At 46.0% G+C, this 72,089-nt stretch overlaps 2 protein-coding genes across 2 annotated transcripts in view; one reads left to right on the top strand and one right to left on the bottom strand.

Annotated features, from left to right (window-relative positions):
* The first annotated feature begins 11,122 nt into the window (after positions 1-11,122).
* tmem121ab (transmembrane protein 121Ab) lies at positions 11,123-55,141 on the top strand. The gene is made up of 2 exons (XM_077018013.1): positions 11,123-11,406; positions 52,172-55,141. The coding sequence occupies exon 2, from the start codon at positions 53,293-53,295 to the stop codon at positions 54,241-54,243; it is 951 nt and encodes a 316-aa protein (XP_076874128.1). The 5' UTR covers positions 11,123-11,406; positions 52,172-53,292; the 3' UTR covers positions 54,244-55,141.
* Positions 55,142-59,700: 4,559 nt separating this feature from the next.
* Positions 59,701-72,089, bottom strand: part of slc24a4b (solute carrier family 24 member 4b) — a 34,746-nt gene continuing 22,357 nt past the window's right edge. The window contains exons 6-17 of the mRNA XM_077018012.1: positions 72,079-72,089; positions 70,329-70,403; positions 70,034-70,059; positions 69,886-69,939; positions 68,573-68,664; positions 67,129-67,298; positions 66,771-66,912; positions 64,136-64,302; positions 63,865-63,979; positions 63,603-63,715; positions 63,167-63,232; positions 59,701-62,589 (exon numbers count right to left, since the gene is read on the bottom strand). The exon at positions 72,079-72,089 is cut by the window's right edge and continues 93 nt beyond it. Coding sequence (XP_076874127.1) covers positions 62,437-62,589; positions 63,167-63,232; positions 63,603-63,715; positions 63,865-63,979; positions 64,136-64,302; positions 66,771-66,912; positions 67,129-67,298; positions 68,573-68,664; positions 69,886-69,939; positions 70,034-70,059; positions 70,329-70,403; positions 72,079-72,089 — 1,184 coding nt within the window. The 3' untranslated portion in view covers positions 59,701-62,436. The remainder of the gene's footprint in view (positions 62,590-63,166; positions 63,233-63,602; positions 63,716-63,864; positions 63,980-64,135; positions 64,303-66,770; positions 66,913-67,128; positions 67,299-68,572; positions 68,665-69,885; positions 69,940-70,033; positions 70,060-70,328; positions 70,404-72,078) is intronic.

Here is a 72,089-nt window from a genome sequence, read left to right on the forward strand (position 1 = left end):
ACTGAAACCATCTCACACGCCACCATTATCGTTCAAATGCCAGACTCATTCTCGATTACGATTATTTTCTCCATCTTTCCTCTTTTTTCTCTTTCCCTCCAGCTCAACGGGAGCCAAGCAACAAGCTCCAAGCAACAAGCTCTAAGCAACAAGCCCCAAAACCACTCAGCCCATTACGCTAAAGCACTCGTGCCATATGCAATGTGACAGCGTACTGAAGCATTTTCACAGATTGCACTTGGCAGTCTAGTTAGGGGCCCTTCAAGGTCAAATAAGCGTACTTTGACAGAAGAGAAGAGAGCAGAGGAGAAGAGAGAAGAGAGAAGAGTACCCGGTCTTGTCTGAGGTGAATGATTGATAGGTGGGTAAGAGCAGCTTGTGGAAGGAAGAAGAGTCTCTGTCTTTCTGTCAGAGCAGCTTCAACGTGAGGCTAAACAGAGTAGATCACTCCCGACACCCGGTCTTCTCCCAGAATGCCTGCCCTCCAAACTGCCAACTGACCGATGTAGTAATCCTGACACGCGGGACACCCGCATCGATTTCCTCTCGGCATTATGTACGCCTCCTAATGACCCTGACATTTGCCAGACTATCACATGATCACATGATCACCACAGCACGGTGATCTGGGGGTGTTGGATCCACAGCACGGTGATCTGGGGGTGTTGGATCCACAGCACGGTGATCTGGGGGTGTTGGATCCACAGCACGGTGATCTAGGGGTGTCGGAGGACATGGGGAGCAGTAGATTGCTGATGTAGAATTCCTCTTTTCCCAACTATTATGTTTACGGCCCGGCTCGACGGAGTCTGACCCTGATTACAGGGTTCTTCCTCCTCCTCTTTCAACTCTAAATGGAATTTGACTCTATCCTCTTTATGTCGATCGTTGAAATGTTGTCACCGTGGTTGGGGGAGCGGAAGAGTTTATTCTAACAACACGAAACAGATAAGTAGAACAACAACAAGATTTCATTGAAGACATCAGTGAAGATGACATCACTTCTTTCCCACTGGTTTTCCTCTTGTTCTTCTGTGTCTTGTGTTTTGCACCGCGTCCACATTCGTAAGTCATTTAAGACCACTAACGTGAACCAGTGACTACCACACCAAGCCGATTATTCTTCGTCCGCCGTCCTGAAGATACGAACGGCTTCAGGAAGGAGAGTAGCATGAAACAACCCTAATTTCCTGTGGGACGGACGGACTTTGGCGACGAGCAGTCAGCAAATCTCAACCGGTCGAGACTAGATTCGGACGTTCGTTTAACTCCGCGTCTCCAAGAGCAACAGTCATCGCGTAAAGGAAACGGAGGGAACGGCATCAAATCCGACACAGTCCGCACCTGCCATAAACCGCGTACGTTTCTCGAGCTCTTCAAACACCAGCGCCGATCAGAGCGCACCCAACTGCGTAACATGGAAACAGAGGCTGTAAAACAAGACAGAGTAGAGTGATGGATGGATGGACAAAGAAGTGGAGAGACAGTGGAGAGAAAACTCGGCACTAGGCAACAGCGCTCTACCCTTTATGTGCACGGCATGACAAGTACATGATGCAATTGGTCAGAAATGGAGGGTGATATGCAATATCTTTAGAGAGACTGAGGGCCCTCCAAGATCTGTTTGCCTAAAAGATGCTCAGGATACAGATACCAAACCCCCAACATACACACCCGCATACACAGACAAGAAACGGCCTTGTTGAATTTAGCATGATGTTGGCCAAGAAGGTCTTATAAGAAATGTCCGTAATTGTTCATTATTTTCATGATATGGTCACCGTCATGATTCTTTGTATCGATTGTAACTTCCAGCTGGTTAATTTAATAACTAGTTCTACACTTGATGTATGCTTATGAATTTTCTCTCTGCTTGTGCTCTAGTTAATATTGCTGTTTCATGCTGGCAGTTGGAAACATATATATCGCTGTGCTGGGTATCACTGCTGTATTCCTGTGCAGAAGAGAGATAGAGAGGGAGGGAGAGAGACAGACAGCGAAAGAGGGAGAGAAAGGGAGAGACAGAGAGGGGGAGAGAGGGAGGGAGAGGGAGAAACAACCCTCTTCTCCCCGACACAAACGCCTCCCTTACACAAACTTCCACACTCATCCATACGGCTCTATAGGCATCTGCAGTGAATAGTTTCTGTCGAGTTGTTTAGCAACACTCATGTTTGTTTTCCACAGCACTGTCAGACGTGCACGCAGCCCATCTGTTATCTCTGCCCACCCCTTCTGGCCGCTGTCGCTCCCGCGAGCCGGAGCCCGAGCGTCCATAAGCACGCGGAGCATGGCGGGAACGCCAAATATGATGAATGCATCTTCCGAGCAGCTTAAGTCTCGGGGCATTACGGCGAGCAATCCAGTGGAGTTCCACAAGTCTCAGTAATTGGGTCACTGTGAATGGTGGCCGTGGCCTCATCCATCTCCCCCCCGCTGTAGCGGCCAACCAGGGGTGGGGGTAATGGAAAAGGCCAAAAAAGATGCATGTGGAGCAACCGGGGCGAAGGGGACAGGAACTACACCTCTCTGTGATACAACACAGCACTGTTAGGCCATCGTGGTTTCACTTCACCACAGCAGATATTCTCCGCTCTCGTCGGACAAAAGGCGAATTCGTGCGGGGTGTGAACGGTCACCCACGAGTCACGACGCTCCTCTCGTCCGGCGGGAGTTCGCTTGCTTGCTAAATCCGATTAATCTTTCATGACGTCGTGGGAGGCGTGGCTAGACAGTGGACGGGGGCGGGGAGTGTCTGGCCCGCTAGACCCCAGCTCAGTCTCACGGAGGGCAAGGTACTAACTCCAGAGCTCCTGCAACTCAGCAGAGTTGAAAAAGTCAGCATTTGAGAGTCATGTAAATCTATCATTAGACTGCCCCGGGGTCAGAAGCGAGGAGGACCAGGCCAGGCTGGCTCTCACACACACTCTCTCTCACACACACTCTCTCATTCTCTCTCACTGTGCCCCACACCGGCAGGGCTGATAAGAGAGAGAGGCGAACTTCGAAGTGGGGAAGAAGAACCATAAATGTGAATTGAAATCAAGTGATGATCATCTCAGTCTTCTCAACCAGCTGCCGCTTTCATAGACTTCAGCTCTCTGAGAACATCGAGGCTGGAGTATTGCTGAGGACTCCCACTCACACTTTTTTCGGTGTCTCTCCTGATACTCACACTCTCACACAGTCACACACACGCAGATGATCAGATGAAAGTGTGACGAGCTCTCCTGTACTTCACGCCTGTGTAAGAGGCTCTTGCTGCCTAATATCCTTCATTACTTAATTACTGCAGAGTGAACGTTTAGAGGGTTATGGTTTTTTAATCAAAACGAGTCTCTTTTCATGATGACACTTAAAGGTTTGGGTCCCTGCTGGGAGCACTGGGAAGATGCAGGATGAGCACCAGACCCACTCTGACAGGACATCAGGCACTTTTCCCAGAAACCCATGCAGCAGAGAGCAGGACAGGATATGAAGCAGGAGGACAAAGAAAGCAGGCAGTGTGTCAAGGCACCAGAAGAGCCAGCCAGGCACCCAGCCTTACAGCCATCTACCCAGGCACCCAGCCTTACAGCCATCTACCCAGGCACCCAGCCTTACAGCCATCTACCCAGGCACCCAGCCACCCAGCCTTACAGCCATCTACCCAGGCACCCAGCCTTACAGCCACCCAGCCCTACAGCCATCTACCCAGGCACCCAGCCTTACAGCCATCTACCCAGGCACCCAGCCTTACAGCCATCTACCCAGGCACCCAGCCTTACAGCCATCTACCCAGCCACCCAGCCTTACAGCCATCTACCCAGGCACCCAGCCTTACAGCCATCTACCCAGCCACCCAGCCTTACAGCCATCTACCCAGGCACCCAGCCTTACAGCCATCTACCCAGGCACCCAGCCTTACAGCCATCTACCCAGCCACCCAGCCTTACAGCCATCTACCCAGGCACCCAGCCTTACAGCCATCTACCCAGGCACCCAGCCTTACAGCCATCTACCCAGGCACCCAGCCTTACAGCCATCTACCCAGGCACCCAGCCTTACAGCCATCTACCCAGGCACCCAGCCTTACAGCCATCTACCCAGGCACCCAGCCTTACAGCCATCTACCCAGGCACCCAGCCTTACAGCCATCTACCCAGGCACCCAGCCTTACAGCCATCTACCCAGGCACCCAGCCACCCAGCCTTACAGCCATCTACCCAGGCACCCAGCCTTACAGCCACCCAGCCTTACAGCCATCTCCCCAGGCACCCAGCCACCCAGTCACCCAGCCTTACAGCCATCTACCCAGGCACCCAGCCTTACAGTCACCCAGCCACCCAGCCACCCAGTCACCCAGCCACCCAGCCACCCAGCCACCCAGCCTTACAGCCACCCACCCAGCCACCCAGCCTTACAACCATCTACCCAGGCACCCAGCCACCCAGTCACCCAGCCTTACAGCCATCTACCCAGGCACCCAGCCTTACAGTCACCCAGCCTTACAGTCACCCAGCCACCCAGCCACCCAGCCTTACAGCCACCCACCCAGCCACCCAGCCACCCAGCCTTACAGTCACCCAGCCTTACAGCCACCCACCCACCCAGCCACCCAGCCACCCAGTCACCCAGCCCTACAGCCACCCACCCACCCACCCACCCAGCCACCCAGCCACCCAGCCTTACAGCCACCCAGCCACCCAGCCACCCAGTCACCCAGCCCTACAGCCACCCAGCCACCCAGCCACCCAGCCTTACAGCCACCCAGTCACCCAGTCACCCAGCCACCCAGCCTTACAGCCACCCACCCAGCCACCCAGCCACCCAGTCACCCAGCCACCCAGCCACCCAGCCACCCAGCCACCCAGCCTTACAGCCACCCAGGCACCCAGCCAGGCATCCAGTCTTACTGCCAGACTTTCACTGGTTTGAAGAGCCAATGTTAACAAAAAGTAACATGTTTTTTCATGTTTTTTCAAGTAGCACACGTTTAGTGATGTTTGAATGAGCTGAACAGCCAGTTCACACACACACACACACACACACACACACACACACACACACACACACACACCAGTTCAAGGTATAAGACCTTAAGAAGCAAATCGGTTTAAATGTAAACTGCTTTAGCAAGCAGACAGTTAACTCAGCCCTGACCTCAGCACTGTACACCAGCACTTACCATTCAGTCACTGACACAGCTCCTCCCCCGTGACACACCCAGTGGGAGTGGCTTCTTCCCTGTCCACGCCCACCAGGCTTCACAGTTCCTGGTTCTTTACATAGGAGGTAACACCGGTTTTCTAATGCAGCTGAATCCAGTGAAACATTATTAATCAGCAAGAAAAAAAATGTAAATTGAACTGGAGCCAAGAACCTCTGCACTGAGTCAACATGTACGGGAAAAATGTGTTGAATTAAACAGCTGGTCTCAGGTCAGTTTTTAGAGGAGTGACTCTCCTTCTTGTCTGTCTGCTCTCATAGCAGGCAATTCAATTTCATTACCTTGTATATAAGCAAATGAAATTGAATTTCATGTTATGTAACAAATAACTTTAACATAAACAAACAAGAGGCAGTAAACATAAAGTGAACTCAGGCACTGTAAGTAATTAGATTAATGTAGGAGGAAACTGGAATCTACTGAGTTAGATCTGCCTCTTCTATATTTATTCATTTATTTGTATAATAGAGATCCACACACACACACACACACACAGTGGTCCACTGGAAGAGTCCAAATTGGCAGGTGGATCTTTGAAATGGTAAGAAGGCCTGTTCATACATGTGAGAGGATGAAAGGAAAGAGTGAGATTGATGAAGAGAAGGGTCTGATCAGAGGAAGATGGGAGAGGGGGAGAGAGAGAAAGAGAGAGAGTGTAGAATGAAAAGAATAGGCTTGAGCAAGGCAGGAAAAAGCTAGAATTGCTAGAGAAAGGAGGATATTCAATAAAACAGCATTTGCAGAGTGCACCAATTTAGATTTAGATTACACCACAGATTTAAATAGCTACAGAGAACAGCACCAGACACACATGTGCAATGAATAACTAGTGAACCCTTTCTAAATGACCGACTCTCAAAACCTGCTTCTACATCATAATAATAGACAGTTTTATTCAACAATGTTACATGCTGTGTATTTTAATATGGACTATGTTATACATTATACTTTATTGAAGGCATTGAAGTCAGCTGTCACAGACGGTTCAGGTGTGACCTGTTCGGTCATAAAACAAGGTTACCTGGTCTTCACATATGAATTCTGTTGCAACACGGTGCAATACGGTCCAATCAAAATGGATTTTAGAGGAACTTAGAAGAAAAGCTGTTGATACTATTGGGACTTGAGGGAGGAGAGGTCTTTAGAACTTTACAAGGAGATCTAAAGACCTTAAGATCAATCCGCACTCAGGTGCATAGTTTGCAAAAATGAATGGCCTTCTATAAACCTCTGTACCATACAGCCTCAAAAAAGTGACGTGGATTCAAATGGTGACAGCTAAAGACCTGGAGGCATTGTTTGTAGGAACGCATAAGGAACACATTAGCCGAACAAGGTATTCAATGGTACTTTACCATGGAGAACATCCACTGATTTTTGGACACTTCAGCATTTTAAGTGGAGGCAATGCTACAATAACACTGCCATCTCAATCTTCTCCCATCGATCTTCTCCACCCATCTTCTCCAAATAAAGGGATCAAAATGCTGCACTGTTGCTTCAGGTCCTGGTCGTTCACAGTCACTGAGAGACCAATGATCTCTACACTGTATGAGAAGATCCCACTGTGAACACAGAGTGCCCGTCCATGGTCTGATTTTCAAAAGAGGCCGGGTCACGCATTACGTCCAAAAGCTGAGAACCCAGGAAAACCCAGGAGAACACAGGAAAACCCAGGAGAACCCAGGAACACCCAGGAAATCGTACGGCGTGATCTTAAGCATCTCTAACAAAATGCTCCATAACCTGATCCAGTTTTGCATGGGGGATTATAACCAAACGCCTGCTAACAGCTCTAGGAAGCATTTACCATAAGCTGTTGTCAATATGGTAACAATAGAGTACTGTATGTACTGTAAGTGTTCACATATGTATCCATCAGTTCATTAAGTGACTTGTTCAACATTGTCTGTATAAACCAGGGGTAATCAATTAAATCTTTCCGCGGTCCATTTTTGGCAGATAGCGCAGACCTTAGGTCCGGGTTCGCGGTGGCGAACGAAAGTTGTTGAGCGGGGAAGGGGGGGGGGGGGGGGGGGGGGGGGGTTGAACGTAACACTCAAATGGGTGGTGAACGTAACACTCGTCTGAAAATAAATTCTCCGTTTTAAAATATAGTCTCCCGTTAAAATTTTTTTGGCATTTGGGTCCGTATCCAGTTAATCAGGAATGTGATTGGGTCCGGACAGGACGGCGTTCGGGTCCGGATCCGGACCGCGGTCCGCCATTTGGTGATACCTGGTATAAACAATGGCTTATACAGAAAAGTATATGCAATGTTAAAATGACCAAGAGTATGTCTAGACTCCAGAGTGCAAACATTTACATGTTCAGTATTTAGCAGACACTCTTGTTCACAAAGACTCACAAAAGGCTCTTTATCTGTCATGACATGGCCGATCATTAAAATGGCATTTTTGTCGCAGTTCATCAACAAAGTCCAGGTGATTCGAAAGGATTCAGAGACTTTTTTTTTGCTGTTGTTGAAACTGTATGCAAAAAAGAAACCGAAGAAACACGATGAGGCACGATGTGGGCAGTTAGGTGAGAGAGAGGGAGGAAGAGTGGAGGAAGAGCAGAGGAAGAGCGGAGAAGAGTGAAGGAAGAGTGGAGGAAGAGTGAAGGAAGAGCGGAGGAAGAGTGAAGGAAGAGTGAAGGAAGAGCGGAGAAAGAGTGGAGGAAGAGCGGAGGAAGAGTGAAGGAAGAGCGGAGGAAGAGCGAAGGAAGAGTGGAGGAAGAGCGGAGGAAGAGCGGAGGAAGAGTGAAGGAACAGCGGTGGAAGAGTGAAGGAACAGCGGAGGAAGAGTGGAGGAAGAGCGGAGGAAGAGTGAAGGAAGAGCGGAGGAAGAGCGAAGGAAGAGTGGAGGAAGAGTGAAGGAAGAGCGGAGGAAGAGTGGAGGAAGAGTGGAGGAAGAGCGGAGGAAGAGTGAAGGAAGAGCGGAGGAAGAGCGAAGGAAGAGTGGAGGAAGAGTGAAGGAAGAGCGGAGGAAGAGTGAAGGAAGAGTGAAGGAAGAGTGAAGGAAGAGTGAAGGAAGAGCGGAGGACTCCACGCGTCTGAAAGGGAAGAGCGGAGAGCAGAAACAGCTCCAAAATGGATCCTGCAGATGAATAACCATGGAAGACCCTGCTCCATTTTCCCAGAGTGCCTGCACGCTAAACAGACTAGGGCGAGGCTTCCTGTTTTCCCGTACGATGCCTCTTTGGTCTCGTGCACTTCCTGCGAGCCCCTCGCCGAGCAGGGCTGGGGGAAGAGGCTGCTCGGGGTGAACCATGTAGGCTCTGTGTCACAGGAAACTCAGCCGCCTGGGTGAGGGCTGCTTCGCCTCGTAAATGGGTCGTGTCCTCTAGCATGCTAAATGTGAATGCGTTCTGATTGGACCGCATTCTTGTTTTTCTGGGCTCCTGCCGCTGAACTGAAATTCAAATCCTTAAATGACTTAAATGTGACCAATTCAGATGAATGAAGACTGAAGCAAAGATACACACATACACCACTCACAAAACGTTCAGGATATTTGGCTTTCGGGTGAAATTTCAGAATGACCCTAAAATGCACTCTAACTTAATGTGACATCTAATCTTTTGTTATGCATATGTACAACTGTTCAATGTTTCAGTACTCTTTGCATAACTTGCTGTTCTCTAACAAAGAGCTCAATGGCATAATTCACAACAGGTGTTTGATCCATGAATTGACCAATAAATTTCATAGTTCAATTAGAACTGGTATAAAACCAGTCGTCCCCATCATGCTGTTCACATTTTGACATCAGGAGACCAAGACAACACAGAACAATTTACCAACAGTACCTCGCCACTGAGAGGCATCAAACAGGATGTTCTCAGATGAACGTGGCCACCGAGCTTACAGTGTCACACAGTGACGTCAGCAGGTTGCAACAGAGATACAGAGGCTGGAAGAGTCACATAAAGGCGCAGAAGCGGGCGTCCTTTGGCCACGTCCCACAGTGATGATCACGTCATTGTGAACAGTGCCCTGCGGAACCGGATGATGAAGGCCACACAACTCCAGGAACATCTAAGGGAGGTGAGAGGCGCCCACGTGATACGTCAGACCATTTGAAACCGTTCACGTCCGAGTGGTCTGCGTGACAGACGACATGCGAGGGTACCTGACCACACCTCCAGACACCGGCACTGTCATCTTGCATGCGCCAGGGGGGGTTAGCAGTGGACGAAAGACCGGTGTACGCTGATGAAAGTCACGCTGAGTAGATGGTGGCCGCCAATCTACTCAGTGGTGGCCGTCTACTAATGGTGGCCGCCAATGTTGGAGATGTGAAGGAGAGCGCTATTCTTTCTCCACACCTGAAGCCCATAGAAAACCTACTGGATCAGCTGAGTCACTGGGTTGAGGCTCGTAACTCTGTACCCCTGAACCTCAATGACCCGAGGGTTGCCCTGCACGAAGAGTGGGACGCCACGCCTCAACAGACAATACGTTGACTTGTGAAAACCATGAGATGTTGTTGTTGTCAAGCTGTAATCGATGCTCCAGGGTTGACATGTTTGTTGGGGTAAACCCACCACTGCTGTTGAGGTGAGGAAATCACCACTGCACACTTCTACCTTCATGATATTATATCAATGTAGCATGAACTTTTTATGTTTTCTATAAATTTCACCCAAAAGCCAAATCCCCAACATTTTGTGAGTAGTGTATATGAACATACGCTCTCTCTCTCTCTCTCTCTCTCTCTCCCCCCCCCCCACACACACACACACACACACACAGTGATTAAATGCTTTGGTGTCTGTGACATTAATGGGTTGATGCTGTTTTGCTTTTGAGCAGAAGACCGCAGGGCACGTGGCCAGTGCAGCACAGCATACATAATCAGAGTTCCTGGACAACAATCATTATGTCATTACCACCTTCAAACTGCCCGAGCTGCAGAGGTCCAACGGCCTGCAGGAAGACATTTAGCATACAGCTTGGATCCTCATGTTAGTTTCGTGTTTCGCTCTTTCTCTCTCTTACTGCCTGATTTTTGCTCTTGCTGTTGTTTCCTGGTTGGCCGTTTTCCCAGAGCTCATTCCTGGGCCTACCCGAACCCATTTTCATTCAACACAGACCCAAACAAACAATAACATGGGCACCATATCAGCAGCGAGGCATTGGTATGGTTCTCCTATCAATGTTTAATGTTCATAGCGAAGACCTCCCTTTTCTTCCAGAAACATCAAGTACTTTTTTAGGCGTTGAACTGAACCACTGATATTTCCTGTTGCGGATAAGACATAAAAAACGCGGGAAAGTCTGCATACGTTATCTCATCCCTGCCCAGAGAGACTGGGAGGATCTCCATTCCATCCACCGCTCCCCTTGGCTCCTTCAGCACCCAGGTGCAGAGCGAGCAGAATACTGATCAGATAACATGCCTAGCTTTTAATAACATTTGGGAGTCCGTTGTTTCTAAATACGTTTTTTAAAAATCACCAGTGCACTACGTTTCCAGCCTGTTTGAGAGCGCTTGCCGTGCATGAAAGCTAATAGGATAGCACAGAAACCCTCCTCATGAAAAAATATCTACCTACCCCCCACCACCCACACACACCCCAACCCCCCCCCCCCCCCCCAAAAAAAAAAACCCTTTTGCTAACAGTACTCGCGCAATTCGGCGATTCTGCAAGTTCTGGCAAAGGTGTAGGGTGGAAAAATGGGGAGACCACCGAGAGCAGAAAGCAGACGGTCTTCTCCTGCATAAGTAAATTGATAATAAATTACACTGCCTACCGGGCAACGAGAGAGAGAGAGAGAGAGAGAGAGAGAGAGAGAGAGAGAGAGAGAGAGAGAGAGAGAGAGAGAGAGAGAGAGAGAGAGCAAGCAAACATCCGGGAAGGAAGCAAATAGCAACGCGCGTGCAATTGGGCTAGAAAAACCGGCCGGCAGCCGCAAAGAACATTCGGTTAGGCTTTTGAGCAGAAAGACATATTTTCAAAGTACTCGTATATGATTTTTGAACGATTTATGTCGATGTAATCTTCTTTTGACTTTAGTTTTCTTAGATTTCATTACATGCTTTGGATTTTAAGAGTTGTTACCCTCGTGGACTCAAAATTTTAACCGCGCATTACAGCTGTGTGTGTTCCCATTGGATTAAAAACAGATCATTCAGTCAGCAGCCTCCGTGGACCGGCTACGATCAGCACCTTGGATAGCGCCTGACCGTTGGGTAAGCGTCTGAACGCTCGTTTCGCTCTCCTAAAATAATCACGTTCCGAACAGTTTCGGTTCTTTCCACGCTGCTAATGAAATTTGTTTGTGAACTGTTAAAACTATTCATTCTAAAGCTTGTTTATGAAATAACAGATTCAAAAGCAACAGCAAATAAACGATAAGCTAAAATGTCCCGGAACTATCTTTTTTAATTGCTCTTCCGAGACGAGTGAGTTGCCTGTATCGCTTGAGCCGTTTCTGAGCGCTGCGGTACTTCTGGGCTGCAGTGTTTTTAAGTATATTACACGTCGAGCCGATACCCTTACTGTGCACCGTTTTTGGATTACTTTATGAAATTATGCAGTAATTATTATGCAGTAGGCTATTAATCATCTGTGTGAAACGAATTGTCAGGGCAGCAGTTCCCACGGGAATCTCGTCTGCTGAAAGTCCGAAGTAGCATTCAAACACATCGTGACTAGAGGCGGTTCCGTTCGGAAAGGGACGGGGGTGAAAAGTGTCCCCCTGTATTGAAACAACCATTTGTTATGCGGTAGCAGACGGCGGCGCGTGGCTTAAGTCCGTGTCGTTGACTATGGTGGTGTCTACGTCCACGTTCATAAGCATCGTAACCAGAGGTTCCCTCAAATTCTAGGCAAAGCAATGCTAGAATGTCCTTCTTCTCATTTAGGAGTAGCTGCCCGAAGCCTAAATATATCTTATGGTTTCTTCATCCACAAGTGCTACCAGACTTAATCTTCCTCATTTTTAACCCATGATAAAACAAAGAAAACACAGCTAACTAACCAGTGTCATTTTAACACATGTAGCGAATTTTTCTTTTATACGCTGAGATACTATAATAAGTTTACATTAGCAGCGCGTCGTCCTGTAACTGTCAAAACAGCCACTGAGTGGTTTCCTGTATTTAGCCTAGATTATGCCTTTACTGGATTATGCCTTACAGCTGTATAGCCTTTTCTATACTTTAGGCTCAGGTCTCGGGCCTTAAAATAGTAAGAAAGCATAAGGCACAATCAGGGCCGGAGTGGGACACTTTTTCAGCCCGGGAGTTATATGCCCAAATACTGCCCAATATTATTTTTCCCTCCCAATCGGCCCAAACTAGAGACTGACATGAGCCGGCCCATCGGGAATCCTCCCGAATCTCCCGATTAGCCACTCCGGCTCTGGGCACAATAAAATCATGTGAGTCACTCCCTGGCAACTTTCGTCTTACCTTCGTCGCTAGTTTTTCGCAATATCTTCTAACTTAATTTCTTAGCAATAAAAAGACCAGAAGTAGTGGAATAAACGTAGCTGACCCTCAATAAATGGCGGTACTAGTAACACTAAGGCATTCATACCATTGTGTACCACTCCGATGCACAGCTCGAAGTGGCTAGAAGGCTAATTCATTTATATACCACATTATGATAATGAAACATTTGCCTTCAAAGCAATGCATAATATTCGTAATGCAATAGCATACCATCTTCTCTCCCAAATCGAGATGGAATAAAACGCCCATAAATATGGTCTTTAAACCCCTACACCAAAACTGAAATAGAAAATATTGCCATGATACTAGTGAATGGGTCTAGAGATGGGTTTCGCATAAGATATGTTTTCTCTTCTCGTCTTATCTATCAAACGGTATTTTAGACAAGAAAATTCGAAGCTTTTTGTGAAATTGGCTTTGTGTAGGACAGATGTTTAGACAAATGTAATTAACAGTAAATGTCAGCTTTTTTGTAACTGATACGGCTGAAACGTACTGTGCTGTGATTAATAGAATATGGTTAAAAATAGGATTAAACAGGTTCCATGGCAGTGACGCATGGTTCCCGACCAGAGGTCAGAGATGGTGATCTACCAACCTCAGCAGACAGACAGGTGCTGTCTACTGGATCCCTTCTGTACGTGTCTTATTGAGGACTCCCCTCCTGGTGCACAGATGTCTGCTTGTCTGAGAATTAAATGCGACCGTTTGGCAGCCCTATTAGGGGTGTGTGTTGGAGGAAGGTGTCACTCATTTCTGCTGAAGGATGACAAATGAATATTGAATATGTTACCGTGCTTTAGAAAAAGCTTTATAATTGTACTTTGTCGAATGATGTAGGGATATCCTTATATGTGTAAGCTCGTGGATGCAGCCACGCTAGGTGTTCAATTAGAGGAGAAGCCCAGGGTGTAGCCCAAGGGTTATGGCACACGGCCAGACAGCCAGCTCTTCCTCCCCTGATTCACAGCAAGACAACCAACACAGGCCACCGGTGGCATCACACGGGATGTATGTGAAACAGCCAAACACCAATCGTTATAACACCACAAGACAGAATTCCGCAACGCTAACGGAGTGCAGTTTATACGATTAATTGCACAACCACTGGAGATAAGGGTGAGGACAGTAACTCTATATTGTTTACGCGTTTAAGATCTTAATGAAGGCCATGGCTTTGATGACTAAGAGTTTTGTATCGCTGACAGCCAGAAACGGCGGTGTGACAACGTAGTGAGGGAAGAGAAGACGTGAGACGGGAACGAAAGTCCCCGAGTAGCGCAGAGGACGCGCGAGTCTGTCTCCGCACGCGCCGCGCACGCGCCGCACGCGCCGCGCACGCGTGGCTTCCACGAAGTTTTCAACACTTATCGATATGGGAACTTCAGGTGCCGATGAGTTATTAACCGAATTAAACACGTTCGAAGAACTGAACAAGCGGTGAAAACTTTAACAAAAAATGCTAGGCGCTGTTTTCGTAATGACATGACAAACAAACACATGAAAACAAGGCGAAAAGCGCAAAGCTCAAGGCTTCTGCATTTGATAGATACTGGGCTCAGTATTTTTTGTGAGAAATCACTATATGGAAACACTTCGAAGGCGCAAATGCAAGCGTTGGGTTTGGGGAAAGACATTACCAACAAGTGTGGTTAATGCAGAATCAATAGCTTCTCTCCACGGACTAATATGAAATTATCAAAAAACACTGACCATCTACTCGTATTTCACATATCAAATGTATAATTCATAGTCTCTCTTATGTAATTACATCTAGTGAATCTGATATTAATTAGATGTGTGAGACATCTTGTTGATTCTATTAACTGTATGATGTTTACAGCGAAGAGGCCCAACAGCTGTCTGATATTAACATTTACTGATTAACATAACTGAGAAAAATTATAGGAAAAAAGTGACTGATTGATTGATTTCTCCATTTCCTAACGTCCTGTCCACCAGAGCTGAGGTAGTATTAAGCATCCTACTGCAGGCCTATGTAGATATGTAAATATGGGTTACACCATTTTTCATCAAATATGGCAAATATCAATATTTTGATGGGGGATTTGAAGAAAAAGTGGAATTAATATAACAAACAAAATAAAGGTAAACAATAGTCTGTGATAGTCCACAGTATCACTGTATTTTGGGGAATCGTGCATGTTTCTGCTCACGGCGTACTGTAGTGCACTCGTGCTTAATGAAGAATAGACATGCAGTTTTCTAACCCTGCATGTCTGTTGCTCATTTAAAGAATGTATTTCAATAGAGGTTTGCCTTCATTCACCGGGTCAGGCTGTAGTTCTGAATTATGCCCATTTTGAAATAGATTCTGGGGGAAGCCCTCATAAAACTGCCCTGCACCACCGCCTCAGACTCTACAATGTTACAAGGTGAAGTAAAATGTCTAATATTACAGCGGGAACGAGACAATAATAACTATTTGATGACAGAATTGTGCGTTCTACAAGGCACTAGCAAAGAACCGCTAAACTGATCTCAGGAAATGAAAAGCCCTATTTCAGAACTCATGACAAAAATACCCAACGTCTCCCACTAACATACCAACTCCCACCTCACCTGGAATTCTCTCTCTCTCTCTCTCTCTCTCTCTCTCTCTCTCTCTCTCTCTCTCTCTCTCTCTCTCTCTCTCTCTCTCTCTCCCTCTCTCTGTCGTGCAGATGAAGAGGTTCAGAGGGAAGGGGAGTGTGAATGGTCATTGAGGATCACACACTCATACTCTGATAGTGGGGGCATATTCAATGTGCTTAAATGCAGTATGTAGTGTGTGTGTGTGTGTGTGTGTCCTCCCTCTTTTCACACACTCAAGATTCCCCATGGTTAGTTTGCATTTAGTACATTTGATCTCACTATTTCTGCTCATACTCATTTGAAATTCTCGCAATTTTGGATTTAATACCAAACTCAGGCACCATTCTTTACTCACTCGATCTATTTTCCTTCATTCTCATTCTACTGTAGTCCTGTAGTCACCTAAAACACATTCTAGGCCTAAAAACCCAGACGGACGTAATGGTCACCGCTCTGATCAATCGTCTACTGACACGTCTGATCAATAGCTGGTATAATGCACACCAGCACGGTTACAGTGGAGGAACAGGGATAGTCCAGTTTCTGTAAGTGTGAGTACTAAACAGAGTGTGACTGCCTCTGTCATATGGTACAGAACCAAGCTGCACAATCGTCATGTGACTACACTCTGAAATGGAGAGGGTTAGGGGGCGTGGTCAGAGAGAAACTGTTGAAGAATGGGGGAAAATTGAGATAGTAAAATGTAAAATTTATATAAACAGAGAGAGAGAGAGAGCGAGGGAGAGAGAAAGAGAGAGAGAGAGAGAGCGAGGGAGAGAGAAAGAGAGAGAGAGAGAGAGAGAGAGAGAAAGGGAGAGCACAACACATCAACCACTGAAAACAAGCACTGTAAAGCCACCTCAAGTATATGAGATGAGGAGTGCTGTGTTTCACACACACACACACACACACACACACACACACACACACACACACACACACACACACACACACCCACACACACACACACTTACTCAGTGAAGAGAGTAAGGAAGTATTATTGGACACCTTAAAGCCTCTCAGGCATACAGTTATTAGGAAAACGTCAATGTCAGTTCAATCTACTGAAGTAGTTCGTCCAGGAAAGACCTTCCAATACACACATACAGACACACACAAAGGCACGCAGACAAACATACAAAGTTAGTGACATATTAACGTGCCAATAATTTTTTGGAGCACTTTTGAACATTTTCTATAAACTTCAATTCTAAGACTAAATAAAAACCCCAGTGTTCCCTGCGCCGAGACGTGCCTGTTCGTTGGTGCTTTAATGCAAGTCCTCATCATACGTCTCATTTAGGTAACGGTATTACGGGTCTATGAGGAAACCATATCTTGCACTGTAATCACAAAGCCGGCAGAGGGAAGCTGGTTTTTAGAGAGTTGCGTGATTACGAAGCCTGGATGCGAGTAAATCACCTCTCTGTGACCATAAAGAAGCACAACGTGCACCTTTCAAGAGAAGTAAACACTCGGCTTGATATTCCTTGATATCTCTGCTCTTCTCAGTTCTGATTGTTAAGAGTTAGTGTGTACCTCGGCTGTGCATGGTGTGTGTGTGTGTGTGTGGGTGTGTGTGTGTGAGAGAGAGAGAGAGATCATGTCCAGCTCGTATATAAGCTCATGTCCAGGAAGGCGTATGGCTCTATGGGAACGTGTGAGTGGTGAATGAGTGTCAGGGTCACACAGGGGTCAGACTGTCTGCTACCCTTCCAGCGACCTTTTAATACAGGAGGCCTGTGGCTGTAATCTCCACCGGTACGCGAGCACAGTAGACGAAGGACACGTATCACATGACCTTCACGGCTGGGCTTTCGAGTGAATGACAGTTTCCTCTTTTTGGTTAATACAAGGATACAGCCAGGCTAAGCTGCGGTTCCTGGCCCTGCTTCTGTTAATAGTAATAATCAACTCAGCTCACATACAAAAAGCCATAATTACGGGCAGACGGCAGCTGGACAGAGAATGATGGACCTACCCTCTCGACCAATCACGGTTCAAATTAAGAGTTCATCTAGCCCGGTTGGCTAGAAGGAGCATTTAACAGACAAATGGTTGTCAGTGTCTAGGCAGCGATGGCGCTGTAATGTTTTTTGAAGACAAGAGCCTTTACGAGTTTTTGTTTACGTGATTAATTACATCAAAACAGATCTCAGAAATGCATCAACATCTTTCTGCTGTTTCCTCTCCAGCATTTAAGAAGCTGACTCGACAGGTTAGACAATTCTGCTAATAACTATGGTGGTCAAAGGGGAGACGCTAGCGGTGCTAAACGTGCCACGTGCTCGTCTGGAGATGTGAGTCTACACCAGCTGGATTACATTCAGTTAATCTGCATTATAATCCAACCGGAGCAGGAAACACCCTTTGAAGTTTCATACAATCTAGACGACTTCGGTCTTTGTATGTTGTCCTCTGAACACGTGAGTTCTCCAGAAACACTGAGTCATGCTGAGGCAAGCTGCTTTTAAAACGCTTTCTGCTTCATTATTCTTCCAATTGTGTTTTTTCCTTTTCAGACTTTTGGAATAGAGATGTGAGAGAAGTCAGCGAGTGTCTAGAAAAGCCGTGAAATTTCTGACAACCGCAAGTGCTTATTCTTTACTGCTGCAGAGCGTAAGGCAAGAAAGAGTGATAGGGGAAGAAAGGAGAGAGAGAGAGAGATAGAGGGAGGGAGGGAAAGATAAGGAGAAGGAATGGCAGAGAGAGTAAGAGAGAGAGAGCATGGGGAGGGAAAGAAAGGGTGAGAGATAGTGTGAGGGAAGGAAGGAAGAATGGAGGAGAGAAAGGGAGAGGAGCAGAGGGAGGAAGAGAGAAGGAGAGAGAAAGCGATGGAAAGGCAGAGGGGAGAAAGAGGGAGAGAAAGGGTGAGGGAGAGAGAGAGAGAGAGAGAGAGAGAGAGAGAGAGAGAGAGAGAGATTGGGGCTAAATGTGATTTACTGGAAGCTTCTGAGTGAAAGACTCCAGTGGTTCTGAACTGTAGCAAAGCTTGGGGGAACATTTCCTTTAATTACAGCGTGTAAACACCTCAGCCCACCAACCCAATACAGACATACAGACAACCGAGCCCCTGCAGCCCACCAACCCAATACAGACATACAGACAGCCGAGCCCCTGCAGCCCACCAACCCAATACAGACATACAGACAACCGAGCCCCTGCAGCCCACCAACCCAATACAGACACACAGACAACCGAGCGCCTGCAGCCCACCAACCCAATACAGACATACGCACAGACAACCGAGCCCCTGCAGCCCAGACACACATTACAGACTGATCTCACTTCTGGCCATCTCCTCGAAATCAGTGGGCATCATATCCATGCAGCAGGAGTTTGGCTGGTACTGTCACCTAATTTCATCCACCCACCCACACACACACACACACACACACACACACACACACACACACACACACACACACACACACACACACACACACACACACACACACACACACACACACTTATAAGCACACATATGTACATGTGTGTAAACAGTGTGTAAGTGAAACCTACTTTCTAGAGCGGTAGAAACACCACATGAACACACACCCCACTCTCCTGTGTCATCTGCCAATTCTGTCAACCTAAGCAACCATTTGTTTCCGTGGCAGCGGGACTGTCATGGCAATCACCCCGCTGGCTACGCTCCAAGTTGTTACAGTCCGACAACATCGTCTCTTGAGACCACGCACACACACACATACACACACCCACGCACACGTGCACACACACACTCTTACACACCCTTTGGTGTTTGTGTGTGTGTGTGTGTGTGTGTGTGCGTGTGTGTGTGTGTGTGTGTGTGTGTGTGTGTGTGTGTGTGTGTGTGTGTGTGTGTATACATACATGGTTTGTGCTGCAACAACATCGAGGATGAATTCTGGGTTTCTGCTTTCCATACACCAGGCAGTAATTAGCACCAATATAATTATAATGACCTGTAAAGCATGGTGAACAGTGAACAAACTAAGTTTAATATTTTAAATCACCTCTGTGCATATCATGTATCTACTCAGTAAAAAATAATATCTCACTGTTTATCCTTCAATAGCAACCAATAATAATTTGTCAGCAAAAACTATGGACAGGCCCATATGCTGCTTCTCAGCCCTCGTCCACACACACACCCCTCGTCCTCACACACACCCCTTGTCCACACACACACCCCTTGTCCACACACACCCCTCGTCCTCACACACACCCCTTGTCCACACACACACCCCTTGTCCACACACACCCCTCGTCCTCACACACACCCCTCGTCCTCACACACACCCCTTGTCCACACACACACCCCTCGTCCACACACACACCCCTCGTCCTCACACACACCCCTTGATTGGAAGTAACCCTCCCAACAATCAGACTCTTTTTTTTTTTTTTTTTTTTTTTTTTTTTTTTTTTTTTTTGGCCCACCTCCACCCCCCCATCTTTGGAGGACAACTTTGTTTTTATGTACAGATTTAAATGGCAATTATAACAATTCTGTATAATATATAGTGTAGTGATAACAATATATAGTGATAACAGTATGCAAAGTGATAATTATTGGGGTTAGGTGGACCAAGAAAAGAGGGGGAGAGAAATAATAAAAAGGGAAAAGACAGAGGTAGGAGAAAAAAGGAGAAGAAAAAGAAAAGAAGAAAAAAAAAAATAATAATAATAATAATAATAATAATAATAAAAAAAAAAAATTAATAATAATAAAATAATAATAATAATAATATTAATAAAATAAAACACGCAACCAGCTCAAATGACCACTGCAAAGAAGTACAGAAAGTAAACCAAATACATATAGTGCAGATGAGTGCGATGTATGGGTGTGTGTGAGTGTGTGTTTATGTGCAACCTAGAAGTGCAACATAGGATAGATGTATGGAATGTACTTACCAGCAAGGGTGGGTAGCTGCGACAGCACTCCCCCAGAGGCCAGAGGCGGGCGGAGAGAGACCCGGGAACCCCACCCGCCCACGGCCCCCCACAGAGCGGTGGAGTACCAGAGCCGCACTTCCCAGAAACCCTCACCCGCCCGCCCCCGCAGGCGGGAGAGAGAGACCCCGGACAGCGCCCCACCAGTCAAGGAGCGCAGGTCCAGGGGAACCAGAGGGAACAGAGCGCCTCCCCCCCAGGATGCCCCCCCCCCCAGGGGCCAGCGGCAAAACCACGGCGCCACGCGCCCGGAAAGCCACCCACCACCCGGCAGGGCCCACCTCCCGCCGAGGAGCACCCGGCCGCCCCATATCACCACCGCCCAGGGGAGCGGGCCAACCGCCCCTACGCCGGGGGGCCAAGCCGGACACCGGAGCCCCAAGGCGCCCCCCCTCTGGAGTGGTGCAGTAGTCTCAGGGGAGTGTCCATGAGTGAACCGGGCACGACCAGCCCCGACCCAGAACCAGCTGTCCTCACCCACCTAACCAAACCCACCCTACATTTGCCCCTATACACCCCCACCATGTACACACCCACCCCCACACACACACACACACACATACACTCAAATTCACCCTCACACCTCCAAACCTGGCCATATGTCCCCTCCCTCCAACACGCACTCATTCATCCACCCATTCAGAAACAAGAAGAAAACAAGGACAGAGACACACACTTATCCAGACTAGCACACCCTCTGCGGCAGGGGCAGATGGCTGGACCAGCAAGGACCAGTAGCGGTCCTAGGAAGCCACCAGCCCAGTCCCGCGCCAGCAACCCCCCCCCCCCGCCCCGGCAGGGAGCAGGAAGCGGGTGAAGGAAGGCCTTCCCACCCCTCCACCCCCAGTGTTGTGTGTAGGTGTTGGTGTATATGCATGTGTCGTAGTGTGTGATACTATGGTGCAGTTAAAATTGAGGGGACAGATGCTAGGGCAAACGTGAGTGCATGTCCACACCGTCCCCTCAAAGGCCCTCAATGTCTAAAGTGCAGTAAAAACTGAGGGACAGACAGTGGTGAGGAGACGGGTGAACCATGGCAGCAGGCCCACCTCGTCAACCTCTGGGTACCTGCCTGTCCCCAGAATCCTAAATGAGCAAGGATGTGTGTGTGTGTGTGTGTGGGGGGGGGGGGGGGGGTGGGAATGCTTAGGTCCAGAGGAAAGGGTCCTCTGGAAGAGGAGAGCCAGCTTGCTAGCTGGCTCATTGAGCACCGAACTTCACTGCCCCCCCAGCTCAAGGCAGGGAGCGGTCGACCCGGGGAGACCAGGGCGGCAACCCCCCCCACCACCACATCCAAGCACGGATCCACACCACCCCCACCACAGAGAGCAGCCGGTCCGCACATCCACATACACCTAGACACACATTTCTTTCATACACGTATGCACTCACACACATTTAACCCATAAATATATACATATATACCCATATACATACATACATCCATCCATATATATAAATATATACATACACATACATACATATATACATATATATCTACACATACATATACACCCACACACGCTAGTCCCATATACACCACACCCCTGTGTATGCACCCACAACCATACCAATCGCACAGTGAACAAACGATGGCAGACATCAACAGTATTGAGGACATGCTGGTCGGAGTCCGGAACCCTACCTCCCGGCCCACCCCAGACATCCCCATCATCCACCACCCCACTCCCACCACCCAGGCACCTCGGAGCCCCAAGGCCCAGACCCGACCCCCCGACCCAGGCCGACCGACCCACCCCCCCCAGCGGCGCAACCGCAGCGGCGCAGGTCCCCCCGCACGGGCAGGGCCCCAGCTCGGGGTCGGGGGGCCCCAGGCACCAGGCCCCGGGTCCCGCCACCCGGCCCCACAGGGGAGGCCAGCCACCCCGCCGAGGGCCAGCACCCGCCCCTCCCCACGCCCCGGCTCCACACCCCAGAGCCCAGAGGGAGCGCCACCCAAGCCCCCCCAACCACCGCCCGCCGGGGCAAGCACATGCCATCCCAGGTTGGCAGCCCCGGCCCCCCCGCCCAGAAAGTGGCCGGCACGAGCAGTCTCCCCGGGGTCGGCCCCCAGCCACCAACCGGCCCTCCGGGGGCCGAGGCCCCCGCCAACCACCCCGACTAGCTAATGGAACTGATCAGTGGGGACCAAAGAGAATTAAATTCCTCCAACTGGTCTTTAGAGGAAGCAGACATTCTCTCCAGACAGATGTGATCGAGTAATAAATTTTTGTAATGAGTAATATGCAGGTCCTTTTTCGTTTTCCAATTGATAAGAATGGTTTTCTTGGCGATGCATAGGGCAGTGAGAACTATGTGTGATATGTCTGCCTCTGTATCTAATTCACTGACGTCTCCTAAGATGCACAGTCTGGGTGAAGTTGGGATGCAGCTTTTAAGCCCCGTGGACAATTCTACACATACCTTCTTCCAGAATTCCTTAACAGGCCTACAATCCCATATAGCATGCATATAGTTATCAATTATATTGCCTGTACAGTGGGTGCATATGTTTGATTGTGCTAGGCCCATTTGGAACATCCTTTGTCCTGTATAGTGTGTTCTATGAAGGACTTTGTATTGTATAAGTTGTAAGTTGGGGCTTTTACTTATTTTGAAGATATTTGTACATATGTCGGTCCAGAAATGTTGATCTGGATTAATAAATAGATCTCGTTCCCATTTGGCTATCGGAAGGGATATTGAGTCATCAAATTTTAACAATAATTTATACAATTTTGATAATAATTTAGGAGTATATAGATTAAAAAATTCAGTTATCCATGCTGATATTTCTAAGTTCAGTTGATTGCGGTTGAATCTCTGTTGAATGATGGATTTTAATTGTTGATATTCCAGAAATCTACTGTTGTTTATTCCATATTCTGATACAAGTTCCTGGAATGTGACAAAGTTTCCATCTTTAATAACATGTTCTAAATTTTTTATTCCCCTGTCATGCCATGATGAAAAATGTAGTACTTTCTTGTTCTGACAGATGTCTGGATTGTTCCAAATGGGTGTTAGTTTGCATGGGATGAGTGGGGACCGAGTTAATTTAAGGAATTCCCACCAGGCTGTCAGTGAAGTATTTATATTAAGGCTTTTAAAGCAGTCCTGACGCTTAATATTAGAGCTAATGTAAGGTAGGTCTGAGAGTTTTATTTTCCCGCAAAATGCTTGTTCTAGGTCCAACCATGGCCTGTCTATTAAGTCGTATTTGACCCATTTTAAAATGTACTGTAATCTATTGGCTAAGAAATATTGATAAAAATTTGGTAATTCTAAGCCACCATTGCGTTTTGGCTTTTGCAAGGTTTTCATACTTATTCTTGATGGCTTGTTTTTCCATAGAAATTTTGAGATGTTTGAATCTAGGGATTTAAACCAAGCAGCAGAGGGTTTATTTGGGATTAATGAGAATAAATAGTTAACTTTGGGTAGAACCATCATTTTAATGGTAGCCACTCTCCCCATGAGTGATATAGGTAAAGCGTTCCAACGTGTGAGATCATCTTCTATTGTTTTTAATAGAGGGATATGATTTAACTGCACCAAGTCTAACAGTTTAGCAGAGACATGTATGCCTAAATATCTAATATTACCTGATTGTAGTGGAGTGGTGGTCGTGTTCTGGAAACTATAGTTTATAGGCAAAACTGTTGATTTGCCCCAGTTGATGGAATATTCTGTTATAGAAGAGAAGATGTCTATAAGTTTGATTGTATTCGGAAGGGAAGCTTGTGTGTTCTGTAGGAAAAGTAATACATCATCTGCGTAGAGACTTATCCTATGGTTTGTGGTTCCTGTGTTAATTCCTGTAATATTTGCATTTTGTCGAATTGCTGCTGCTAATGGCTCAATGAAGAGAACGAAAAGTGAGGGTGATAGTGGACAGCCCTGCCTGGTGCCCCTTTGCAGAGTGAAGCTTTGTGAGGTGATGTCGTTTGTCCTAACCCGTGCATTAGGAGAACTATGTAAGGCTTTGATCCAGTTAATGAAGGATGGGCCAAATCCAAATTTGTGTAGAACTGCTAATAAATATTTCCAGTTTACCCGGTCAAATGCTTTTTCTGCATCTAAAGATACAATGGTAGTCTCTAATTTGTTAATTGTGCAGTAATCTATTATGTTTATTAGTCTGCGTGTATTGTTGGCAGATTGTCTACCCTTGATAAAACCTGTCTGGTCTGGATGTATTATAAGTGGGGTGATTTCCTCTAATCTTCTGGCAAGTGCTTTGCAAATAATTTTAAGATCTACGTTTATGAGTGAAATGGGGCGATAGCTGGAAGGAAGTGTAGGGTCTTTGCCTGGCTTTAGAAGTACACTGATGTTAGCAGAATTCATGTCTGGAGACAGGACATGATCTTTTTGAATTTGATTTACCATTCTAAAAAAGGTTGGTTCTAGCACAGACCATAATTCTTTGTAGAATTCTACAGGAAATCCATCTGGTCCTGGAGCTTTGTTATTTGGTAGCTGCTGTAAGGCTTCATGTAATTCGGGCAGAGCAAGTGGTGAATCCAGTGCAACAATTTGTTCGTTTTCTAGCTTTGGGAGATTTATATTATTAATAAATTCTTCAATAGCTGAATCTGATGGATTAATCTGTGATGCGTATAAAGCTTTATAAAACTCTTTAAAAGCTTTATTTATTTGTTGTGGGTCGTGAATAATGCTGCCTGTTGAGTTCTTAATAGAGGAGATAGTTGTTTTTTCCTTATTAAGCTTTAACTGATTAGCAAGGAATTTTCCAGATTTATTGCCATGTTCAAAATTCTGCCAGCGCAGTCTTTGCAGTAAAAATTGTGTCTTTTTATCTATTATTTCATTTAATTCCAGTTTGAGTTTCCTCAGCTTGTTCAGTGTGTATTCTTGTGGTGAAGCAGCATGGGCAGCTTCTAAAGATTTTATTTTTTCTTCCAATTCTAATACCTGTGTTTTTTCTGTCTTTTTCTTATGTGTGCAGTAGGATATTATTTTCCCCCGCATTACTGCCTTCCCTGCTTCCCAAAGAACACACGGAGAGGTACCTGGTAGATCGTTATATTCTAAATATGTTGCCCATTCTTTTTTGAAGTAATTAATGAAATCTTGTTCCTTAAGTAATGATGTATTTAATCTCCAGTTCCTAGTTGCTGGTGTGGTTCTTTTCTGTGTTAGAGAGAGAGAGACCGGTGCATGGTCACTGATAGTGATAGGGTGAATACAAGTGTCTGTGACATCTGTCATAATGGAATCAGACTCTAATGCCTCTTCCCATATATGTCAACTCTGGCTAGAGGTCGTCTCCAAGTACCAGGAGAACCTCACCGTAGATCCTCCCATCTGCACTCGCTGCAGTCCTGGTGGGGGAGGAAGCCCAGGTCTCTCACCATGACCTTCATTATGCTCCTAACACCGTTCTCCTAACACCGTGCTCCTAACACCGTGCTCCTAACACTGTTCTCCTAACACCGTGCTCCTAACACCGTGCTCCTAACACCGTTTTCCTAACACCGTGCTCCTAACACCGTGCTCCTAACACCGTGCTCCTAACACCGTGCTCCTAACACCGTGCTCTCGCCGTACATGTTCTAGCCACATACGAGGGCGCAGTTGAGGCCTGGAGCTCCTCTCTCTCCACCAGAACAAGGTTACAACACATGCATAATAAGAGCCGTGTTTGGCTTATTTTATTCTCTTGATTTTCCCCTTTTGTCATTCAGAGAAATGCAATGACAAGACACGGATGTGTGGATGGATGAATGAACTGATACTATACAACAAACTGATACTTCACAACAAACCAAGATAAAGTACTGGATATTTGAGAGTTATAATATTTCTTCATCTAGGAACAGGTGCAGGTGCAAATGAAAAAGCTGATGAAGGTGAACTGAAACACACAGCACAACACACACACACACACACAAAGAAAGAGGGGAAATGTTGAACACTTCATGACAGAATGTTGCCTTTACCATCACCCACAACACACAGGGCCACAGTATCATCACTCACAACACACAGGGCCACAGTATCATCACCCACAACACACAGGGCCACAGTATCATCACTCAACACACAGGGCCACAGAACCATCACCCACAACACACAGGGCTACAGTATCATCACCCACAACACACAGGGCCACAGTATCATCACCCACAACACACAGGGGCACAGTATCATCACCTACAACACACAGGGCTACAGTATCATCACCCACAACACACAGGGCTACAGTATCATCACTCACAACACACAGAGCCACAGAACCATCACCCACAACACACAGGGCTACAGTATCATCACCCACAACACACAGGGCCACAGTATCATCACCTACAACACACAGGGCCACAGTATCATCACCCACAACACACAGGGCTACAGTATCATCACCCACAACACACAGGGCTACAGTATCATCACTCACAACACACAGGGCCACAGAACCATCACCCACAACACACAGGGCTACAGTATCATTACCCACAACACACAGGACCAAAGTATCATCACTCACAACACACAGGGCCACAGAACCATCACCCACAACACACAGGGCCACAGTATCATCACCCACAACACACAGGGCCACAGTATCATCACCCACAACACACAGGGCTACAGTATCATCACCCACAACACACAGGGCCACAGTATCATCACCCACAACACACAGGGCTACAGTATCATCACCCACAACACACAGGGCCACAGTATCATCACCCACAACACACAGGGCCACAGTATCATCACCCACAACACACAGGGCTACAGTATCATCACCCACAGTACACATGGTTTCAGTTATTATTCCATGTAAATGTGGAATGTATGTAAAATAAGAAATACAGCACTGCCAACAGACAGGTTGCCAAATCCAAACTTTTATCTTGTAGATAACCACGCATCTCTCAGCTTCAGAAACTATTTGTTCATTCAGAATGTATTATTTCTATAAACACCAGTGTTACCATTCCCCTCAACCTTACTGTAAAGTATCGTACTCCAGTGCATACGTTTTCATCTGTTATGCAAAAGGCCCCACTTCTTTGAGATACGTTACGCGTAGCGGACTAAATTGCAGTTTCTTTTCGGAGTACTGGGAGAAATTCACTGGCCATCAATCTCAGTTCCTCGTGGCCACAGGACATGAGCTAACTGCCCATTGTCAAAGTAAGAAAACAGCCATGCACACTCAATAGGAGCTTTCCCTGCCTCAGCGAAATTCACTGGCAAAGTGTCTTCTGCTTCCTACGAAAAAGAAAAGGTCCCTCAAACGTGTCCTGGCCTTGTCTTCCAAACAAGCGGGATGAAGTCAGTGAGTTGCTGGTAGTGTGTGATGTCAGTACCTAATAAATTGTCGCACTTCATTAAGTTTGTCATCAGCCAGACGTATTAAGTCATCTTAGTCATCCAGCCATACTGAAGAGAAAATGAAAATATAGTCATTATATAAATACATTAATATATATATACGTGTGTGTGTGTGTGTGTTTGTGTGTGTGTGTTTTCATTGTCTTTCATTGTTAAACTACTTTGCCTCAGTGAAAGGTTAGCTGTTTTTTTTGTAGATTTTCACTGTAAGTTCTAGCTGCTAAATAACAAAGACTTTTGCTCGTCTTCAGCAGTGGCAGTAATGGTGGAGACTGTATATTACACCCTTGAATACTTTATGTGTAAACTGTCCTGTCAGTTCATTCCCAGTGTGACTGCTGTATCTATGCGGGAGGTTCAGACTACAGTAAACAGCTTCCTCACGTGGGCCAGCTGGTCTCTGGGTCCCTGCCTTAATTGGCCCTTGGGTTCTAACCACCAGAGTGCAGTTCCTGTCTGACAAGCTTCTTTTCATGTGCGGAATTAAAGCAAACTAAGACTTTGGGTCACATGCTGACTGCAGGCGTATTTCCCGTCCGCTGCTCACTGGGCCGTGCTGGGTGAGGAACCAGACCGGCAGCGCGCGCTTAACGAGGTCGCTGCAAACGAAGCGAAATTCCATCGGCGGTGGCGGTGCGGAGCCCCACGCGCTTGTACGTTCAGCCCTGGCGAGCCGTGATGATCGCTGGCCTTCTGTCTGAGTCAGGGTGGGACTCACGCCAGCTGCAGTGCACCGTGGGAACATTTATTCCTGCTAGCGTGCAGTCGCGGGGCTAATTCTCTTCCGGCGCACGACCTTCAGCCCACACGCGTCCACGTCCTTCAATTCGGTGTGTGGACATGTCCTTATCTCTGCAAGAAACCCAGAGCTCAGGACAAGGAGGAGGGGAGGACGGGGGGATGGGGGCAGTGGGGGGCAGCCCACGTGGCAGGGAGACAGGGAGACATGAGTTACTGCCCTCAAATGATATTAATTGCTTTTAAAGGTTAAAACTAAATATCGTTATGGTAATAAGAATTCTGTATCTCATGCCTCTCTCTGACTCAAGGTCGTTTCCTGGCCATTACACTTAGGTTAACTACATGTGACATACACTTTGTGCATAAGCATACGGGCATGTACTGGGTCACCCACAGAGGTGGTGACAAATTACTGTTGCTGTTTGCGATGCACGACACGGTTCTTTCTTGTTGGTACATAAAAACCCATTGAAGAGGAAACATCCACTGCTCGCAGCTGTGTCCTGATCTCAAAACGGGTGAGCTAACCTATCGTGGCCACTGTTTGCTCTGTCAACACCGTTAACGGCTACACCTTCCACAACTGACCACCCACAATTCACCGGCCGGTTGCACCGTCCTGGTAACAGTGGCTGCGGCATTGTTGGGGTTCCTGGGTGATTTTTGTGGACGGTGGTGTTTGACGGTGACTCCATGGAGGGGCAGGTGGCGTCCCAGTAGTGCAGTCTCCACGGGTCCGATCGCAAGCCCGGAAACATACAGTTCATCGAAACCCCACACGAGCCAAACTAGAATGCACGGAAGATCCGATCCCCTCAGCACACGCAGTACTTAATCATGTTTAATATTCATTTCATTTCATCTCATCTTATTTCCTGATTAGTCAAGCAAAAAGCTTTGTGCCTTGGGGGGCTTCTGTTCCATTCAGCTCTGAAACTGGGTGAAGATCTTGGACCTGTTCGTGCAGGAGAATCAGCGCGGAAAAAAATCTGAAGATATTCTGGTAAGCTGTGGTCATGTGTACAAACTGTGTTGGCAGTGGGACCAGAAACCTGGCAACATTCCCAAAACATTCACCAGCAGGAGAAAAACATTAGCACACTGTATCCACTCAGACTCTGTCTCACTACCAGATGTTCATCTCACTCTGTCTCACTACCAGACGCTCGTCTCACTCTGTCTCACTACCAGACGTTCGTCTCACTCTGCCGTACTGTCAGACGTTCTTCTCTCTGTCCCGCTACCAGACGTTCGTCTCGTTCTGTCTCGCTACCAGATGTTCGTCTCATTCTGTCTCGCTACCAGACATTCGTCTCGTTCTGTCCTGCTACCAGACGTTCTTCTTACACTGTCCCACTGCCAGACGCTCATTTTATTCTGGCGTTGGAACCCATACAGCTGACCCATCCTGTCAGGTACCTGGACCGTTAAACGGGGGTTGTTGGGTCGCCGCACTCTCTCACCACAGCGAGCATCTCTCCGTTGTGCTGTAATCACGTCTCGTGGTTCAGGACGTACACCTGCTACGTGGGGCGGCAGACGTGCAGAACTGAACCTGACCCGGGTGGAGTGCAGCGTGTCTTACAGGCCTGTTCGGGCCGCGCCCCAAATGGTCCTTTATGGCTGGTTTGCGTCCGTTGTTACACGGGCACTTAGGCTAACCATCTGTGATTGAGTTAAATGCAGTGCACAAGCAGTCAGCTCTCTGATGCCGGGTATCTGTCGCTGAGCTTAGGAGAAACAGAACCCGGATCCAACATGGGCTTGATTATGACATTACGCTCAGCTCTACTGCATCGGTAAAAGGTCACGTCTGCTGTCTCACTGTTGGGATTCTCGTCTCTTCTGTAGCACTGTTAAAAGGTCTATTAACCCACGTCTGGAGCGTGTCCGGGTGTGTGCGGGCTTGTGCGCCAGACGGCTTTTGTGGTGTGCTGTGTGTTTTGCGTCTTGTTGAACATGATGCTCTGGAATCATAATCACCCCATGCTTCACCGGCGGGTGCTCAGCACAGGGAAATGATTACTATAAATACACAGGGCAACATATTAACGCCTGGTGTCAGTTTAATAATGGTTTCAATTAGTCAGTTCCTGGAGCACTGTGCATAATTCATGATGTGTGAGCAGCCATTTTTAACTCAGCCTGTGACTTCGGCACCTCTGCGCCAGGCACGACGCCCTGCTGATCCGCTGTTGTGCTGTTCCAGAGTTCCGCTGTTCCGCTGATCCGCTGTTCCAGAGTTCCGCTGTTCCGCTGATCCGCTGTTCCAGAGTTCCGCTGTTCCAGAGTTCCGCTGTTCCAGAGTTCCGCTGTTCCAGAGTTCCATAGTTCCGCTGATCCGCTGTTCCAGAGTTCCGCTGTTCCAGAGTTCCGCTGTTCCACTGTTCCATAGTTCCGCTGTTCCAGAGTTCTGCTGTTCCAGAGTTCCGCTGTTCCACAGTTCCACTGTTCCATAGTTCCGCTGTTCCACAGTTCCACTGTTCCATAGTTCCGCTGTTCCGCTGTTCCATAGTTCCACTGTTCCAGAGTTCCGCTGTTCCACAGTTCCACTGTTCCATAGTTCCGCTGTTCCACAGTTCCGCTGTTCCATAGTTCCGCTGTTCCTCTGTTGCCCTGTTCACCTGTTATAACATTAGGGGACTCAATAGTAATATTAAAAACTCTACTTGAGTTCTGAAGGTTTTCTGAAGGAAAAGGAAACTATACTGGATTTATGGTTTGGTGCAGATAACTGCAGCTGTGATTGACAAGCAAAAACCTGAGACAAACTCAAAGAATCAACAAGCGTGTGTACTCATGAATGGCTGAAGGAGCATGAATAATGATTATGTAAAAGGAGCAAGCAACAGTAAACGCCTACAGGGAGTAGTGTGTGTGTGTGTGTGTGGGTGTGTGTGTGTGTGTGTGTGTGTGTGTGTGTGGTGCACTTGCGCTGGGCTTGCAAAGATTTGCTAGGTATATTAATGAGCTTGGCTATAATCTTTGTTCTGGTAAGGTGGTCTCTTGCTGTGAACGAAAGGCCAACATCCTGGAGCAGAATTATGAATGAGAACATGGGAGGGCTGTGTGCGTTTGCGCCTGGCGATTTTCTGGCCTGGTAATGAAGTTCACGGCGAGTCACAGATCACAGTGACGTGCGCAGGAGTTCGGCGTGCGGCAGTGCTGGGAGCGTAGAGCTCATTAATTGTTGTCACAGTTGTCACGGTGTGGACGAGTCGTGGAGAGGACGGGCGCGTGTGGAGATTGAGGAGATCTCACTGGACGCACACACCGGTATCTGATGCTTTTGAATGCGCTTTTGGCAAACAAATGAGGAGGAAGCTTTCAAGCCTCCTTTAATAAGCAAAGCCGTCCTGAGGTGCCTTTTAAGTGTCTGATCCTAAAGAAGCCGTTCCCAGATGTTACGACTGATGAGTGAAATTTGATGGCCGTGCGGAAGTCATCTCTCTGGGTTTTAGTCCAGTCGTGAGGTTTTCTGCTGACAAGGTTTCAAGGGAGAGACTATATCACCTCCCAGTTCCAGCCCCTCCACTGCAGCAGGCTGATATTTCCACTGCTCTGTGAATCTGTTGCCTTGCAATGTTGCCAGATATTTCTAATGAAACCCCTCCTTCTGCTCCCACTTATATTAATTGCAGTTATTTTGGTCTTCACACTCAAATAGGGACTGTTTCTTTTTATCCCCGGCAACATTTTGCAGCCAAGGAGAGAAACAGAATTTATTAAGAAACTAACACCACACATTACTACACATTAAACTGAATTTAATTAAATTTAATTAAACAAAAGACCCAATAAACTAATTAGACCACTCCAGGCTAAACAAGAATGTTTTTTTTAAATGTAAAAACACCTATACAGTTTGCATTTCTGGCATTGCCTCAAGCGCTATTTCTGAGTGTGTATAAAAAAGGATCTTCTGCAGGTGATCTGGGGGATTAGTAGCAGAGGCCTTGGCTAAGAGCACTAGCTGGAATAGGCTATTACATTATCCTGGCAACTCAGCCTTAAGCCACGCTTACAACTGAGCACTGAAAGCTGTGTGGCAGTAAGACGTGTGGGACTCTGATGAGGATTAGTGATTACTACTCATTTCTGCCTCCGTTTACAGGCAGTCGCATAAACCTGTTACACCACGCAGGGCAGCGTACATCCGTGCGGTTGCAAGAGGACAGACCATCGAAGCTCAACGTGCTATTATAGAGCCACAAGGTTTCGCTTGCATGCAAGTGTCATGTGACACAGTCCACCTGTGGGCTCCACTTCCTCTGTTCAGTTTAAAAGAGTGACTCAGGGAATTATGGGTCTTGTGGAGTTACACATGTTCTACAAATGCATCTCAAATATATGACCTGAAGTGACCTGAACCTCTAACTACGGACTTCAAGAATTTGTCGCTGTAGCTGTACCACAATTTAAAGAGATGCTTTTCAGAAACCTGTATGTTGTTGTCATCGTTACCATGTTGCTGCTGTTTCTCAGATGGTAAGAAATCCAACAGCCTTGTCTGTGTGGAGCTGGCCCTCCTCATGCTCGTTCTCAGCTGTGAACCCATCTGGTAATCTGAGATTCCCTAGTGCTGATATTCTGGCTCTGTTTCGTTATGAACAGAACATGCAACCTGCATCCGTAAGTATTATTTTGAGATAGGAAGTATACATGTTCATTTATGGTTAGACTGATAGCCATACAACTCCATCAGGGGCACATTAATGAGTCATATTGTGTGTGTGTGTGTGTGTGTGTGTGTGTGTGTGTGTGTGTGTGTGTGTGTGTGTGTGTGTGTGTGTGTGTGTGTGTGTGTGTGTGTGTGTGTGTGTGTGTGTGTGTGTGTGTGTGTGTGTGTGTGTGTCATCCAGCCTAATACACAGTGTAATTTTATGTAAGATGAATGCCACTGACTCAATGAACTTTCATTGTGAAGAAAGGCTTTTTAAGAAAAGCATTCATACAAAATGGGTACTAGAGAAGCAAAACTTTAATCTTGCCAGTGATCTGAAGAAATGGCTGATGGCAATTCTGAACAGAGCTTTCTTTAAAATTTTAATATTCTCAACAAAGTGTGTTAACAGGAGACAGGTATGGCACAGCTGAGAACATTCCCTGTCTCTCAACCCAGAACTAGTGAAACGGCATTCGCACACTTGTCTAACTGGATTGAAAATCAACTGCATTCTGTGCATGTAGTGATTCAACCAGTGATTCAAGCACTGTGAGTGGGACACATCACCATCGAATGCTTCAAAAAGCACGCAGATATAAAAGTGCCTGTCTGAGGCTGCATCAAAGAACTAGAGCGGGTGACACCATATTGAATAACAGTAATGTATCCTAATCCACCACGCAGATCTTTCAATATGGAGCAAGTATATAATTATTCTTGACCAAATGCTAGTTGAAGAGAGCTCCATTAGAATCGAGCAGGAAGTGGTTCAACATTCAACAGTCAACATTTACGGCAAAGGAAGTTGAAAAGGTAATTGGAGAATTACCCATTAACAAGTCTAACAGCATTAATGGGCTCCCATATGTCTGCTTAATGGTGAAGTACCTTCCACATGTAAGGGTGAGCTTATTTAAAGATCTCTCTCTCTCCTACCGTCTGTAAATAAGGTCTTCATGAAGAGCTTTTTGTCTTGGATATTATGGTGACTTTGTGGGTAAGGACTCATTGAACCAATATCTGTGGACGAGGGAATCAAAGGCGGATGTCCGTGGAGTGCTTTTAATTTCATCTGTGCTATTAATCCTTGGTGTAAGTGGCTATATGTATGTTTCAGCTAAAGCTTTCTCCAGATCCAGTACAGGTTTATGCTGCTCATGTGTTGATTACATCTAGGGATGAAAATGTAGTCAAGAACATGGACCTCTCATGCACTGACCTATTCCAGAAATTGACAGGAAGCTTCAGTCTGGACCATCAAATTGTACCATACTGGAGATCCAGAGCTCAGCAACTACCTTCCTGGCTTGGCTCGAGACTCTAAGGAAAACATGGTCGAGCGAGTGTTTGTATCAGTGGGGCTTTTTTTGTTTTTTTGTGTGTAGTAAATTCATAGACCTACCAGGCTAAATGCAGTCTGTGGTTCATAGTGTTTATTTCATAGCTCTTCTCTACACTTAGGGGCCAGTAGCACATGTTTCTTATGGCTTCACATCTTGTTTGTGGTCTTGATAGCACCACGGCTCCAGTGGATGTGAAAATCTGTGAGTATTCCAAACGGAGGTGGGAGTTGATCCAACTGACGCTTTCTCAAGAAGTGCAATCTTCTCTGAGAAGATTGCCATTTTATTTTTATCTTTTTACAGGAGTCATATACCACGCAAATAATAAAATACCAACCATTAAATACTACAATTGAAGTTTTAAGATTTTATATGTCAGCTTATTGTTCTGGTCTTTGGCAGTCTTGGATTCGCACACACACTGACAAAGGCCAAACATGTGGCGATGCACCACTCCCCCCCAGCCGATACATCACGCACGTCTTGGAGAAGACACCTCTACTTCCTTGATGCTTGAATTGCACCATTTAAAATGACCCTAAAAGCCGTAGATCATGTTGGACATGTTCGGAAAACCCGTTTCCTGTTGATGCTTTATTGAATGTGAAATCAAATGAAGCCTGCAAAGCTCGCTCCACTCACCAGTGACAGGTACGCAGACAGGCGTTTGCTGCACGCAGTAGCCCAGGACACCTGCAGGCATGCTTTAATGCCTGCGATGTATAGGAAAGAGCTCGGGGAGTGAGGAGGCTAGACATATATGCAGAGGAGGGGACGTTGAAGCGGAGAGACAGTCAAGAGGAGAAGAGGAGAGACAGTCAGACATGCGGAGAGGAAAACAGGCGGCATAAGAGCTCCTGCGTGATTTAATGAGAATGTTCTCACAGCTCTCGGGCTGGCTGCTCAAAGTTGCTTTTTATTTTCTCCGCCAGCGAGTGTTGAAAACGAGGCTGGCTCTACGAGAGACAGTTATGCTGCAAGAGATCTGGGAACTGCAGCCCACCTCAGACGACAAAAGAGGAGGCATATGCACATTTGTGAGTGTGTGTGTGTGTGTGTGTGTGTCACTCAGGTGGGTGGATGAATTCAGGAGACAGTAATAGTGAAACTCCAGTTGCATGGTAATGCTGGGCAGAATAACAGACAGTCAGTAATGTCTGCTACCATCTATCCACATGGCACTGGCTCTAGGTTGATAGAGGTGGTAATGAACCAGGCACCCAACTATCAGATTGAGTTCACTTTTGGAATCTATATTCTTGATTGCCTCATTTACACAAAAAAACAAAAACTCATTTCTGTTTTCTGTGCAATTGTGTATTTTTATTTATTTGATTTTATTTTTTTGGAAAAGCACTTCATATATTTCTAGTTCCCTGAGCCAGAATTCAGGGTTACACCAGGAAAAACTCCCTGAACTGGCATGAGGGAGAAACTTTGCAAGCAGTCAGTACACAATCTGACTTCCCAGCCTCCACAGGGTGACACTGGGTAGGGAGATGTTTTTATAAAAGACAGGAAAAAGCAACTAGTACCCAATTCCCCAAACCTTCAGAACGTACCATAGACATGCTGGACACATACAGGAATGTAAATATGTAAGTAAATTACTAGTATGTAAGATTATGTAAGTAAGCGGGCTATGTATGTAAGCTGGTTAAGAACATTGAAATCACTACAGGAACTCACACATGGAGAGGCGTTCAGGACAGTTTGACCTCTAGGAGAAACAGGCTTGGGTTGAGGTCATTCTTCCAGGTTAACAGGACACTGAGTGGCCTCCGTGCACAACAACACATCAAACAAATCGACTGCATCTTGTAATGGCAAGCGGCCACCTACAGATGCAGGAAATAGGAATAGAGGTTCTGACCCAATGTACTGGCCTAGGCAAGGTTGTTTGGGACAAACCAAGACTTAGGAAAGGGGGGGTCCTTTTCCACTTATGATGTCTTTTCCTGCAATAAATAACAGTTCTGTTACAGGCAGTGGTGAATGAACACCAACCGTCACTCTGACTGTAAAGTAAATTCCAGGGAATGTTGACATACATAACTCCTTCACCTTTAACTAGAGAAAGAGGTCACAGTGTTCCACCAGACTGAGGAAGAGTTTTATCGAGCATTATCAAGGACTAGCCTACTCTGATATCTTGCAGTACTCTGATTAGCTGCCTGCTTGTCATATCCACACAGGCACAAAACCCATATCCATAGAGACACAAATGTAAAACACATATGTGTGTCATATCCACACCGACGCAAAAGCAGTGTCGCAGAGTACCGCATCACAGTCACGCCACACGGTCACGCCACATGGCGGGCAGCAGACCAGACTGGATTTGTGTGGCACCTTCGCGCTTGTTTTCCGTTTCCTTGACAATACACGGCGTGACAATCCACAGCCAGATGACCAAATGTATAACAACAACAACGCTCAGGTGATTCAGTACAGCGTGAAGAAATAGGTTTCCCATTTCTGAGACGGAGTCAGACGTAGGGGTGTTAAAAACAGCTTTCCATCGCTTGTCAATGAGGAGGGGCCTGGGCGTATGTGGACGAAGAAAACAAACAGTGTCTTATGTGTGAAATTCACACAAATTCACCTGCAGCTGCTGTGGAGGTAGCAAACCCAGTCCATTTGTGTTGGTTTAAATATACCAGTCTTTCAGACAAACTCTTATCTTTCAAAGCTGTTCAAATTTAGGGGTTCTGCTAGCTGTGAGCCTCTGGCTGTGTGTCCAAAAAAGTCTCTCATGAGGAAATTTGACATAGTTTTGATTGGCTATTTCCAGGCTCCTCTTTTTTGTCAGCTAGCTTCTGGAACTTATATACACACATGAAGCTCCTGTAGCTTTAACGCTAAACTATTGCAGGATTTGCTCAGTTAAGGTGGAAGACCTCCCAACTAATTTGCCCAGCAACACAAGTGGCCAAGGGCGAGTGGGGCGGGGTAGAGGGCCCAGCGGGTCTGCCCCCTCACCTCTAGCTGTCACCTCTGAGTCTAGCTGTCTCACCTCTGAGTCTAGCTGTCTCACCTCTGAGTCTAGCTGTCTGAGGGGCCATAGCTTCAGTCCTAGCTTCTACAGGGCATATGGCCATGGCCAAACATCAACTACTTGTTACTAGAGGAATTACACGGGTGTGGGATTAGGTTCCTCCTTCACTGGTGGGCTGTCCTGGCCCATAGCCACGCCCACTCTCCATTCCTCCCCAGCAAGTCCTGATGCTAGGCGGACATGTCTCTGCTGCTACAGCGCAGATGTTCCAGAGTAATACTGGAGAATGAACGAATCCCAACACAGCAGCTTTACAACACCAATCAAACAGCTTTAACGGTGGTGCACTAACAACCTCGTCACACACACACACACACACACACACACACACACACACACACACACACACACACACACACACACACACACGCAGCAAACAGCACAACAGAACAGCAGAGCCACTCTCCACAGGGGGAAGCTAAGAAAGGATAAGCTCTCAGTTTATGTTACACTGCATTCATACAGAACTGACTTAGTCCAGACTGACAAAGTTGACGGCAACAAAATCCCACAAACTGCTGAATTTCTTCATCCCTGCATCACCCCCCCCCCCCTCCATATCCCCCCCCCCCCCCCCCCCCCCCCCCCCAAGGGCCAGAGCTAGGACAGGACCTTTATGTAAAAAAGCCATTAAGAAGACATTGCACATGCAGTGATATCATTACATGAGTCACTGCCCAGCATTTATTAACTTAGCTGTAACCATTTCTGTGGCACTTTTGAGAGGTTATTTTACCAAAGGAGTGAAAATGCGATCCAAGCTAAATTAGTAAACAGACGTACGGTTATTGTAGTGACACAGTGTACGGCCACTTGGGAGCTGAGCTGTGGGAGCTTCACCAAACGCTGTGGTCATGAACATGTACCGGCCTCGTAGCCCACGGCTGTTAATCTGTGTGTGTAGTTTATTGTCCCACAAGTTAGGAGTTTGTCATCCTTCATTCAGCTTTCAGTTTATTTCAATATAAAAATAAATGGAATCAGATAATAAAATGAGAATATAATGGATTACTAGCACTGTGTACTCAGATTTATAGACTTTCAATGCGCTCTCTCTCTCTCTCTCTCTCTCTCTCTCTCTCTCTCTCTCTCTCTCTCTCTCTCTCTCTCTCTCTCTCTCTCTCTCTCCTCCCTCTATCTGTGCAGTGCTCTCAATCAGCGATGGAAGATTAATGAGTAAGGAGTAAGGGACACACTGGTAATTAAGAGCTCTTGCCTTGGCAAATATATGTTCTATTTGCTGTAGAGGAGACAGCAGCACTGCATGACTAACTGCGTGGCTAAGTGCGTGGCTAACTGCATAGCTAACTGCATGGCTAACTGCATGGCTAACTGCGTGGCTAACTGCATAGCTAACTGCGTGGCTAACTGCGTGGCTAAGTGCATGGCTAACTGCATAGCTAACTGCGTGGCTAAGTGCATGGCTAACTGCGTGGCTAACTGCATGGCTAACTGCGTGGCTAACTGCATGACTAACTGCGTGGCTAAGTGCATGGCTAACTGCGTGGCTAACTGCATAGCTAACTGCGTGGCTAAGTGCGTGGCTAACTGCATGGCTAAGTGCGTGGCTAAGTGCGTGGCTAACTGCGTGGCTAAGTGCGTGGCTAACTGCGTGGCTAAGTGCATGGCTAACTGCATGGCTAACTGCATGGCTAAGTGCGTGGCTAAGTGCGTGGCTAACTGCGTGGCTAAGTGCATGGCTAACTGCATGGCTAACTGCGTGGCTAAGTGCGTGGCTAACTGCGTGGCTAACTGCATGGCTAAGTGCATAGCTAACTGCATGGCTAACTGCGTGGCTAACTGCATGGCTAAGTGCATAGCTAACTGCATGGCTAACTGCGTGGCTAAGTGCGTGGCTAACTGCATGGCTAACTGCATGGCTAAGTGCATAGCTAACTGCATGGCTAACTGCGTGGCTAAGTGCATGACTAACTGCGTGGCTAACTGCATGGCTAACTGCGTGGCTAACTGCGTGGCTAAGTGCGTGGCTAAGTGCGTGGCTAAGTGCGTGGCTAACTGCATGGCTAACTGCATGGCTAACTGCGTGACTAACTGCATGGCTAACTGCATGGCTAACTGCGTGGCTAACTGCGTGGCTAACTGCGTGGCTAACTGTGCTCTTCTTAGCGTCCCTGCTCCTATGCCAGGCTTTAACATTCCTAGCTACTTCTTCCGAGTACAACAGACCTAACCAAAGGTCCTTCAGAACACTGGAGCCTCAAAAGCCCAAGCCCACTTGACGCTCAAAAGACAGAACATTTTTAGACGGGGACGTGTCCCGCTTTTCTGTTTAGCCATTATAGGTAGATCTCCTGTCATATAGGCCTACTGTGTGGAGTCATATATTCCAGCTGCACAACAGCAGTCAGTCCTGTGGAATGTAAACCAGTATAAACCAGTGTAAACCAGTGAAAACCAATAAAAACCAGTATAAACCAGTATAAACTAGTGAAAACCAATGTAAACAGCAGTTTCACAGGAGAACACCTCTAACATCAGTCATGCCACTTGAAACAAAAGGATCTATTTTGTGCAGTTTGTAAACGCACATCATATTTCCATCATATTTCTGGTCATGAAGATGTGAACCTACTGAAAGGTTCACGTTTCATCACACTCTGCTCATATGTATCTTCTACACCCTTCATATGCTGATGCACATACACTATTTGAAATTGCATGTAAGATGGGGCAAAGTTCACTGTTCATCTTGTGGAACAGGTGAGAATATGTGGTGTAAAAATGAGATGGTACCATAATACTGTTATGGGCTGGTGAAATGCCATACCAGGCGTTTTATTACATGCTTTCTATCTTGATGGCTGACACTGCTACAGATCACAGCAATGTCTCAGGAATGAGGTAATACACCAAGGTTCGTGTGTGTGTGTGTGTGTGTGTGTGTGTGTGTGTGTGTGTGTGTGTGTGTGTGTGTGTGTGTGTGTGTGTGTGTGTGTGTGTGAGTGTGTGTGCCTGTTGTCTATGTGTGGGGGAGATAAACGTATTGTTGTTGTTATTATGTTAATACATTATACCCATTAATAATAATAACATGATCATAATAATACTTTACTAATAACATATAATAATGTTAATAATGTGTTATTATGTAATAGTCTGATTCCAGCATGGACTAAAGTTCTCAAACGTGAAGTTTTACAGAAACAGTCTTTACATAATGAGTGTTTACATAATGTTTACATAATGTTTACATGATGTTTACATAATGGTGACAGTTAAACATGAGACACTTAGCTACAATACAATTAGCCAATGCACTGCAGTGGTATTTGGTCTTTATGAGACTGGTTCATGTGGTTCGTGTGTGTGTGTGTGTGTATGTGTGTATGTGTGTGTGTGTGTGTGTGTGTGAGAGAGAGAGAGAGAGAGAGAGAGAGAGAGAGAGAGAGAGAGAGAGAGATGGCGCTTTACAATATGTTTGGCAGATAAACCTCATTTCTGTTTTTGATGACATGCTAAAGAAAGCTCCGTTTTTTCCTCTCAGCAGACAAGCAGCAATTCAACAGATCCAGCTAGATCCAGCTAGATCCAGTTAGGTCCAGTTAGGTCCAGCTAGATCCAGCTACGTCCAGCTAGGTCCAGCTAGGACCAGCTAGCCCTTCTGGAGACGCTCTTAACCCAAAACGCTCCAGCACACTAGACATCATTCTGAGAGCAAGCAGTGACCACCCAGTCAGTCTCGCACTGTAGCCATGAATTACACACGATGATTAAAAGACAAAAGAGCATATCGATGTACTGTATGGAAACCAGGGAGCTATTGGAATCCACTTGAACCACAAGCAGGAGGTAATTTTAAGGAAGCAGGGTAGCACACGTGAGTGTGTGTGTGTGTGTGTGTGTGTGTGTGTGTGTGTGTGTGTGTGTGGCATATTGACTATTGCTCTTTACTACTTCTATTAAGCCTGCTGGAAACTCCCTTCATTTTCCACCCTCCACTTCCTTTAAGATCTCTTCCATTTGCGTGTGTGTGTGTGTGTGTGTGTGTGTGTGTGTGTGTGTGTGTGTGTGTGTGTGTGTGTGTGTGTGTGTGTGTGTGTGTGTGGCACATCCCCCATCAGGATGAGACCAATAAACACATGGCAGTAACCATGTGAGCTAACGTAGAGTGGTGTGTAGATATAGTCCACTCCACAACCAAACCCTCTGTGTGTCAGCAGCTGCTGTTTTGAGAGAACTGAAAGCTTTTACTCGTTTAAAATGCATTACCAGTAATGCATTTGTGGATATTGCGTAGTTAATAACCATTTGACCAAGTTCTACTAGGCCCTATTGTATCTACTGTTGATACTCTTGATTCTTGAAGTCTCTGGCACTTTGTATACAGTGTCAGTAACACGGCAGCACAGAAACAGCAGTATTTGAATTCATGTCCTTTGTTAGAAAATAATAAACTTCAGTCACTGTGTGAAAAATGAATTTGTCTTAAGCTCCTTAGACTATTAGAATTCCAAATCCGACGTCTCCTGTATGTGCGCGTTCCAGCGAATCAGTGCAATAAAAGATTCGTTGCCCTATAATATGCGTCTATCAGTAACCTCGAATAAATGCAGAGCAAATAACGCTGGTGGCCTCTGTGGCGATGACGTGGCTGACAGCTTGTTTTGTTTGGCGTCGCGAGTTGCACCGTGAACTGCGGTGGGAGTACGGACACGCGAGCGGAACCGAGCGGAACCGAGCGGGCGAATTCATGACTGACGCTTTGGGTAATTATCAAAAACAAAGACAGCGTGGCAGTGAGGGCTGCTGGTGGGGGGAGTATCGCACGGCAGCGAGCAGACGAGGGCTGAAATACGCCACCGCACTATTAATATATTCCCCTCTTATATACACTGTGCTGTATATGATTTAGGGCCCTTGGTGTGTGTGTGTGTGTGTGTGTGTGTGTGTGTTCCACATAAAATAAGGACTTTTTTCTTCCTATAAATGGTCTTCAGCAACTCTTCATTTCTTTTGTATTGTGACCAAATTTTGATGGTACACTATTACAAGAGCAGACTGCAAATTTCCACTCGTACAATTTGCCTGTGTGTATCAGCTGCGGTCTGTTGGACCAGAACCGTTTAATTCAGTGGGCTAAGAACACCAAAGAACAGAGATGACCTAATGCCTGCCCGGATCCTTTCACACAAATTCTATTCAGCAAATTGCGACTAGTTTTGCCTCAACTTTGCATTCATTTCATTATGAAAGGTGTAAATGTATATGGGTGCCATTTCGACCTACTGCCCCAGGGATGCCAAAGTCCAGCACTGGAGGGTCAGAGTCCAGCACAAGTACCCCAATTACCACACTCTCTCTCTCTCTAACACACTCTCTCTAATGTTGTGTGCCGTGTGAACTGGACTACCTTTCGTTTTTCACTGCTAGCCTAGAAGCCACGTTCAGCATATCCTGAGGGTAAAGAAGGCTACAGATATGCCAAGTAGCTTCATGGTCTAAGTGGTCTATCACTGGGTGATCTGTGGCGCTAACCTATCTGGGAGTCTGCTTTCTGGTGTGGGTGGATGTCTTCTACGTGTGTTCTGGTGGCCTCCACCCTCCTGGCCTGGTGGTGTTGTGTGACTAGTGGGATTGGAAACTACTAACATTAGGGGAGAACTGTGGTAGAAATGGAAAACAAAACGAGAGGAAGATGTGAATACCAATCATATAGCAGATGAGGCCTTGAGGGTGTTATAATGATGTGTCTGCTGTGTAGATCAGAATACAACCTAAAACAGAATACCTGAACTAGAGAGTTTATTTTGCATTCAGTTGCAGAAGTGCAAGACTAGAGCATGCCTTGTGAAATGATCAACAACCTTTAGAGCAGAGGCATTCAAATCACATTCAAATCACAGAGGTATTCAAATCACTTCCTCAAGGTCTGGGTTTTACATATTTTCCTCCCTGTATTAGCTGTAATGACAACATGGCCAACTAGTTGCATCAGTAGTTCAGAGAATGCAAAATCCTGAACAAGGTTTGGATCTGAGACCAGACCGGATTTGATTTCCACTGCTGAGTGGTCACCAAGCACAGGAAATCATTGTAAACAAGTTTCAAAGTAATGCCTTGTTATGCTTCCCTGAAGTGTGTACTGCTTCGTGCAGATACAGGAATACCTCTGGTACCGGCAGTAAAGTGCCCGTGTTCATGCCAGAGCTGGTTCCCAACAACAACTTTCAAAAACTGGCCTGTCTTTCCACCAGTTTGAGAGCTGAGTAACCACTTCTCTCATGTAGCTTTCCTTAGCATTGTGTACAGACAGCGTCAACAACCAACAGAAAAAAAATTCTGTTTTTCCTTTGAAAGCACATCTGATGACAGAGAACGACCTCTTTCAGCGGCTTAACACAGCACAGAAGGATAATCACAACCAACAATTACACGTGAGGTCACAAGCACTTCACTTTTATTGTTTCTTTCTTGGTTTTCTAACATTTCAAGGGAAAGGAGAAAACAACAACGCGATGGCACAGCACCCATGATTGAGGAGTACAACCCACACAGCTAAATAAAAAAATACTACAGAATAACATTTATACATGACATTGCAATTTAAACGTAAATTGACCAGACAAGTCATATGGTCAGTGCAAGATTCACTTGTTACAGAAACACTCTCAAAACATTGTTAAATGTATTATATTACATGGAGGACATAGACGGGTCTAAAGAAACAATGGGTTCCAGAGTGGAAAAAAAACATAGAGTAGCATTTGAAAGTAAGTTTGCACTGACTGTTTAAGAGATAGACTGGGGCTATTTAGACTTACCTCAGGAATGAACAGTTTTGTTATTTTATAGCAGGACAGAGTGAGAAAGACATTATCACCTATAGAGCTCCACTGTTCATCTTCAAAGATGAATGTGAGACCTCACAAGTTCCATTTTGAAGGACCGATTACTTTTCCATTCTGTCAAGATCAGTTCTATAGCCACTAGACTGTAGAGCCAATCCTCAGACATCTAGCTGTGGATGTCACAGGCACAATAGGACTGGCTATTGGCACTGATGATTCTCTCGCTGACCATGGAGTAGAAGAGAAAAGGCCTCTCCCACAGAGCGGTGACCAACTGAACTGAGACACGCATCAAGAGGTTTGATAGATGTCCGCTATGACACACATCAAGAGGTTTGTAGACAGTGAGGAGTGACATATAGAATAGGCCGTTCAGTTCAATGTCAGGAAATTAAGCTTCACAGAGTGGAGGTCATAGTTGTTGTTTTGTTTTTATTTATGATTTTAGAAAACTACAGCTGATCATTTTTATTTCCCTGATCCAAGATAGGTTGAAGCTAGTTACTGAACTGGTGTGTTCACCAGTTGTGGTGTCTTGACTAACATCTTAGTGTACTTCTCAAGGACTGCTTAATATTCATTACTGTCGGTTGATGCTCAGTACTGATGAGCTGTAGTGTCCCAGGAAGTTAACTTCATTCCATCAGCTGAGACCAAACGTAATCTTTCCAAGGACTCTGGAAACAAATCAACATTTTCATGAAAACCCGTTACCTAAAAAGATCAGACATTGTCTCAGCGCTACCAAAGTTTGTCTGTTTGTTTTGTGGAGGGTTTGTAGGATAATATGATATTTGAAATTAAAAAATTGTTTCCAATTTCTAGAGTGAATAGATAAGATTATATTCTAAAAAATAACAGTTATTCGAGGATGGAATCAAGCTATAGGCCCTTCTCTCCACCAATGGCTACATCATACTGGTCACAACATATTTTACATGAGCGCATGTGCATCATATGAAAATCTTGCTGGCTGCACAAGTACTCGATACAGTGCACAGAGCTCTGAAAAAAAATCTTAATTACTGCATGTTTGATGGCTCCTGCTATAATAATATATTATTGGGGCATTGGTTAAATCATGAGTAGAATGAATATAAGGGTTTTTTTAAATTAACATTTAGCTAAACTGCCATTAGATCCTGATAGCTGCCATTAAACAGCTGCACCAAGAAGAAAAGCCTCAGTCATAGTCATCGTCGAAATTAGCAGCTGAACATTTCAAAATGGTCCGACTTTACCCAATCTGCAAACGTCTCTGCAAAGAGGTGGGCCTCCCACCTGTCAGTGAATTCCAAGGCAACACATGTACAGGGAACGAAAGTATGCACTCGCCTTTGGAGAATGGGCTTCGGGAACAGGTCCGGATGGAGACAGTCAGGGCGTAAGAACGATGAGACGGTCGGAGAGGTGTGAAGTTCCGTGGTGGCAAAGCACATCAAGTTAACGAAACCTCTCCTGCAGAAGATGTCGCGCTTAGACGTTTAGACAGTTATGCTTTATGCTACACCTCTGCCTGGTCTACTGTAAGCACAGAGAAGCTTCACTAGTCCAGTTCGGCTACAGTGTCTCCAGGGTCACCTCTACACAAACCAAACAGAGCCTGAGGAGATGGATGTGTCACATTTTATTTGATCTTGGTTGGTGTGTGATTGAAGATGCGCATTTTTACGTGCATGTAGTATGTAGTTATTTGCATCTTCAGGGACTAAAGAGAGAGGACTTTGAGGCCTGTTCCAGAAGAGAGCGATAATTAAGATCCTTCCATCAACCCTGAGACAAGAATGTTTTAACGCCTGAACAACTCGGTGCTCACCACAGACAAGGAAGTGGATTTTAAGTTAACACATCTGATGTTATCACTGCCATAAAACACACATCTATGCAAAGGGCAAATTAGCATGCAGAAGCTATATGTCAGACATGCATTATTTAGAGCATACACTGACGAAAGTGCTGGGATTGGGTTTTCGCTTTCAAATTCAATATGGATTCAATTCATTGTGGATGGAGTGAGTTGATATCTATGAAACCCAGTGGAGCATGCTGTGAAGTACGGGAGGAAGTTTCTCCATTGTCCATAACTGTATCTTCCAAGCCACATATCTATTTTACCACATCTCAGAACGGTTTCTGTAGCGAGTCAATACTAATTATAGAGGTTAATAAATTGGGGAGCTGAAACAATTATATAGGCAACCAGCTCAGTGATATCAGTATACAAATCAAGGGCTGTCTGCTCAAATGTTATGAGAAGAATGCCACAGACAGGCTTTGGGCTGCCAGTGCTTAGACACAGACTCTAAGGATGATGGGAGATGCCCGTTCGAGAGTGACATCGTGAGCAGCTGCTTTACCCAAGGACAAAAATAGTGAGTTGCTATCAGAAGGCAGCGGATGAGGAAACCCTCAGCGGAACAGAGCGAAAGCCAAATACAAAAAGAAGAAGAAATGTATTGACACTGTGAGATTAAATAAAGCTCCCTGGACAGATACTGAGTGAGAATCGGTGTTGGCCTAAAGTAATATGAAGTCCCAATCATTATTCAAGAAATGAGAAATACTATACCTCGCACAAATCAATGTGTTCACTTCTCTGGCTGCACTGCTGAGATCTTTGCTGTTTTTTTTTAATTTATTTAATTATTTTTTTTGCTAAAAGAGCTAAAGCATAAGTTTGCAGCATGTTCTTGTGCTGCTCCGTGGGTCTTTATTAGCGCGAGGCAGATGGTCGCCTGTTTGTCTAGCTAATCGGAGACGTGACAACTATGCAGGGTTGAACTGGGTAACCCTCAACTCCCCCACATCCTGCTGGCTGCAACCTGCCAAACATTTGAATCTCTCCTTGGGGTTTGATTGGCAGGAGGAGAGAAGCCCCCCCTCCCCCTCGTCCTCCCCATGAGAACAACTTATTCATGCGTGCTCGTTTTGATCTTCCGTTCGGCTTTGTGCATAGGGGACACATTTAGATTGACATTTCTCTCGTAATTTTCCCCCCACTGAAAAATGTATTTTTCAAGGAAAGAAAGAGGCTTCTGTGTATGCTGCCTGAATTTTGCGTTTGTCAAAAGGGTAGCATCTCAAAGCTTGTGAAATAGTTAAAATGAATGAAAACTGAGGTCTCATTCCTCAACAAGGCAGGCCTGTAGATTAATGATTAGACATGAAAGGATTAACAATTAGGCCTGTCAATGGAGTGTTTAGGAGCACATTTTCTGCCTGTTTTAAAATGGCAAACAGCTTTTAGTAATTATAAACTCCCACAGGGTTAATATGAATTAGTTATGAACTGAATACTAAATATAGATTAAGTACCTCACCTCCCCTGACAACAACTTTCCAAAGTAGTTTACAAATGTCAAGATACCACTGCTCTTTGACACACAATGACTGGACCGTGTAGTCTGTAGTCTGTAAACTTTAATGTTTTAAAGCCTAGACTGCATCACCCTCACTTCTGGTAACACACCACATAAACTACATGACGTCCATTCTAATCACTCATCTGCACCTTCTGCCACTGGTGCCGCCCAGTGTTGTGTTGGACCAGTAATCGTCCTTATTCGTCAACGATTATGGGTCAATGTCAAGAAGAGAGGAATTTCTCACAATGGGTCATTACAGTTAAATACTTGATATAACCAAAGCAACAACAAAGCTGTTTTTGTAATTTCATTTCATGGTCTGGCTGTGGTCTATGTGAAATGCCTGAATGAGAGTGTGCTCAGAATGATAATGACGGGAATAAATGTACGAGCTTGCAGGCAATTTCAGGACCTCCATCCTTCAGGCGCGGCATTAATACACACTCGAAATTATTTCCACTAAAGGGCCAGAGACACTTCGCTTTTTTGGATCACTACAGGGGAATGAATCGAACAATTTAATAATTAAATCATCAGCCCTTTTAAAGATAGTCGGGATGAAGGACCCTTGGGCACTTTCTCCAGTACCCTAAATGCACAGGAAAAAAAAAAAAAACTACAACAGCCTTTTAGCGTCCCTGCAAAAAAAGTGCACAAAAAGAAATGTCAGGTCTGTCGCCGCGTCTGACTGTGTCCGAATGGAAGTTGCTGGTTCTTGAGCTGCGTGTTCTGCACGTATACCTGAGTAATTAAGAGGACCAATTAAGAGAGGCAGTCAGACAGGGCGGCGGACGTGGGGAACACCTGCTGCTCTGTCTGACGTGGCTTCGTGCCAGAGCAACATATGGAAGCCATTTTGAGGTAATGAAGACAATAGTCCAGAATTACCTGACAGAGCCGACAGGCGCCCCACCGAGACTTCCACCGCCGGTGTGCTTTCAGACAATGACAGAAACTCTAATTAAGCTTTGTAGGCTGTACATTTTTCATCGAAGACACTTCACTAAAAGGTTTGATGAAAAACTTCACGCGTTACTTGAAGGCTTGCCTGTACTTTGCAATCTGTTGTACTGATTACCACAGCAATACGAAGAAGCTCTATGACACGACCAGCTATTAGAGCCAATAACCAGGTGACAGGTTGTGGCCCCCACATAAGGGTTCACGGGCATTTATCGCCCATCCTCAACATCATGTAAAACATGCATGCCTCATGTATGGTTGACGCCACTATATTTTTTGCTATTTAATTTGATCCCACTGAACTTCAGACACTAATGCAACAGAACAATCATCCCTTATACATTTTGTGGATTCAAAATTTGAAGATCAATGTGCTCAAAATTGTATTTTAAGGCAACCAAAGTATGTAATTTTTTTCTTTCTTTTTTTGATAAAATTACTAATTATGACCATGCATATTATGAACAACTTGCGGTGCCCTTTGGAACAAGCCTTCCTCGAGAAAACCTGCATCGCATCCTGAACCCCCAACATGTTTCCTTGGTGCTGGGGGACACATCTCTGCACAGAATCGAACAAATCCAGGTGCCACCTCTCACCAGTTTAACGTCATTGATATGTAAATCACTGCACCGCCAGTCTCCAGCGGGAGACCACGACCCGGCCGGCTCAGGCGCGATCTGGATTAACACTTCTCCGTCACCATCAAAGTTCATCCCGCTTTAATTTCCAGCTCTGCGAGGCAACAAAGGACGTTTTTCAAGTGGTATTCAACAGCAGGGCATATCGCTCCAGCACCGAGGAACTGCTTAAACGGTTTATATTAATAATGACTCACGACGGACCATAATTCCCTTCCGTTTGGAAATGAGTTCTTAGTAGAATTAATTAATAAGAGTCAAATTAAGTTGTGATGTATATGCGAGGGGCATTGTTAGTATGTAAATGAGGCACAGCACTCTGCTAATCAGTCGATTCATCTTCGCCCGGTGAACTGAAGTCCTATTCAAGGCTCTGTTTACATGGATTTGAAGAACTCAATGCTCAGACACACAGAAGGAATAGCTCGCAGGTGATCATGATGGTTTTGTTTGTCTGTGCAGTTTCACTCATTGTGTACAGCAAATTGTATCAAGCAGCTTTTCTTTCTGAAATGTTATAATTGGTTTGGATGTTCTGTCTAATGTTCATTCAACAAACATAGTGATTATTTCTCTTCAGTCTCTTTCCACCGTCATCTTGAAACGAGAGCCCGTGCACAATTCACAGTTGCAGTAGCTGCTGAATCAGAAGCTAGTGCAGGCTCCTTCAAGACAGCCCCTAGATGAAAGCAGGTGTCCCTGTTGGTAACACCTGCATCTCCTACAGACTCCGATTTGCTTTGAAAGGATTTGCAGCGCTTGCCGAACTCCAACACACGAGCGGAGCAACAGAACACAGCAGGCGCGCTTCCTCTCTGAAAGCCTGGGTTAGCCGCGGGCTCCGGACGCCGTGTTTTTGTTCAGCCTCTCTCAGGACTCTCCTCCAAAAAAGGGCCAAAAGAAACCGCCTCAGCAAAGAGCTCCGAGGCCACGAGGCAGCCCTTCGGCGGAGAGAGAAGAAACGACGGCGTTTGCTTTGCCTTTGAGAGGTGGAATGAGTGGAACGGGAAAACAAAAAAAAACAAAAAGCCTCTCAGATTGCGAGCTCGTGCCTCCATTTCTCCTCTGAGAGAAACATGAAGGACAGTTTATCTAAATATCGATGAGAACTGCACAAAAGAAAAAATAAGATGGCAGAAGCTCACAGCATGGTTTCTACAACCCCCCCCCCCCCCCCCACCACCACCCCCCCCCTCCATCCCAACTCACAAGCATTTTCAAAACTCGCCCTTCCGTATCACTGTCGAATACAATAGTTGGATACAATCTGAGCTGGTTGGGAAAAAAAATATGCAGATGGTATTCCATAGAGAGGAACGAAGGAAGAAATACAGAGGCAAGTCCTGAAGGACAAACACCATCCATCTCAAAGTTTGACAAAAGAACAGTCTGAACGTGGCAGGCCAGTGTTATATCAGTAGATTATCAGCTAGTGCTCTTCTGGTCGTTAGGGACTGTTGTCACTCCATTCCCGCACTGCCCCATGGTACCCTGGGTCTTGTAGTTTTGTTTGAGTACACAAGTACAGCAATGAGATTCAGACTCTTCTAATAAGATCATAAAATCAGACCTGAGGGAACATTTCAGCTAGCAGCATCTTACAGCTCAAATAAACATCATAACCCTATAAACAGCTTTTGATTCTCTATTATCTTAAATAAGTCACATATAAACAGGGTTCAAATGTTTTCTTTTGATGCGGGTGGGGAATTGGGCTTTGTTGGCCAAGCCAAGTGTGGGGGGTTGTGCTTGTCGTGTGTAGTATTTGTTGTTTGTGTTTAATGCTTGAAAATGTCAGTTCTGCGCTCTGAGAGTGATGACCTTCACGATCAGGCAATCTCCAGCTGTATCCTGTTTGAATATTAAACACAGCAGTTCGCATGGGTCTTCCATCATGGATATAGCAGCACAAATGTATTTGATCCAGGCAAATAATTAGAATGCATGACATTCTCAAACTGATGAGCTTACAAGTAATGTTTTATGATAACCTCTAATGATTTAACGAATGTTTTAACTATCACATGGAAATATTTATTGAGGTTCTGGCACCTCTCCTGGAAAATTAGTTTTTGCGCTACTCTATGTAAGAAAACTGAACGAAAGTTGAAGCGTCACATCACTGTGACTGTAACGAGACTGGTTCTGGAGATACAATACGGCAGAAGCAGTCCAATCTGGGTACTCCTTACACACCTGCATGGCAAACCATTGGCAAAACATTAAAAAATACAGAAAAAAACAACTTTTTAGTCATTAAAACAACAAAAATTATACGATTCCAACATGTACCTGCTGGCATAACTGTTGTGTGGTTGCAGGTAAGATTCAGAGAGCACGGTGCTGTAATCTTCTGAAGGAGTTTGTTCTCTTGTTCTCTGCGGCCTGTTTTGCATGTTCATTCACTGATCCACCTGCAGAACAGGTTATAATTAACAGTTTTGTATTGGCATGCCTCAGTGCTCAGGAGATAGCAGGGGCTTTTTTCACCGCATATACTCGTTTTAGTTTTTAAACATAAATGACTGTGTGGGCGTATGATTGGAGGGCCTCCAAAAATGTTCCGGAAACTTAAGAGTCTTTAACTTTTCTCTTGGAGAAAACTCGCACATATAATTTATCAGGTATGACAGGTCAACCGCTACAGATATTCAAAAGCCTGAGGAATTGAAGCATTCAAGTTTTTTCCCAGTCAAGAAGCCATTAGGTATCTAATGACAACATTTTAGTTTTCACATTTCACAACACAAACACCGTAATGAGCCCTACAACATTACTTATCCAGAGTGACATTACGCTCTCCACATTCCTAGTGTTGCCAGTATCTCACGTTACCTGCTCTACCACGTGAGCTACGGCAGCACCACACGCAGCAGTTAGTCAACAAGAAGCAGTTAGGCGGTCTTTAACACGTCTCCCAGTGTCGCAGGGTGAGCCTGTGGCAGTGGGCTGTGGGGTCTCATCAGCTGCGTGCTGACATGCGTCTCCCTCCTCTCCCTCTGTCAGGCCGCAGGACAAGGATGCGATTGGTGCCCAGCGAGCAGCTCTTCCCCAGGGGGAGCCATGGAGGAGCGATGGCCCCTGGAGCCGCCCCAGCGTCTGGGTGATGAATGGCTTCTCCACAGAGTCGATCGTTCAGGGCTGCCCGACCCTTCACACGCCATCTCTGGACTTAATATCCACGGACATTCAAAGACTGCTCGCTCTCGTTTTGGTGGACAGCCTGAGTGGTTAATCTGTATTTTACCTCACGTTAATGGTCTGATCGCAATCTGGACTCGGTGAGCCTCCTTCCGCACATGCCGACAGCATCCTTGTCATTCTGCTCAGCCCGGATCTTAACCTCAAGCGCACACACACACACACACACACACACACACACACACACACACACACACACACACGCACACTTGACCTGGTGGGTGTGCGCTACTAAGGATTCCCCTCACTCACTCTATGCACTGTGGGTGCGTAAAAAATAATGGCATTTGATCCATAAATGCTGAGGCATAGTTGGCCTGCAGTCACGGGAGTCTAGCAGGATCAATGGAGCCTCAGTGAGCGATGAGCTGATAGCTCTTCCATTCAGTGGGTCAGAGAGGAATCACCTGCCAGGCGGGGCGCTTGGCCTTCCTCTCCCACATCCACATCTCCATTGCAAAGCAGGTCCATCCTTTGCCCTGACTTATTTTAAATTCCTTCACACTGGAATTACTGCATCTTTTCCAGAAAGTGTTCCAACTGTAAAGACTTTAAATGCCTAAGAATGCTGTAATATCTGGCTAATCTCTGGCTAATTCTCTGGCTAATTTCTTTTCATACCAGAATTACTGTCCAAAAAAATCCCCATTTGCTGCTGTTCCCTTTCTGGCAAGGAAGACAAATGACTGTCATAGCCAGGCTCACTCAAGGATTAGATATATAAAAGCAGTTTCTCAATTTACCGTATCGTATTTAAGCCCAGCAGAAATGGGAAGCGGCTTTGACATAAAAGGAGACGGCTCAAAGAATGTAAAGTAACTGGGGTCAGGTCGTTTGAAAGCGAACGTGTTTGACCAGCAGCCAAGGTGGACGCAGAGCGGTCAGGACGCAGCCGTGACCCGGCGTCGGTGCCGGTGACCCCCGCCATGGTCCTGCCTCCACCGGACAAACGTCACGTCTGCCTCACCACCATCGTCGTCATGACCAGCATGGCCTTCATGGACGCCTACCTGGTGGAGCAGAACCAGGGGCCGCGTAAGATCGGCGTCTGCATCATCGTCCTGGTGGGGGACGTGTGTTTCCTCATCGTGCTCCGCTACGTGGCCGTGTGGGTCGGGGCGGAGGTGCGCACGGCCCGCCGAGGTTACGCCATGATCCTCTGGTTCCTCTACATTTTTGTGCTGGAGATTAAGCTCTACTTCGTCTTCCAGAACTGCAAGGCGGACCGCAAGAGTCTGGAGACGGTGGCCCGCAAGGCTCTGACTTTACTCCTGTCCGTGTGCGTGCCGGGACTCTACCTGGTCCTGGTGGCGCTGGACAGCATGGAATACGTTCGGACGTTCAGGAAGAAGGAGGACATGAGGGGGAGGCTCTTCTGGGTGGCCCTGGACTTGCTGGACCTTCTAGACATCCAGGCGAACCTCTGGGAGCCTCAGCGAACGGGTCTGCCTATTTGGGCGGAAGGTTTGATGTTCTTCTACTGTTATATCCTGCTCCTGATCCTGCCATGTGTGTCGCTGAGTGAGATCAGTGTGCAGGGGGAACACGTTTCCCCCCAGAAGATGATGTTGTACCCCATGCTGAGTCTGGTCACCATCAACGTGGTCACCATCCTCATACGTGGCGTCAACATGGTTCTTTTTCAGGACAGCCGTGTTTCCACCATCTTTGTTGGCAAGAACGTGGTAGCCATTGCCACGAAGGCTTGCACCTTCCTGGAGTACCGCAAACAGACACGGGAATTTCCAGCACGGGAAAACACAACAGGCATCGCCATGGAGATCCAGCAGAACTCAGTGGGACATGGGCAAGCACTGCCGAACGCCACCAGCCTCCCGCTGGAACCCGCACCAGTGCAAGAGATCATAGACACATGACCAAGTAGCCAATCAGAGTCAAGCCCATCAGATCAACCAATCAGCATCAGATTTGAGGATGGGAAGAGGGACTTGGCCTCTGCTAGTGGTTTCTTTTAACTGGATGTAGACTTTGTGGGACATGTGAGTGCTTGTATAATTTTTTGAGTATTCACCTACTCACAAATCACTGACATTTTGTTTCGGAATATGACACGTGTTTTAAAAATACTACATTGTCTTTGAAAACATTTTTCTTCAGCTACTTCAGATGAACAAAGGTTGGAGTAAAATACAAGGAATGAGATTTTTACTGACTGAGCTGCAGTACTTAGTCGGAGAGAAAGAACGACCTTCAGTAATGGCTGAGGAGCAGCTGAGCGACCTTCTCCTTTTGACACCTGGGACTTTGTAATGCTGCTTTTCCTTTGCTGCCTACGTGACCCATGAAGATATTAGCATTTTTCTCCTAATGGACTTCTGGGAGGTAAATGGACTCGAGGCTGGGGTGTAGGTTAGAAGCAGTAAGAGGGAGAGGGTAACTATTCTTGCTTTATATCTGTAAGAATACAACAGTTTTGCGATGTCTGTATTTTGGTTAGTGTTTGTGACAAAATGTTGGAGGAAACCCCCCAGAAATCACCACTGTCCTCTCAACAGCAGCTAGGAATTCCCACAGAATGTGCGTGTGTGTGCGTGTATGTGCATAAGCTTGTATGTACAGCACTGTGTGGATGCTAATTTGCAGATTCATTAATGAGAAGACTTTAAAAGAGGCATTACAGAAGCATCAACACAGAGCAAAAAAAAGACACTTGTCAAATGAAACCCATTACAAACCCATTACAATGTATCTTGCTGTACATTCCCTCACAAAAAGCCTTGAAGTCAGTGAATGCACTTGCAGACCTTATTTGGTAAACAGTAAACATTATTATTATTATTATTATTACTATTATTATTATGATGTATCAGTGTGCTTACTTTTTACATTTTATGTTAAAAGGTGTTTAATAAAAAAATAGCACTTAATTTTTGTATTTGAATAATTGAAACAGAAAAAGATATGTTATGTTGCTTTTAGTAGGTGTCGATTAATGATTAGTAATTAAGCGTTAGCTGAAAGGCCATGAGAATATTATGACAGTAATGAGTTTTGTCTATTATCCTGTTCCCAACTGCATTTGCTATTGTCGAAATTGCACGTTAAATGTCACAAACGTTTGAATAAACCTTTAGTAAAAAATTATTCGGAGCATGAAAGAGAGGAAATGGCATCAGGCGTGCGGAATAATGACCTGTAGCCACGTCAGTAAGAGCTCACCTTCCTCACCTTCCTCAGCCTCTCCGTAAATAACTAGGCCCGCGCTTTTGCGGAAATTAATTGTGCTTCCCGCCACAGGATAGTGAAAGCTCCTTTCTCGCCCCAGTGATTTATAGGCTACGGTGTCCATAACATCCTGATGTATTCAATTTCGACAACATTAATTCAGTGCCACACGGATAATGCGAGGCACTGTCTCGTTCCTGGGTGGGTGTTGACTCACTCCACAGTTAGCAGGCTATGCCGAGTAGACATTTTTCCCAGATTCTCACCCAACCCGCCATTTTCTCGACGACCCCACTCCAATATCAACCGAAGTACAATCGTTTAACTCACCACCACTGCTGCCTGGTGCTTCGACGCCCAAGCGAGTGTTCATCTAAATGTAAATAACTCTCCCTGAAAGTTAACACACAACCTACAGGACAGATTAAAAAGTTTAGAAATGAGTAGTGATGGATTAATGAAAGAACTTTTTCTCCGTGTGAAGAATCGTGCCATCCACAGCGTTTCATAGCCTGTGAAAGCTTAACGTAGGATGTAAAGTAAGCCTGGTTCTCACCAACAGTAACACATCCCCTAAGCATGCACTACATGTAAACACGATTACTATTGAAAGGGATTTTTTTCTAAGTAGGTTGTCTCGATGTCGTGTTAGCTCGTTTTTTTATACTGTGGTGGAGCTAGACCTTTTTTCAATGGGTGGCCAAAGGGTGAGCAAGGCTTTATCAGAGGGGTCCATATACAAATGATGAACAAAAGGAAATAAATATTTCTCTTAAAGTCTGTATTTAAGTGGATTTTTAAAACAATATGATTAATCTACATTTTTGGTTCAAGATATCTAGATCTAAATCTAGTATGTTAAGGGTTTTCAATTGGCTGTGAATATAGTAAGTAGGAGTTATCTGCACTTAGAAAGTGGTTAATCTGTAACACCCACCGCCCCCACACACCCCGACTTGTGAGGACAGTTAATTAGATGACAGTCTATGACATGACATCTTGCTTCCTGAATTTCTTCTTAAACGCCTGTTCCGAGTTGTTCGCAATGGTGCCATACATTTAACTTCAAACGCAACAAGAGAAAGATGTAACAGCCATGTGTGCAAAAAGGGGGAGACGCAAAAGGACTGTGGCCTGTCTGATCCAGGAAGTACAGTAAGAAAGGTAATGTTTACATTTTTTATTCATGATGGTAAGTATCTCGCATCCCAACATCAAACATGGCAGGAACAACTGCTCGCATTTGAAACTGCATTTTAACCTCGTGCCCTTTTCCACAAAATGCACAAACAAGTCTCATGTAAACTGTGAGACTAAAATAAAATATTCCGAGAATTTTTAGTTCGTCCCATCATATTGATGGCACAGGAGTAAGATCAACTTTAATGTTATGCCTGCTAAATGCTGCATGCCGACAGTGTGAAGCACATGATAATTTTGAGATATAAATGTCTATAAATGATTCTCTTACAAACATCCCAATTATACTGTCTGTGTGGCTTCCATTTCATCACCTCAGAACTACCCATGAAAGAAAACAAATTACAATATCAAAATATCATCAACTAGGCCCTGAAAAAGTCCTTTGTAGTATAGGACTTAGTTCATGTCAGGAAAACCAGGATTGTGTGTTTGCCAGATATGGGTTAAAACCTCTTTTAGCTTAAAATGTACAAATCAAAGCTCTTAATGTACGTCTTTATAATGCTATAAACACTAAGCTGTATCCTGCTTATTATCACGTGGGCTAAGTCCTGCCTCCATAGACCTGAAGTGAAATACGTTAACAGGGGGAACGGGAGCTTCTCTTTAGATCTGAGCCACTGTCTTCTCTCCAGCAGAGCGGAGGAACCCAGGCGAACACACACTGCACCCCAGGTGCGTCTTAAGGTTAAGTGCTTTTCTCAATGGCACGATGGCGGTGCTTAGAAGGCACGAGTCTGAGACGCCCCAGCACGTCTAGTTCCCCAGGAGGTAAGAGCACTGAAGCCTACTGTACTGAAGCTACACCCCGATCTCCTGTTAAGGTTAATGTATAGGCAAATATTACCATCATGAGTGTGTCTCATTATGTAGTACAAAGGAAGCCTACAGTATCCAAAATGGCATTTAGACTCAGGCCGGGACGACCAGCACCTTCACGTGCCATAAATCTATATTCCATGCTGCAAATGTATGTCTCCAGCTGTAATGCTGCAGTTCAGTTCAGCTTGTGATCAGCACCACCAAAGGGTCTTTGCTTCCCCTACACAAAGTATTTTTTGCAGTTCTATATCCTTCCTGAACTTTCCACAGTAGGCTTTGTGCATTTCTCAGAACATGTTGTCCTGTTCATGTTGTCCCCCCCCATTTTCAAGTTCATTTTGTATAATTATGATGGCTAGAAAAGTGAAAACAAATCCATTATTTCGGCTGATGAGGACACAGTATTGCTTCTTTTGAACCTGAAAAGCTTTTCACCAGTTTTAATTACTTCACTTCAAATGGTAGTCAGCGGTCTTTGTAGGAGTTGTGGGTACCGCGTTGCTCTTGTTCAGACTGCCACAACACGCCTCTGGAGGTCTCCTATTACTACACACAAACCTTCCACAGGTGTTGATTACTTACCGTCCAACGAGGCAGAGTCGTCGTTGTGTGGGCTTGGCTGTCAGCATACTGATTTGATAGCACTTGGGATATGAAGAGACGGTTTGGTTAGGAGGGGTTTTACGCTGCATTATCATCTGATCGTTGCTATGAAAACGTGTGCGTTTAAAGCAAGACAAAACGTGCCAAGAGTTCCACCAGGTTAAAAGTCATTAGTGATGAACTCGTGTTTTCTGCGCTGTTGTCCACCATCTGCAGAAGAACTTGGCAATAAAGAACATTTTTAAATGCATTACAGTCGCGCACTGCTGGAAATTCACCCCTGAAGAACGAAACTTAAACCTGCATGTTTAAAGGGGAAGGAGGAAATGGTCAGATACAGAGAAACGACCACGCCAGGAAGTAAAGACCACCACGCCAGGAAGTAAAGACCACCACGCCAGGAAGTAAAGACCACCATGCCAGGAAGTAAAGACCACCACGCCAGGAAGTAAAGACCACCACGCCAGGAAGTGGTTAATAAGGCTCAACCTTAAAACAAAGTGTGACCAAGTGGTCCATATACATGTAGCTCATGTTTGAGGGCCACAGGAGTAGAGGGCTACGGACACGCGTGTTAGCTCTGTAGCCTGAGGTGAAGCTCGTTAGTGGAAATCAATTGACTGAACCCGAGGCGAACTGGACTTATCAGGGTTTGTTAATGATGTCTGCCCAAACATTTGTAGTTGTAGGAGGTTCTGTGCAAAGGGACTTTTCCGATGCATATTTAACACAGTTCCTCCATTTATTTGCTTACTTAAGAGTAATGACATGTTGGTACTTTTAGAAAGTAGAATTCAGAAGTCTATATCTGTTGTAACAACATTTAGTCAACGATGGCTGTGTGCATGTATTACATTATAGTGAGTGAGAATACGGGAACCACGTTCCAGGATATCCTGATTTTAAGTGGTTAACATTTGCTAAACAGGAGGAGTCAGCCAAGCAGTCGTCTTCCTTAGAATGAGAAATCAAAGCAAGGATAGCAACGACCTTCGGACGAGAAAATTCAGTCACTGTGCATTTAAACCCAGAGACCAATAAAACAAGACTGCATAGGCTAACAAACATGTCATCTCCAGTTGTCACCTGTGTAAAAATACATGCACCTTCTGTAATATCTTTACAAATAGCGTCACGTTATTTTAACAGATTCTGAGCTTGGGCTGCCACCTGGTGGTCAACAGGAATTCTAATTTTCCATCTAGAGCAAAGCTAGGTTTGAAAATGGTCAGAGCCATTTATAATTTATTTTATGTTGCATCCATTTCAAAAGCAGTTGGACACAGACCGAGGGGCTTATTCATGAAGACAGGCCAATGTCATTGTGACTCAGGTTTTTCTTTTTTTTTGAGGTACTTTAACAGCACAGACAACCCTAATTTTGAACTTTCTAATGGTGGGAGAGACACTTCCAAGTTGCGTCATGTCCCATCATGCACTGCAGAAGATAAGCATCACTCAGAAGATAGCATCACTGCGAGCGTGAACAACAGCATATTCCACAAAAACTACGAAACGGGTATAAATGGCATCATTTAATTTGTGATGGACATCCCATTTCTAAAGTTCGATGTAAGACAATTGTACAGGAATTATTCAGGATGTTTTCTTTACCCTCCTCCATGTTATTGCTTTACAGTAAAACGCATTGGTTGGATATGTGCATTATAGCAAGACAATACATTCATATCAGTTATGCAGATATCAGTTTCATTGTACCTAACATTAAATATATACATATTTTAATTATATTTATTATAGACATGAATCCCACATCACATTGAGCTCACAGTGCATAGGGTCACTTTCATTCTGACTAAATATGCCTCCCTGTGTCTCAGTCACGCTACATTTGTGCACACACTTATTTTGCACGCTTTCCCGATACAATCTATAATGAGCAGAGCTACAATAAGTATACCCTCTGAATTCTAGTTTTCAAAAAGTGATCAAGTATGCAGTTTGGACCATAGATCAGACAGCACATAGGATGAATAGGTGTGTGTGTGTGTGTGTGTGTGTGTGTATTTTGCACGACACAGTAATAGAGAACAGTGAAGCTCTCTGATGGGGACAGGCAAAAGAGGGTGTGACTAGAGACAGACCCTGCCCATGCAGACTTAAAAAAAAACGCAATAAGCTCCACAATCTTCTGTCACAGTCTGTAGTATCAACCCAACACTCAAAGGCTAAGTGAAAATCTGGATCCTCAGATATGTCAACATCAACATCATTTGTTAAAGTGTAGTCAACGGCACTAGAAAACGGCTTCTCTCTCTTCATGAAATCAACTACCACAAAAAGATACCACTCAAACAAAATGGCTGACGGAGCCACCGTAAGCCTGTGTGAGGAACTGACAGTCTCTGGGAAGGGAGAGAGGAGGACATATTTCAGGGGTGCGCAAGGCTTTGGGCAGCATGTCCAGAATACGGTCACTTTTTCCCAGTCCCTGTAGCAGCTACAAAAACTTCAAGATGCCCCCACAGTTTCTCACAGAGGTTGAAACAGTCTTGTACTTCAGAGGAACGGGAGACGCTGGGCGCAGACACGAGTCCTCCTTAAGCAGGCTGAGAGGAGGGGGGAATTACAGCACAGGGAAGACGCCCCCCCCCCCCCCCCCCCCCCCCCACCAAATGTCCATCATCATCAACAGCTCTCACTCCTGCTCTGCTATGGCTGATGTGAAAAGCCCAGGGCTGCTTACGGCATCCGCCAACCAAAGCGTGTTCCTCTTGTGCTTGGCTCTCCCTGACCCGAGAGGGATGCTCTTATTAAGGTTGCATATACTAGCACATATACCTGGCCCAAAAGAACAGTGCCCCCCCCCCCCCGGAGTCCTGTGTGGGCGGCCGTTTTTGCATGATGGAGAAAAGGTCTCAACTGTAGTTGTTGCTCATAGCTGCCGGATTGTGATTGGGGGGGGGCAGACAATGGGATGTTGTGCGATGTCCCATCATGCACTGCAGCCACAGTCAGGATGTGTTCTCGGTAGCTGTGCTCATGGAGTCATCGTGGATTGGTAAGACGGACTCAAAACCACACACACACACACACACCCCTCACTGAAGGAAGCATTGGTTCATGCTAAATAAGAGAAGTACTTGCTTGTTTTAAAGTGCAAGTATCTATATGTTATTCTGTCAACAGAACACCATCGACTGCCCGTAGCAGGCATAATAAACCCATTAATTTCCCTGATACAGAATGGCTGTGATCACAAGCTGTCCTCGGCTTCCAGATGGAGTGAAGGACACGTCCCTCATCAAAGGGGACACCGTTACACCTTCCTTAATCTCCTGGTATAACAGAAAAGGATATAAGATGCACCTTCTTCTCATGTTGATACAAGGACTGCTTCACACAGGCCTCAAAAGACACCGTTCCATGAACCCTTCATTCAACAAGCAGAAAAGTGTTTGTGTCCCATCATCTTTCCACAGACATTCATAGTCCAACCCGGACACCCCCCCACACCACTGTGCAAAAAGGAATAGTCAGGCAGGCAGGCCACAGCCTGAAGTGCGCCCCCTACAGGCCAAACCTCCCGGCTCATTCTGCTTTTCCCATTAATCTTGTGTCAAGATTTCAAATTCTTAGAAAAGAAAAAATGCTAACAGTACAGAGTTACAAAATATTAAAATATGTACACAACTTCAATAAAAAAAAATAATAATAAACAATAAATTAATAAGTTAAAGAAACAAAAACGTACAAAAAAGGTGAGACTCCATGGGTTCAGGTCAGATGAATTCAACGCACACATTCAACCGTCCACGTTTGGCAGGTGATCCACTTGTTTTCGTTCTTTTGGGTGGGGTTGGGGTGGGTGGGGGCTAACAGGGCCAGGAGCCATTGAGTCAAGAGTCATTGTAATAGTGGTGGAGTTTACAGGTTACAGACACTGGGGACACCACTCCACAGAAGCCCAGAAACGTGTGGCGTGTGGAGGACTCTAAAGATCTCATGGGAATCTATCAGCGGGTTGTTGTAGGTTACAGCAAGACGAGTCCAGGCGGGTGCAGCCCGGGTTGAAGGAAAAGTCCGTTTTGAGGTAATGACGTTCTGACACTGCAGTGGAAGAACAATGGTGTCGCTTACGAACAAGAGCTCAGAAGATCTGATGAGCCCATGTTCAGGAGATGGAGCAGTGTTGAGGTGTAAAGGGGGGAGGGGCACATCTGGGTGACTCTGAAGATCTGGAGATGCCTGGTGTGACGTGGAAGTGAGAGCAGACAGACGGGTGGAGCGAGCTTTTAGTGGTCTTCTTGACACATGGGCAGATTGACGAAGGTGAAGACGTTGTACTCGATCATGATGGAGAAGCAGAGGAAGACGCCGTAGAGGAGAAGAACGTACACGCCCAGCTTGAAGTCCAACTTCCAGTTGTTGACGTGGATCCCCAGAATCTACAGACACCCCACATCATCTAAATTAGGGACTGGTTAACCACTTCAGATCTTCAGAGAACATGTGCAAATGCTTTTAAAGCCGGAATTTATATCTTCAAGGAAGGACCATGCTGTATATTTATCTACAGAGTTTCAACAGACTTGTTTTACATGAAGAAACTGTTCATTGAAGGAACAAGAAAAATGTTTTTAGCCCCAACAAGTAGCAACAGGTGCTTATTCTTTTTATAGTTATTCTATGAAGTGCTGCTCAAATGAAATTAATCAAACTGCTTTTTCTCCACCAAACTGGTTTATAGAACCATATATGAACCATGGGGAAGGTCCCCTGCATGGAGCTGGGCCATGTTTTAAAAAGACTTATTACAGAATCTCTGAAATCAGGCCACTAGGTGTCTGTGTATGGTTGTTTTCATAATGTGGAGAAGAATTATTGGAAATGTAAGAGGATTTTTCTTGTGTAAGACAACTAGTCAATCCATTATATTTGTTGGGCATGGCAGAGAAGCCAGCAGTGCATGGTGTGTTTGGTAATCAGACAGAAGTGTGTTTGGTAATCAGACAGGAGGCGTACCGTGACGGCCACTGATCCCAGCAGCAGAGCTACGGAATATACCAACCCGCGGCTGTTAATCATCACCTAAGAGGAGTAGGGACCACGTTAAATGCCCATCTTGATTTAATCTGCTCAGTACTTAGCAGAGCATACAATACAATCAAATATGCTAATGCTGCAACAGTGAAATTGAACGGCCATTAATTAGGATTATGGAAAGGACATTATGATAATTGGTGGCTGCTAGCTTCCATTTGTAAACAGACAAATTAACATGCTGGATTGAGCAATTACTTAATAGACCCAATTAGGAGTGGACCAAAAGTCAGGTCCAGTTCTAGGTTTAGGGATCAGAAGGTTAGGTTTAGGACGCGTGCTTGTTTTTTTGGGTCATATAGAGACAGCCGTTTAGCTACAGTGTTTAGGGACATGCGCTAATATTGGACGCCCTTACCACTGAGCCGTAGCTGATGGCCATGGTCTGCAGGGCCCAAGGCACTCCCAGGCCCACCAAGATGTCGAACACGTTACTGCCAATGGTGTTGGACACAGCCATGTCCCCCAGGCCTGCAACACGATTACGGATCACCACAAGATCAGGCATGCACAGTCAAGACCAGGCATCGATCTGACATCACGGTGGAGATGTATTGTTTGTTTTGCTTGTTGTTAATCTGCATATTAAAACAATCTGAGATTTAAAATGAGAGGCCAACCTTGGCGAGCCACAATCAGACTGGCGATACAGTCAGGAACGCTGGTGCCCGCAGCCAGAAACGTGATGCCCATGATGACATCTGGGATGCCAAGTGTGTACCCAATGATGGTCACCTAGAGCACAGTGGAGAGTGGGAGGTCAAGAAAGCCAGGAACAAACAAACACACACACACACACACACACACACACACACACACACACACACACACACACACACACACACAACGATGCATGGATGAGGAGAGAGACGAGGGTCATTTGGCACTTACCATCCACACCATGAAGTAGGAGAAGACTGCGATCCAGACGGTGGAGAGGATGAAGGAGAGCATGAAGAACTTCTCCCAGCGTGGTTTGGCACAGTTGGGGATGGTACAGAAGAGTAACAGGAGCAACGGCCACGAGATCAACCATTTGGTCCTGTTCATGCAGCCCCCTACACACACACACACACACACACACACACACACACACACACACACACACACACACACACACACGAGATCAACCATTTGGTCCTGTTCATGCAGCCCCCTATATACACACACACACACACACACACACGAGATCAACCATTTGGTCCTGTTCATGCAGCCCCCTATACACACACACACACACACACACACACACACACACACACACACACACACACACACACACACACACGAGATCAACCATTTGGTCCTGTTCATGCAGCCCCCTATATACACACACACACACACGATCAACCATTTGGTCCTGTTCATGCAGCCCCCTATACACACACACACACACACACACACACACACACACACACACACACACACACACACACACACACACACACACACACACACACACACACACACACGAGATCAACCATTTGGTCCTGTTCATGCAGCCCCCCTACAGCAAACACGCACACAATGATGATCTCAACAGCTCCCTGCAGTGCCTACAGTGCATAGAAGGAGAAGAATTCTAATACAACCCTGTTCTCTTAGTTAAAGGAGTTCAGTTGAGAAACAGCTCTTTCGATATATTGTACCATTTATTATTAAATTTACATTTACATTTTATGGCATTTGGCCCTTATCCAGAGCGACTTACATTTTTATCTCATTTTTATACAAGTGAGCAGTTGAGGGTTAAGGGCCTTGCTCAGGGGCACCTCAGTCATGGACTCAGGTCTGGGGATCAAACCCACGACCCTCCGGTCACAAGACCAGTTCCCTAACCACCAGGCCATGACCGCCAAATACTTACTAAATACTAGTAAGTATTTGTAAATACTAAATACAAATAAATTTGTCAAAAAAATAGTAAATGTAAATACTCGTAAGACTTCAATCCAATTATTCATAGTTTTTTTAGTATGCAAGGTACTACCAAATGTCACCTAAAAGAGAATGGGTTTCCCTTTCAACTCTGGTTTTCCAAAGATATCTTGTCTTTCTGGGCTACTGTTGCCTGAGGCTTGCTCACTAGTGGTCTAGACCTGGTGTGTGGACAGCGGTGTTGGGGCTTGTTAAGTGCTGCACAAGTACACTTGATCAGCTGTCCATCTTAGACAGGCTCAGTCCTCACGGCCCAACACTCACCTGTGTAGATCAGCTGTACGTCTTAGACCCAGTCCTCACGGCCCAACACTCACCTGTGTAGATCAGCTGTACATCTTAGACCCAGTCCTCACGGCCCAACACTCACCTGTGTAGATCAGCTGTACATCTTAGACCCAGTCCTCACGGCCCAACACTCACCTGTGTAGATCAGCTGTACATCTTAGACCCAGTCCTCACGGCCCAACACTCACCTGTGTAGATCAGCTGTACATCTTAGACCCAGTCCTCACGGCCCAACACTCACCTGTGTAGATCAGCTGTACATCTTAGACCCAGTCCTCACGGCCCAACACTCACCTGTGTAGATCAGCTGTACATCTTAGACCCAGTCCTCACGGCCCAACACTCACCTGTGTAGCTATTCCAGTTTCTTTATAGTGAGGCAAGCCGATTTTATTCTGAATGCCTCTTACAGGATTTGGCGGATATGCTGATATTATGCTGCTGTCACTATAGCAACAACCTTTTTGTGTGTGTGTGTGTGTAACTTAGTCACGTAATTAGGATAAGAGTTTCGAGTTTGTCCTACATGAGGTTAAAAGTCATTTTCCACCTGGTTCGTTTTTCAAAGCGTCCTGCAGGCAGTTGCAGGGTTTACCCTCACACACAGCAGCCAGATGACGCGCCCTGCAACGCCGCCTGGCTGGCAACTTGACATTTGCCACAAAACACTCAACACTGGAGGAGCCAACTGCAGACGTTGGCTGTGGCTGCCTCCGCCCACGGCAGGTGGGGTGGGGAGGGGGGGCGGGGGGGGGGGGGGGGGGGGGGGGGGGTGGCACAGCTGCCTCCGCAAATCCCTCACCCAAAAACGGCGACTCACGCCAAGACTTCTGGCACGGGTGTGTCGCGTGCCGATTCAGGGAGAAACGAAGATCTGGCAGAAAGGTGCACCTCGTCTCGGGAGGAAACGTTTCATTAGTCTCCAAAACGAAAATAATTAAGTTCACCTGCAAATCAAAGAGGCGTGAAGTACGCGCCGTTCGACAGAGCCCAGATGAAGTTTGAGAGGCGTGTTGCGGAGAAGGTTGGAGCGCGTGGCACGTGATGGTCGGGGACGAGGACGAAGACGTGCAGAGGACACGAGAGACGAAAATAAACGTAGGAGTCCAACTGATGATGGTGTTTACATTCGGCAAGAAAGTTGCACAGCCCGTGTGCAAATGGAGCGCGTCACAGTATGTGGCCCATACATTATTAATACACCCATTTCCAACATACTGCATTTTGGGTGAGATTGCATCTAGTGATGAATCACGTTTGTACTGCTGTAATAGATGTAATAATTTATAGTGCTGCTTACGTGGTAGGATGAAGGGGGAGTTCAGTTCAGCGTCCTCTTCCTCGCTGGGTTTGTCCTCGGGGACGTTCCCGTTCTCGATGTCCGTCTTCCCATCCACCACTACTACCTCCACCCCATTGGCCCCCTGCACCAACTTCTGCCTCTGCAACAGCCAATGGTAGCACAGAGCACTTCATTCCAACCAATCAGGACCACATCTGATCAACGACCTAAACAGCGAGACCCATGGAGGGAGGTCTGCTCCATGAACCCCCGGGCACGTGACCCCACCCGCCGGCCACGTGACCCCACCCGCCGGCCACGTGACCCCACCCGCCGGCCACGTGACCCACTCTACACAGGTGGGTATCACGGGTACCTCGGTGATTAGGAGACGGCTGGCCATGCGCAGGCGGGTCTTGGGCCCAAAGTGGTTGGTGACCATCACACGAAGACCAGCTTCAGGGAACCGGTAGTGCGGAGGACTGGCGTTGATGATCTCATCCACCATGATCACAGACCCGCGGGTGTAGGGCTTGCTTGGTTTCACTAGAGGCAGGGCATGGGTGGTTATGTACGTACACCTATACACATACAAGCTAATAGCTCTAAAAAAAATGTCAAACTCCATGCATGACCTAGATATCAATAAATATTTACAAAATGTACACAAACATCTGAATTTGAGGTGAAAAAGAAACATTGAGTTCTATAGTTACCGCACAGTAGGACATGAAAGTTTGCAAGCAGAAGCCAAAGTGGGTTTAGTGTGGCTAAGCAGACAAGCAAGGTCAGCATGTACAGAGACGCCAATCAAGGAGAACTGGAGTAAGAACATTCACACAGGAGTCGAGCGTCTCACAACTTACCAGAAAACAAGGAAAAAAAGACTCCTATTAAAAGAGGGGAAACTGCAGAGGGGAACTAATGAAAGGGGAGGAGACAAGAGAGGAGAGAGAGGGGAGAGAGAGAGAGGGGGTGGGGGGAGAGAGAGAGAGGGAGAGGGAGAGGAGGTGAGGGGGAGAGAGAGAGAGAGGGGGTGGGGGGAGAGAGAGAGAGAGAGAGAGAGAGAGAGAGAGAGAGAGGAGGTGAGGGGGAGAGAGAGAGAGGGAGAGGAGGTGAGGGGAAGAGAGAGAGAGGGAGAGGAGGTGAGGGGGAGAGAGAGAGAGAGAGAGAGAGAGAGAGAGAGGAGGTGAGGGGGAGAGAGAGAGAGAGAGAGAGAGAGAGAGAGAGAGAGAGAGAGAGGGAGAGAGAGAGAGAGAGGGGGGGGGGTGAGGTGAGAGCTGAAGAGACAGGGGATTACCTCAGAGTCAGCGCTGGTAGGAAGCAAGATGATCATAAGATAAGGGTGAATAATCTCCCCCTCCGAGAAACACACACACAGACACACACACACACCAAAGCCAGGACTTGGCACATAACTACATGCAGCCTTCTAGGGTTTCATTGATAAGCCAAAAGTCAAACATATTCTGTTCAGATATTTGCACAAGGACATAGTCCATTACTGAAATCACAACACGCTGGTCTTGACCACCAGCTACTGGACCTGCTAGATAAACTGATGTATTGTCAGTAATTCACTGTCAAGACAGATAATCCCTCTTTACGTCAATCTCTGACTACGAGACCACTCACTCACGGCTCGAAGGTTCATTTAGCCTCTCAATCATAATCATCAAAATTATGAATTGTGCAAATTCCACTCAGACCAAAACTCTACGTAAACGCAGAACAGGCTTTAGAAGACACAGCATGTCTGGTTAGCCTCACCTCCACCCAGAGAAGCACAGGGAGGTCATGTGACCCGGCCAAATCATTACCATCCTCCAGTTCACTGCCGCTCGCCGCGTTGCCATTGGCAACGTTCTTGTTGCGTTTTCCTGTGAAGAATCTCTGCATGCTGGAGTTGAATCTGGGGGGGAGGAAGGGGCGGAGACATAGTGAGACGGAGAGAGATAGAGAAGGATGAGAGAGGAAGAGAGAGAGAGAAGGAAGAGAGGAAGAGAGAGAGAGAAGGAAGAGAGAGGAAGAGAGAGAGAGAAGGAAGAGAGAGGAAGAGAGAGAGAGAGAAGGAAGAGAGAGGAAGAGAGAGAGAGAGAAGGATGAGAGAGGAAGAGAGAGAGAGAGAAGGATGAGAGAGGAAGAGAGAGAGAGAGAAGGATGAGAGAGGAAGAGAGATAGAGAGAAGGATGAGAGAGGAAGAGAGATAGAGAAGGATGAGAGAGGAAGAGAGAGAGAGAAGGATGAGAGAGGAAGAGAGAGAGAGAAGGATAAGAGAGGAAGAGAGAGAGAGAAGGATGAGAGGAAGAGAGATAGAGAAGGATGAGAGAGGAAGAGAGAGAGAAGGATGAGAAAGAGGTAGCAAGGTAGGCAAAGTAGTGTGAGAGAAAGAGTCTCCAAAATCACGTCTCCAAAATCACCAAAACCGCACGTCTCATCACCAAATCTTCTCAAAGACCACGAGGCAGCAGGGAGACAGTACGATTTCCCCCCGGCTGTAACCAAGGGAGACGACCTGAGGCTAAACTCAGAGTTCGGGCAGCGACAGCTGTGGCTGGATTATCCGAGCAGAGCACAAGGGCCAGTGCACCAGATTAGAGACACCGTCGAGCAGCAAACCGAGATTAGCCGCTGACGCCAGGGGCCAGACTACAACACCCACCACGCAGAATAAAAACATCAACTCCAACTGCCACATGGCAGACGGGAATGACCGTGTAACGTCAATGTCCTAAACTGGAGTTTGAACCGGTGTAAACCCGCTAAACATACAACTGAACGCTCAGGCTGGAGTACTGGAGGTCAGAAACTGTACTATACAGAAGTGTTTTTAATGACCCGTCTAAGTGATCGTACTCTTATGGCTTATTATTAATATTTGTCTAATTATGTAAAAGGTCTTTCTTTCCATGACTTCATTTTGCCGTCACACTCATGCAAACTGCATTTTAATCGAATATAATGCGGCGAAGTTATGATTACGCGTTACCTGTTATTACATATTGCCTGGCAACAAGATTAAGTCAGTGACCCAAATCAGACACTCGAGAGACTGTGTGTGTTGGTGATGATGGAGTGTGTGCCGTCTCCACACCGTCACCGGCGTTCGTGCTAGCGGAGAACTGCTACTCACTTCATGATCAGGATATATCCTGCGTACATGACGACCAGCACCAAACTCTCCCACCTGAAGAGGGAGGAAAGCAAAGGTCCCGCGTCAGGACCCGAGTCCCGCAGACAATGAGCTGGGGTGGGGGGGGGGGGGGTGTTCACACACTCACCACACGATCTTGTCATCGTAGATGAACTGAAAAAGAGCAGAAGAGAAGGACACGGAGAGCTTGTTTTAAAACTCCAAACTCCTGGAGGAGAGATAGAGAGGCCAGCATCTCCAGCACATCACGCTGCCTCTTCCAACTGGGTGTATATTACATCTACATTCGTGTGGATCTTCGCCCACGCCTGATCAAAATTTCAGCTTCAAAACACTTGTTCGTGTTCGCTAGACTGTGCTGGTTTCTCCAGCCCTGCCGGATCCAGTGTGGTTAGTGCAGGCTGGTTTTAAGCAGGACTTACTATGATCAGAGCCACCACGGCCAGGATGTAGTAGAGGGAGTCACGGAACACAGCCCACCAGGTCAACAGCACCACCTGGTGGAGGGGTACAAACCCACATCAAGCACTCGCTCTCCTCAGCTTCAACCACGATGTGTTGGCTACACGTGAGATGTGGGTGGTGGTGGGCGGAGCTTGGAGGTCATGAACCAAAATGGCTGCAGGTTTGCTCATGTCGAGTAGCAGTGCCATGATGACATTACCACCGACCCCTTTCTACACTGGCCAACAACAGGGGCCCAACCCCTCGAGCAGACTGGGTTTAAATACAGGTACACAGGAACAGATGTTAAAATACCATCTGGACCAGGTTTAAGTTACAGCTAAAACTTTATAATACAGGCCTAACATAATTAGGCTCGACAGGTTTGATGAATTCACGTTTGACATGTTACTGTGCATCAAAGTGAACACTAAAGAAAGAAAAGGGAAAAGGGAACCCATAAAGAAAAGGGAACCCATAAAATTACATCTTCGCTTATGATATTTCACTCACCAGAGAGCTGTGTGTGTCACAGGACACAGAACACACACTTTCACTTCAGCCTTACCGCTACTCCATTAGCATTAACACTCCACACAGTGGAATATGGGTCCATCACACTAACATCTACCTTCACCATCTTGACACACTGCAGTGGTGTGCAGCACTAGATGGGGACCAGCAGTTAGTGTTGTACTTCTGACGGTCCGTCCCACTAATCACGCCACCACCGCACAGCTCAATCCGCCATGCTGGTATCCACCCAGCCGTTTTAATACGCCTGCCGCATGTCTCAAGACTTACATTAAAGACTACTAACCCAGTTAAAATAAAGAATCAGCTAAACATACACAATACAACCGCAGACAGACAGTCCTAGCTACATGATTAAAGGTTAATTATAGAGGATGAGAGCATTTGGAAACCTTTTCTTTATCTACCACATCTGTAGCGTACGGGCGATTACCACCCACTCACAACAATTACAACCAATATCCAGCACTTAAACGGATGGGAAAAGCCTCATTGACTTTAAAAACACTCACAATGCCAGAATAAAGGCAGATGTTTGATTCCAAGACATAATACAGAATTTGAAAACAAGATTACGTACACAATATAAAAAGAACTCAAAGCTATAGCCATTATTTTTCCAACAATAGATGTCTTACGATGGTCTGCATAAGTACTATAAAAGTGTCGGATAAAACCGGACGTCTGCACAGTCAGAAACTAGTTCAATTTGAGCTCAAAAGCACAACGCTAGCAGGGAGTTATTACCATAAATTCTCCCGTCAGAAAAAGTAGTCCCATATCCAAAAGAACATTTCATACAGACTTTAAAATGTAGTCCAATGTCTGAAAGGACAATTTAGAGAGATTTATGGCTTTATTAACAAATTAACTTTGAAGAATCCATGAAAGCACCTTATCGAAATGTGTTTCACGTACATTGACGGACTGCTCTAAAACCTAGCTGCCTCTGGGCACCCGTGTCACACGGCGTTTCCATGAAAACTGTGATCCGAGTCAAAACGTTCTCTTAGCACAAGGACGCACATCAGACACGGTCGATACAGCAACCACTGCAAACTGCTAGAATGTTCCTTTTAATTTGGACCTGTTCTTCACTACGAACAGTGTTTCTGCACATGAATTGATTAATAAAGACATTTTACTACACATGAAAGAGGTCCGTGTGTGGAAACGTCACACGCACACACACACCTGTCCAGCAA

Source organism: Brachyhypopomus gauderio, chromosome 9, assembly GCF_052324685.1.
Source record: "Brachyhypopomus gauderio isolate BG-103 chromosome 9, BGAUD_0.2, whole genome shotgun sequence".
NCBI classification, from domain to species: Eukaryota; Metazoa; Chordata; class Actinopteri; order Gymnotiformes; family Hypopomidae; genus Brachyhypopomus; species Brachyhypopomus gauderio.

Bases quoted from the DNA above. Each gene is read 5' to 3' on its own strand.
- tmem121ab (XM_077018013.1), top strand. From the start codon at position 53,293: ATGGTCCTGCCTCCACCGGACAAACGTCACGTCTGCCTCACCACCATC.